The following is a 72,089-nucleotide window of genomic DNA, read 5'->3' as shown; positions in this document are numbered from 1 at the left end:
ATTTCCAAAATCTCTTTCTTTTCTCCCAACAAATCCTTCTGACTGGTTATTTCATTTACTTGATCTTCTTGAATGTTAGCTTTGTTAACCAGTTTGAATTTCAATCCATCATTTCCCTCAGGCCAATTATCTCCTTTCCGTGGTCTTTTGTTTTCAGGTTCGACAGTATCACGTTCCACTCTCCAAGCTCTCTTTCTTGAGCTTCTCCTTAATTGAGTTTCACCCTCACTGTCATCTGACTCAGTTTCAGATTTCTCATCAGTTTCTTTTATGGTGAACTTTATAATGTCTGTTTCACTCACTGAATTGTTTTTTTCTTTGGTCAGTTCTTTCACTCTGTTAGGAACTTCTCCATAGCTGGTACTTGGAAGCTCATCCTTATCGTGAGTTATTTCCTTTTCACCAGTTTCAAGATTTATGTTCCTGCTTCCAGAGCTTTCAGACTGTCCTTCAGTACTTGTCTGAAAACCAGTTTTGTCTTTACTTTGATCAGTGTTCACACTGGTATCAGGCCTTGCCATTGCCCGACTTTCAGGTGGATCTTCAGAATTTGGTACTTCAATGACTTCACTTTCTCCTTCAGTTGCAGAGCTTGTATCTGATATTTCCAGAAGTTGACAAAAAGGTCGAGCTTCAGTATCTGGATTTGTGTCTGGTTCACCTTCAGAATCTGAGTCAGTTGTGCTTTCTGCTTCGTCCTGTGGATTCTTAGGCTCAGGCACACAGATTGTGTGGCTGGAGTGTACTCATCTCTTTATGCCAGGACATTAACTACAGTGGTGCTAATCAGAATGACTTGTCTTGGTTTCTGCCAATGAGGAACTAGACAGTTTCTTCTCCTGTCTACTTTTATCTGAACCCAATCTCCAGGGACTAGATCATGAGCTGGATGTTTCTCTTTTCTCCCACCTGATGGAACACAGAAGTTACCACGTCAGACAGGTTCTTGCAGTAATCTAGTATGATATCATAATTAATAGTCAATAGTTTATCAACTGGCACAAATGCTTGTCTCATCAATCTTCCCATCAGAATCTCATGAGGACTCAATCCTGTCTTTCTATCAGGTATAGTCCTTAGGGTCATCAGAACAAGTGGCAAAGCATCAGGCCATTTGAGTCCAGTGGCCAAACACATTTTTGCAATTTTGTCCTTTATTGTTCCGTTTACCTGCTCAACCACCCCAGAAGCCTCTGGTCTGTAAGCACAATTTAATTCCTGACGAATGTCCAGTGCCTCACAAATCATCTGTATTAACCCATTCTAAAAATTAGTTCCTCTGTCACTCTCAATTGTTATTGGGAAACCAAAACGTGGAATGATCTCTCTTAACAATAGTTTTGCAACAGTCACCCCATCATTTCGTCTGGTAGGGAAGGCCTCCACCCACCGGGAAAACTGACAAATGATCACAAGCACATATCTAAGCCTATTATAGGGTGGCAAGTCAATGAAGTCCAACTGCATTCTTGTAAATGGACCTTCCTCCCATCCTATGGCTCCCAAACTCACAACTGTTTTTCTTTTTGGGTTTATCTGCTGACATTCAAGACATCGCTGACAAAGGCTCTCAGCCATCATCCTGAACTTGGGATTATACCAGGTTTGCCTACACATTCTTATCGCATCCCTCCCAACATGAGCTTCACCATGGTACATTCGGGCCATGTTAGAGATCATGCTATCAGGCATTACTGATCTTTCATCTTTGTAAACCCACATTTCATCATCTTCTCTTTGTCTACATCCTGCTTTTAACCAAATGTCCTTTTATTCCTCACTTGCTTCTTCCTGCATTTGTTTTACCTCCTGCCAAGTCTCAACCACTGTTGTTAGCATTAAAGGACTTGAAACATGTTCCTCTTTTCTGTCCCAATTTATAGATGCAAGATTCTTAGCACAGTACCTAGCAATATAGTCAACAAAGCGGTTGCCTCTGGTGACATATTCATCTCCTTTCTTGTGAGCTGCACATTTCACAACAACAATTTTCTCAGGTCACTGAATTGCATCAATCAACATTTTCACAAACTCAGCATTTCTGATGGGGGATCCTGCAGAAGTTAAATAACCTCTTTGGGACCACAGTTGACCATAGTCATGGACAACCCCAAAGCCATACTTACTGTCAGTCACTATGGTGACTCTGATTTATTTTCCTGGTTCACATGCTCGAATCAAAGCAATCAGCTCCGCTACTTGAGCAGAACAAATTCCTTTCAGATAAGATGCTTCCAGGACATCTGCCACTGTATATGCAGCACTCAGAGCACCCTCGTCTGTTCTCAAGCATGAACCATCTACAAACATTACATAATCAGATTCAGGCAATGGCTCATCCTTAATGTCAGGTCTTGGTTTGGTACAATACTCAAGAACATCCAAACACTTATGATCAACTTCATTTCTCACCTCCAGCTCCATGACATCAGGTAACAATGAAGAAAGATTCACATTTACACCTTGTGTTATTGTCACATTATCTGCACCCAGAATTACCTTTTCATACTTCGTCATCCTGTTATTTGTAAAGAACTGTGTTTTGGTCCTAGTAAGGATAATTTCCACTGCATTAGGTACATATACCTTCACCGGGTATCCCATCACTATGCCTTCACTCTGTTCCAAACTCACACTTGTAGCAGCTACTGCTTTCAGACATCCTGGCAATGCCTTAGCAACTAGATCCAATACAGCTGAGAAATATGCAATTGGCTTTCTCAATTTCCCATGTCTCTGATTTAGAACTGATAGTGAACATCCCTCTTGTTCACTGCAATATAGTTCAAATTCTTTCTCATGATCAGGCATACCCAATGCTGGTGCTTCACACAGACTGGTTTTCAGTCGTTCAAAGGCCTCCATTTCTGTCTTGTTTAGCACTATGGGGTCTCTTACATCTGCTCTTGTCAGTCTCTGCAATGGCTTTGCTATCAGGGAAAATCCACTGATCTATTGTCGACAGTAAACTACCATTCCTAGGAGCATTCTCACCTGTTTCTGAGTTTTAGGAGGTTTCATTCCCTGTATCTTTCGGATTCTTTCTATGCTGACTTGTCTGACTCCTCGGGCGATTTTGTGACCTAGATACTGTACTTCTTTCTGACAGAATTGTAATTTTGATGGTGACACCTTATGTCCTCCTTCTGCCAAATGATTCAGTAACGCAATGGTATCTGAAACACATGCATCTTTGGTTCTTGATGCTACCGATAGGTCATCAATATATTGAACCAATACTGAATTTCCAGGCATGCTCAAACTTTCCAATGACTTCTTTAACAGCTGATTAAACATGGAGGGACTCTCAGTATACCCCTGAGGAATTCGGCACGAAGCCAAAATACGGTCTCCAAACCTGAATGCAAATATTGGCTGGCTATCAGGGTGTAATGGAACTGTAAAAAACGCATTACATAGGTCAATGACTGTATACCATTCTGCATCATGTGGTATTTGGTACAGGATCACTGCTGGATTTGGCACAACAGGAAAGCATGGGACAACAATTTTATTAACTTTTCGTAAATCCTGTACTATCCTAAATGTTCCATTAGGCTTTTTCAATCCCATTATAGGTGAATTACATAGACTGCTTATTATTTCTCTCAAAATTCCCTGTTCAATCATTTTGTTTATCACCGGAGTAATTCCTTCAATTATTTCTGCTATCAATGTATACTGAGGAATATTTGGGTAGCTCACTCCTTTTACAGAAACTTTCACAGGATCCACACCTTGCATTAATCCAATATCCTCTCCTGTGAAATCCCACACCTCTTCCTTGATGGTCTCTTTTAATTCACTAGGTATCTTTTCTTTGTCAAATATAGGAAACATACTATTTTGTTCTGAATCTATCAGTGACATGGTCACTTGATACAATCTATCTTCATCTGGAGTTTGGAGTTCAATGCCATCCGGAGAACAATAAATGGCACAGTTCATTTTGCACAGTATATCCCTTCCAAGAAGGTTAACTTGACTACTGTCACACACTACAAATCGATGCATATCTTTGAAATTGCCAATTTCAACCTTAACTGGTTCCGTAAGGGATGTTTTAGTTTGCCTGTTCGCTAAACCTACTACTTGGATAAAGTCTCCTGAGGAGATTTTGAACTTCTACTGATCTAACAGTAGAACGGGTAGCACATGTGTCCACTAGGAAAGTCACATTTACACCATTCACCTTTCCATTCACAAAAGGACCAGATTGATCTACCTCTAGAGTTGCGCCAAGTATGCACTCTTCTCCCTCTCCTAGGCATCATCAGTAACTTTCATCTGACTCACTCCCATCTTCCTTCATCCAATACTGTAGACTCACATTCACTCTAGGTGATCTTGTTACCTGTTCTCCTCCAAAGAATTCTGTCTCTGTGCTGTATTTCTGTAGATTTACACTGTATGGAAGTGGTGGTTGTGGCACCTGACTCTGTTGGTTAACTACCTGTTGCTGTGGCGATGACTGCTGATTTACCTCATCCTGCACCTGTGGATTCAATGATGTATTTTCGGGATTATTCTTGGTGGCAACTTACACTCGTTCTTCCAATGCCCTAACCTGCCGCAGTTGTGACATGGACATTTTTTCTTTGCCTCTTCTAAATTACCCATTAATTTTTCTTTATTTAGGCTCCCTTTTATTTTCGCCTGACCTCCATCATGACTTTTGTTCTCTAATTGAGCTACTTGATGTTCAGCCATTTTCACTTGTGCCCACATAGCTTTCTCGTTAAGCTTTCTTTGCTTAACTTCAATCTCATCACTAAAATAGTTTGCATGCCTCAACACTCCATCAACAGGGCATGGCTACCAACCTATCAAATTATGCTTAATCAAATCCCCTAACTCTGGTCTTAATCCAAAGACAAATCGATACACAAAATGGCTCATGTCCTTTTCGCTCAACTCCTCCTATCCACTATACTGCTTAAACACTAGCAACAATCTTTCATAATATGTATGTACTGATTCTTTGGGTTCTTTCAATGTCCTGTCAATCTTTACCCAATCTGTTTCTTTTGGAGGGATTTTATTCTTCAAGAATATTATTACCTGTTCATATTTCCGCATTACCTCTGGTCCTGGAGCCCCTGTTTTAACATCTCTTGGATACTCAGCTTTTGGCCAATCCACAGTAATTTTTCATTCAGACCATAAATCTCCTGGTACTACTATGTCAAACAACCCATCTAAATCTTCCCATAACACTTTTGAAATCTTTACAAATCGATCCACTTGTCGGTACCATATCACTGGTTTCTCTCGTAAGCTAGGGAAATCATTTGTAAATGACAATATATCCTGTCTAGTCCCTGTCTAGACCCCTCCTGGTATTTCTCTCATAGGAAATTCATTTATTACAGGCTCTTTTTCTCTTACTGGAAACGCTAATGATGTTTTGTCATTGATTTCTTACCTTTTCTTTGTCCATTTACTCTTCCACTGTTTCACACATCTCCCCACTTCCTCAACAACACAATCAATTCTTTTATCTGAGTTAATCTTCTGGAAGTATTCAAATTGTCAATATCTTTTTCAGTAAAATCTACTCTGTAAGGCTTTTGTAATATTTTAATCTTTGAAAAGTCTACCTCAAGTGCATTTACCAGTCCCTCTAATCTGTCATGCAGATTTTTAGCTCTCCGTGTAATGCTTTTGCACATGAATATTAATTCATCATCTTGCTATGCTTTTAACTTGTCTGTTGCAATTGTTCCAGTTATTAATTCTTCCATGTCGATTTTTAATCTGACTAGGAGCCAATGTGTGGAGGGGGAAGAATTTCACACGAAGATGTGCGCACTGTTTCAACATCAAACATTAAAGTGTACTAGGAGCCAATGTGTGGAGGGGGAAGAACCTCTCACTAAGATGTGCGCACTGTTTCAACATCAAACAGTAAAGTTTACTTAAACATTGGCTCCTAGTTATTCTAAGGCACGAAAAGGCATCGTGTGACAGACGATAGCGCCACCCTACAACAAAAATAAATATTTTTTCAAGACATATATCTTATACGAGTGCAAAGGGACAAAAACTTTCTACATGATTTTTAATCTGACCGCATCTAACACTTTAGGTTCTTGATCCTTTAATTTCAACGTTTTAAGCCAATCACCTAATTCCTTTTCTGTCTGTCCTACAGGAGTTTGCGATAAATCAATTTTCTCTACACTTCTTTCGGGTGTTGCAGAATCTGACTCTGCACCCATCGGAAACTTTTATGGGAGACTTTGATTAAAGATGAAATCAGGCATTGTCATCTGACTAGTATGCCTAACTTCAGATAAATCTGTATAAACCTTTTCTCTTACTTTTTGTGAACTTTGGTTCAAAGGGATAGTTAATGATGGTTCTTTTAATTTCTGATTTTCGAACACTGGAATCACAGGACCTATTGTTACTGGAACAGTCACAGATTCTATATTTTTAGTGAGTTCCTGTATCTTTTCAATCAATTCATTAGTAGATTGCATATATTCGGACGTACTTGGGTTTCCTTCAAATTTACTTTCTGCTCTATCCATACTACCTCTAATTTCACAATTTTGTCTTGGAGTACCAGTAAGTCTGGTTTCCATTGATGGGGCATTAGAATCATATCTCAATTTCTCTCTCTCGGTACTGCCTTTACTTTCAGAAAATCGTTTTGGAGTGCCAGTAAATCTGGTCTCCATTGGTGGGGCATTTGGAGTCATTGCTACAGGACTCGGTTGATATGGAGGGGGTATTCTATTTAATATCTCCTTCAGCACTTCATCCTCTATCTCACAATCCCCATAACTCTCGCTCTCTGGTTCAACATTATTCCTCTTTTCCGTACACTTCAATCCTACCATTTCATCAACTGTTCTTACTGGATGCATTCCATCACACATATCAGCATTTCTCCATCTCCACATTCTACTCTCATGAGTTCCCCATAAACCTCTCAACCCACCTCTAGGTCCTCTGAACTCCTCAAATCTTTCTCTCTCTAATTCATGCATCTCATCTTCCCACTCGATCAATGCCTCAAATTGAGTTGGTCTAGGTCTCTGTTCAAGCATAGTCATTTTCTCTCTCAAATTTCATAATACAGCAGTACTAAAAGAACCTCCTTCTGGAAATGCTAACACTCCATCATTCTTAGTGTATCTAGCCCAATTCTCTAACCATATGCAGCTATGATAGCCATATTTTGTCATCATGTACGATGCATGCGTTTTAGGTGGAGGAAGCAATTTTCCCTCTCTGGTAACTATATCCTTGTCCTTCCTAAACCATCTTCTCCATAATAGAACTCCATTTTTTGATCATTTCCTAACTTTCAAACAATCGCACACTCTTCCACAAACTGCTTCGCTACACCAACCTATCACAGCGTGGTTCACACTAACGCACCAATCAGAACAGTATACGTTCCAATCGTTTTCATCCAATGCTTACACAGCTTTTGCTAACGCATCAATCAGTGCTCACTATGTTCTAGTCATGTGGACCAATCCCAGCATGACACCTCTAACGTCAACCCTGCTCCAGTTTCTGCAGCTCCGGCTGACCCCTCCTTTACAAAATGTTATCGGCACACTGTATTTACACCTTTATACATTTGAAATTGATTAGTAACCACATAAAACATTTCCATTCATCTGTTTCGCTAGAACCAAAGTGATTGTTTACTCAATTTTACAAGAATTCTGTATTTTCCAGTAGACAGCGCTTACCTCTTCTCTACCACAGAATTTTAGTTTCTCTGATAAAGTAGCACTTCTCTCTACCTTACCCTTCTCTCAAGCTCCGGTAACAACTCTGCTACTCTCTTAGGGCTAAGTTTTAATCAGAGTACATTTGAATCCTGTGCTTAGAGCCAAGATTTTACAGGTGTCCTTCGATATCCATTCTCCACTTACATACGGAAAGTCCCAAACTTGTAATACACGACGATATTACTATTTTGAAACAGACAATGTAATGTGCGACTTACTTGCCACACTTTCCTCTTCCTATGCAGAGTAACCAGCTTCCTACTTCCCAGAAGCCTCGCAATTCCGACTACACATAATGTAATACAGACTCAACATATAATGTTCGTCATAATTTCTGTACATCAAACTCTATATACATTACCCTGCTAAATCTATACATTAACTGTCCAGGTTAACATATAGCAACCAGACTCCTGCTACCAAGAAAAACTGATCCAGCGCTGCTCTAAAACAAACCTCCAAACCATCACTATATATCCTAGGAGCTATCTCACTTTATTCGTCGGTGGGGCACATAACACCGCGAGTCACTCATTCACACAAATCACCCTGCAGCCAAGATCAGTGAAAATCAGAGGATGAGCTGCTGGAATAGCCGAGTGTCCTACTTCATCTATTTAGTTTAAATTCCATACAATATATACATATGCATGTTATTACATCTTACCATGGTTTTAATTCTCGAGAAAACATTTAAGACCCACCACTGTTTGGTCAATGGATCAGCTAGGAAAAGTTAACTAATGGACAACAAGACCAGCTTAATTCTCTATTTATTCATTTTTATTTAACATTTTAAATCTCCTTGCATGACCTTTCATAATTAAACCTTTAGTTCAAATTCAATTAAACATTTTATTAATTCACCTAATGAAAGAGAAAATTAAATTCAAATAGTTTACATTTATTAGCAGAATAGTTCAGAAAAATAAGTCAAAGACATATTACCAATCTTCTCGGCAACAAAATCAGGATTAGAACAGCAGAGTTCCCAAAAACAGCCTCTTTATTCTTTCTCAATGTTCACCACCCAGCAGGACTCTGAGCCAGTCAAAAGTTAAAGTCAGGAAAAATGTCAAAGTCTTTGCACAAAGGAAAAATCGATCAGTAAAACATCATGTGGTGGTGCGAAAAGTAATTCAAAAGCAAGCTTTTTTCTCTCTTCCAAATTACCTCTTTTATACCCTTTTTCCCCAACTATCTAACCAAAATTTGACACTTTTAGGGTCCACATTCAATTCTCATTGGTCCATTCAAGGGGTGGATGAGGATAACCTCATCTCCTCATTGTCCATATTTCTGCCTAGTCATAGTTCTAAGCACAATATAGTTCCGATTATTCGTTATTGCATTCTTTCACCCATGTCCTTTAACTAGTCACTTTGCTGTACTTTCCCAGGCTCACAACACCATTCTGCTCTTCAGGCCATGCTGACCTTGACACCAGCCGCAAAGGCACACATCTCTCGAGCACAGTCGCGCATGCGTAGAAAGACATTCTCTTGGAGTTTTGCAAAACCTCCATGTTTTACTAGGCCGCATGGGCCATAACGGGAACTATCATAGAAACAAACACAATTAACCTTTAGATTTCGAAGTAAAACCCTTCTGTTTACCTCCCTCCATTCTATGTTCACCCTGTTAGTGATTTCCTAGCTCGAAAGCCACATATATGTGTTGTTTTCTTACCATTCTCCATCATTTCTGCCACAATTATACTTTTAAGAAGCATACATGCATAGCCTTTCATTAGATTATAGAATTTCCGCACTATATTAGTAAGACAGTTTCACATAATTAATGTATTAAGGTTTGCAACACGAGCAAATTATCCACATGTATTTGTGTGTGTGCTTTCTATTCTGCGTTGGTTAATTTAAAACCACATTATTAATACATATTACAGTTATGGAAAGGTGACTTCATGAGGGGTATACAAACATTTTCGTTTTCACCCTCGCTCCATCAGGTTAATGTCCCATTGGTTGTATGAGCCTGGGAAGATGGGGAAGTAAACTGTTTCAATTGAGTGAAGCTTTTGGTTGCGCCCTTTCCTTTTCTGTTGGTGGCGTTGCTTAGCATTAAGATTTGGTAATCCTCCGTTTTCGGACCCTCCCGTCTTCTCAGTGTCCCCATTGGCATTTCATATATGCATATTACTGATTGATTGATTGTTGATTGTTCCCTCCGTGGTGTTAAGATTGCCCTCGGATTTTGTTGTTTTTACTGATGTTAAGCTTTTAATGTCCTTTATCATGCTACTTAGCATTGAGGGCAGGGTGGATAATTTATCAACGGCCTGATTGCAGTTACAGCTGAAGTGGGAATTAGATTGTGTGTGCTCTTGTCATCAGTCCATTCAAATTACCCAATTTTTCATTGATGCCATCAGTGAAGACTGCCAGTGTATTCAGTAGTGTTAACTGAATCTCCATCTTGTCGGATGGAAATTGCAATGCATTGATGGCCAGTTGAATAATATTTAGTAGGGAATCCCAAGTGCCAGGTTTTGTTCCTTTGTTTGCGAACTCTTTTTTGAGCTGTTTTTAATCTGTTTTGTGGAAAGTGAATTCCCGGAAAGCTCTTGGGGGATGCCCACCCTTTGTTCCTGGTTCTGTTCCTGATCTGGTGAATAGGTTGCAAGCATGTCCTCCCATTCTTGTGTATTTAAGTAAGACATAAACGCCTCCCCTCTTCTTTCTGATTTATTCCCGGTATCCTTGCGCCCACTCCTGTTCCTCTTTGTTGTGTGAATGGGCTCCCTTGAGCAAGGAGTGATGCGGTTGTTGGTGATTTATTGCCTGCCGAAGCAGTTTTGTTGATGGGGGTACTATGGCAGCTGGTCATGATATTAATTGTGGGGCTGAAGGTAATTACACTGACTTGATCATCGTCTGCTCTCCTTGAATCTTCTTTAGTGTCACTCCCAGCCTTGATTTATTTGGGTGGCCCGAACCCTGTCCCTAGTGTCTAATTGTAGTAGTGGTACAGAGGTTTCTCGTAGTCTGCAGTAGGAGTCCCTTGAGTGCTGCATTGCTGGCTGATTTTTATTGGGGAGAATCCTAAAGTCCCAGACACACCCGCAGGAGATGGAATTTCTGCTGCACCCCTGGAGGTTGAAGCTTGATTTTCAGTTGCTGTCTTAGTTGCTGTGATGTCCTGCCTTCCTCTTTTGACACTGCGATTGGAATAGATGCTTGGGATTGCTGGGGTAACTGCGAGATTGCAAGCCTTTAAGGGTTGCGTTGCTTGAAAAAAGTGCAGACCCTGGATCTCTTAGAAAGTTAACTTCGTATAGATCTTAGGTTGGTTGGAGTATATAGCACTCATAGATCCCATCCGTGCTGTAGACTGACTTTGTCTCTGGTCTGTTGTAATAAGTTCTGATTCAGCACTGTGCTGAGCTTCGGGTTTAGTTTTTTGCCTTTTCTCCCCCTTGTCCTGGGCGGCATTGCCTCTCTCGTTCTACCATACCTCATTCATCCTGTATGATTTTGGACAACAGGCAGATAGATCAGCAGCAGCAGCAGCAGATCTCCAGGACATCCGCAGCTGTAACAAGCAAAACAGAGTGATCGAGGCAAATTATAGGGTCGCTTATCTAGCTATTCTACGTCATATGCTCTTCCACATGTTGTGATCGTTTTTCAGACTGTTATGTGCTCATCTGTCCTCTCCCAGCGTTATCCCAAGGAGGTTTCGGACTGTGATTCGTTATTAGCGTGTTTTGCCACAGTGGTTATCCCCTTCTCATCAGCACCGCGTCTGCTGCGTTGCTGTGGCGTTATTGTGACACTGTTACACAGCCTATGTTGCGCAACCTCAGTCGTCTGCCAATTTCTATTCCCCGCTGCCGCGGCTTACGTCACAGCTACAGTTTTGGTATGATAAGATATGCTGTGTGATAAACCAGTGTCCAATGCTCAATGTCCAATATCCACTGTACAGGGGTACACAGAGTGCATAACGGACTGAGGCCAAAAAAAGGGGGGTAGGTTAATTCACCAAGCAATGCTTGTGCAGGCAACTTGAGTAGTATAGAAATGTTTTATTCACCAAGTGTATGCATTAAAAACTCTATTTTATATCTTAGTAAGATTAATCAACTGATATACAAACAACAAAACAATGTGGCACAAAATATTAAAAATTACTTCATAAAGCACATCAAGAGGAAGACTGTTTCACAATTCAACATTATAATCAATAAACATTTATTACACAGTTAAAAACATATCATATATAAGTGAACATTTCATATAAGAGCATCATAAAAAATAACATGACAAATGAATACAAAATTACCAAAGGCAACGCGTTTTGGTGGTACATTGTTTTGTTATTTTTTATATCAGTTGATTATATCTTACTAAGATATAAAATAGAGTTTTTAATGCATTCACTTGGTGAATTAAACATTTATATACTTCTCTTTGGCATTTTTAACAGTTCAATATATGAGTGAACTGTGATTGAGGTTTGAGTACCATCGCATGCTATTGAGGAGTCCCAAAGGGAGTTTTCTTTGACTTGGTGTCAATATTGTGTCCTTTCCCTTTGGTGTGGAGGACTTCTCTCCTACTGTTTGGTGTATTCGGTCACAGACATGGCACACACTTTAGATGCCTTGTCACAGCGGCAGTAAACTGTGCACACAGGCCCTGCAATGGCAAAGGCCTGAGATAGTTTTGCAAGGCTACTTTGGTGGGTGGCGCAATCAGCTCTGCTAGCCCACCAGTAGCATTTAATTTACCAGCCGTGGGCATATGAGATACCACTTTACAAGGGACTGACAGGTAAATTAAATAGGACAAACAGGTGTAGACCAATCTTACCATATTTACCACAGAGAGCGCACACACTTTAAACTGGACAGCAGTGCTAAAGTACCCAGAGTCCTAAAACTACCAACACCATGTCAGAAAGAGGCTAGGAGAAAGGCAAAAAGTTTAGGGATGACCCTGCAAAAAGGGCCAAGTCCAACACTGACCCTGAGCAGTATTTGCACCAAAGGACTCTGGCCTCCTTACACCAAGTTCTCCATGGCTAGTACTTCGCAATCTTGCTTGAGGTCCCCTCGCGACTCCTGGTCATTCAGCCTGTGGGTCCTCTTGAGGGTCATCTTGATTTCTGTTGGGCTTTCCTGGTTGCTCCAGACGTGCCCTGACTCCCCATTGCTTGGTGAGTCCCCTGGATCTTGCTGGTTCTCAAGGCTCCAGACCAATTCCACAGGAGTCGAAGATAGTCCCAAAGCCCCTCCACCAGTACTCCCACTAAAAGGAATTCTCCCGGTGAGTGAAGAAGCGGGGAGAAAGGGGAAGTGGATAAAGAGAGACTGCCTCGCAAGAATTCTCCTGAAGACCTCTATTTGTCTCCGCTACTCTGCCTGGGACTGGATACTCTGCATCTGCATGAGGAGAGAAAATTGTAATGCATACAATCTATACACCTATTTATCTCTAATTACATGTACTCAACATTCTAATTACCCCAAGGCACAAGGCAATTGCTTCTCTCTTTTAACGTAGGAAGTTTTCTCTTTGTGAATGAAAGTCTTTGTAAGCAAATTTTCTTTTAAATTTCAAAAATGAATCTTGTATAATGGCTTAATAGAAGAATACAGTCTCTTCTAAAATAAGTTCCTTTTGTCAAATAATTGTTTTGCTGTACCTTCTGGCAAAACTCCAGACTAAGAATGTCTTCATATGTACGGAAGGATGTATGACAATACATTGCAAACCAAAACAACGCGTGCCTTCACAACACGGTTTTTAGTTTGCATGTACCGTCACAATGCATGTTTTTACAACGGATGGCATTAGTTCACATTTCCTTTGAAATACATACTAAATGCCTTTACAATGGACCCCATTTCCCCGCATGTATTTACAATGCAAAATAACCCCCAAACACTAACACATGCGCCGAGACACCCCAGGGTATTTGTTCGCGCAATAAAAATCTCAAAAATAAACACAGTATCCTAAATAACACACTCCACAGTACTACCCTACAGTACAAAACAGTAGACTATCCTATATTACAACCCCCCACCCTAACCCTAAAACATTACAATACACTACGACACCCTGACACTACCCTAAACCCTAAGCCCTAAGCCCTAAACCCTAAAACACTACCATACACTACAACCTCCTGACACTACCCTAAGCCCTAAAGCCTAAAACACTACCATACATTACGACCCCTGACACTACCCTAAACCCTAAACCACTACAATACACTACGACACTACAACACTACTCCCCTAAACCACTACCCACACTACTCCCACCCCAAGCACAAACACCCTTACCTCTCTTTCCTCGTGGTTCCTCTCCAGCGTCCCCATCTCTGCTACGGCGCCATTAGATCACATGCCTTTTAAAAGTGCATGGAATATGTTGTGTGTGTTTAAAGCCCTATATTCAAATTGGTGTATATGTAAAGATGTATGCTTGTATATGTTTAATATACTTCTGATAAATTACCAAATAACATTGTGGTAAATGGAAAAACACATCATATACTCTTTACACTTGGAAATATGTAGGTACTGGATCAAACAAAATGAAAATAAAGTTAGCTGTGTGTATAGGCCCACAAATCACTCAGCCTTGATCAGGGCTCCTCAAAATGTAGTTTTGACCGCTTCAGAGTAGCACACAGCCTTGAGGTCACTTATTGAGTGGACACAAGGTAACTTTTGTAATTTTTAAGTTAAGGAAAGGAAGTGTTCATATGACATCATGATCATCAGGCTGCAGATAGCAAGGCCTGTCATTGAGCAGTGCATATTAACCCCTTCCCTGCTGATGACGAGCTCAGCTCGTCATCAGCCACGGTGGTCGTGTGCGGATGATGAGCTGGGCTCGTCATCTAACACAGCTTTTCAAAAAAAGCAGCACCGCGGAAAAATTACCACCGCAGCGATGCGGTTAAGAATCATGGGCCAGGCTGGGGCTGAGTCACAGGGTCATACAACTGATGCACTGAGGTACAGCTGTAAAGAACATATATCCTTTGCAGATCAAAATTTGAGGGATGCTTAAAATATGCCCCCGAATGCTTTTAAATGGACAAGAGTTGAAAGGGAGAATTCCCTGACTAACACTTCTTTTCAATTGTCTCATAGAATGTTATGTCCAACCTTCAGGCTCGTTATTCACAGTGGCCACTATTTGCCACAATCATTATTCTTTAGCCTTCAGTAGTTCACCATTGTTAGCACTGATCAGAAACAGGTCACATCACAGATTATGTAAGGGCCACTGGTCTAGATGATGCCAGAGGTCTGGATGTGTGTGTTTAGACAATGACAAGGGATGAGGATGGGCAACAGGTCACTATTAAAGTGTATGCCGTATTGTAACTTCTGAGTTATGCTACTGATAGTTGTAGACATTTTTTGTTACAGCAATACAGACAAAAAAAAGTTGCAAAGTCATTGTTTGTGATTTATTTTCATGTATCCACACGGTTCAATGCCCACCAGAAACTCGACATATGGAAGGTCATTGTCAGAAAGGTGTCTACAAGCACACAGCTTCCATTGCCACAAGACGTGAGCAGACCTAAGATGATGGACGCATAAGATTGCAGAAGTCCAGCTCAGGACATCTTCCCAAAGTGTGAGAAGCTTGCAACACACCCTGACACCCTAATGGTCTGAATTCTTGCAGTGGCCTATCTGGCACTTGATGGGCAGTTGAGGGTCCAACAGCAGCACCAAGAGAGTAAGTTCTTATCAGAGTTACACATGTTTCATTACCCATTTTTGTTACAGCCAGGATTTCAAAAATCAACATTCTGGGTGACCCATGACCAACGCTCAAGAAGAGTTCTTGAAGGTGTATGTTTTGTACAAGGTGTATGATGATGTGCTTTGTATATTGCTTCTGGATAATGATTCCACCTGATTCCTGTCCACAGCCAAAGGCCTGTTCTCAGCTAACAATTGGCTGCCTCAACTCCACATACACATAATGTTGTTTGATGTAATGAGGGACATGCTGTAACAAACAAGCAACTGGTCTTTATTTTGTCAGGTGTGATGCTCCTTTACCGATGTAAATAATGTCATGTTAGCCCTAGTATACGTGACATAGCATAGTAGGCACTTATGACACAGTGGAAGTACCAACCGTCAGATTGGTGAGTTGGGATTCTACACAAACCAGAGTGAGCTTGTGATCTAACATGACTAGTGAATGCAGAATTGATGGCAACATATTGGTATCTAGACATATTAAAAATGTGTTCAGCATCAGAAATACTGTCTCAATCATGTTAAACAGTGACAGATGTGCATGATGTTTCACTGCTTCACAACTTTGTTTGTAAAGAAGTATGCTTTTGGCCAACTAATTGAGATAGGCTTACAACTTACCCCCAAACCATTCCTTAATGTCCTTTGTCTTGTCCAGGTGAACTATTAATCCTGGAATAAAATGGAAAACTTAAAGGTATTTCTGGAGATGTAATGTTCAATCACACACACCCACGCTCACACCCACACATAATATATTGTCAATTGTCAATGTGACCTTTTGATAAGCTTCGCTTTCGGTTAAAAGTGGGCTACAAAAGTGCTTTTCAATATTTCTTTGGAGTTTTGGATGTTATTTGGGAAGGAGGAAAACATTTGTGCTAAATCATCATGCGGAAATAGTTCAAACCTGAATAGACATCAAACAATTAGATCGCTTGCTCAGATTTAAAATTAATTACCATCGCTCCAGTCTAGATTTACATGCGTAGCAGCTAACGTGCGCAGTAACATTTGCAGAGTGTTACAACGTGAAGATAATTTCGGAAGGATTCATAATCTTTTATGTTTAAAGATGGTTTTCAGGATATGACATAAGATTTATACCTCATAGTTCCTTTGTCCTTATTCTGATCAACACTGAAACGCGGTTTCACTGTCTGTAAGTATATAGTGTAAGTCTAAATAGCGACATATTTGAAATGAAGCCACATTAATAGGTGCATTTCTAAGCCACTAGATGGCAGGCACACCATAAAAATGTTAACAGAAAAAAATGCCGAGCGGCTCTACCGAAAAAAGATTTAAAAAAAAGAACAAGAGCTCTTCTTTATCTACAAGTTAAATGAGTAACTGGCGAGTTTTTGGTTAGCTGATGGCATCCGATATTTCCCTGTGCCTATGAGAAATGTGTTATTAAATTTATGAATGACACTTTGGTAATTTAGGGCTCGCTGGTAGAGGATCTCCTTTTTATATAGCAGCGATAATTTTACAAATGATAACATTTGTGCGATGTGAGAGTTTGTAAAAGATCAAAAAAAAGTCACGGAACTTGAACAACGCTTTAACATGTTTCTAACCTACGTTCCTCATATTATTTATTCTCCAGAAACCTTGTATTTTAGGTCGAGCGTAACAGCGCTTGAGCTGTTGCTTAGCGACCTGTTGTCTTTGGTTTGTGGAGTTATACTCCGCCCACTGCTCACCGTTTTTTTATTTGTCTGTGGTACTGTCCTTTAGAAATCATTGCTTGTACTGTTTCCCCACTCTTTTAGGGTTTAGGTATTCCACAAAGGACTACTTAGTTTTTTCTTTGACCAAGTTCTATATTTAGACAACACGCAGTGCTTTTACTTTACATGTAGCTCCACGCTTTCACTTTAGTAGGGCTGCCTCCCTCTTTTGTTTGTTTAATATGCATATAGTGCAGCACAGCACGACACGCTTTGTCTTTACAAATGGCTTAAGCCTACTTTTTTTCCTTTTGCACAGTGTGGCTGGCTCGGCGCGCAAACTGGAGGATGGTCCGACTTGGTGTAATGCCCTTCACAGCCTCTGCTCCGCCGCTGATATAAAGGACTCACGCAGTTTCCTACTTGCGATATTAAACACAATGAGAGAACGTGTTTTAAGTTTCTCGCTGTTTCTGTCTCTAGCCTGTGAAGTGTAAGTGGCGCGACCCTGTGGCTACTGATCTGCCCAATCCCTGGTAAAACAATTTGTTATTCATGCTTACCCATCAGCCTCCTACTGGGTTCAGTAAAAATTTTGAATTCTCTTGGGATAACTAAAAGGTTCTCAACTAGCTAATACATTCATACACCTCCCGACATTCAATGGGCCTAGGGCACACACTCCTTACACACAAGGTTAGAAACGGACCCTAATTGGCAATCATAATACACACACTGATAACTACCAAAAGTTTATGACAAACATATATTTATTAAAAACAATTTACCTACTAATTTTACTATCCTAAAAAGATCACATATTGATCAGAGTTACAAACCAAAGTACCATACATGTGAAATTGACATATGAGAGACACAAAACAAGTGCAAATCTATTAATCACATCACATTTAGATTGTTCCACATGGCAATAATTTCATTTGTCTGTTCAAATGTCCATCAATAAAATCATCTATTGGGCATGAACATGTTCCTTGGATACAACCACATAAATCAAAAAAGCTTTGACACGTTTCGGTGGTACTCCCTTGATAACGACCACCTTCTTCAAGACACAAAGAATAATAGTCTCTCTTGTATTTAAGCACGATAAAAACACCTCGTCTGCTACAGAGGTAGGTTTTATAATGATGTCACTAATTCTCTATACGCGGGGCTCCTTAGGGCTCCAACGGGATGTAAAAATCTAATAAGTAGTCAGAAGCTGTGCCTCTACTATCTTAGCTAAAGTTGGCCGACCGTTCACCACACTCAGTGTTGTTCCCACAAGACAACATCTACAGGCGATACAAACTTCGGTATATGAGTTTCGTATATTGGAGTTATCGCAGAAGACACCCAGGACCGACACCGTATCCATAATGAATAAGGTTTTTTCACACATCAGCGAATTAGAGGTCCCCTACTCGTATGCCGGAGTAACCAGGACTAATAGGCGCGCTTCTTCCTGTTTTATTATAAACATAGAAGTTTGTTTTGCCTGTAGACCTTCAAGGGTTTACCTGCATATAAAGAAAAAACAGCATTTTCTAAGAGTTACTGTTCAACAGATACTTTTGAAGTATTTGTCAATCTCCACCCGCATGTTACTTTTGGAGATTTTACGGTAAGTTATTCACACTGCACTTGGATTGATGACCTTAATTTTAGTTGGGAGGGATGGGCTCAGATGCTGCTGAATGCCACCCTTGTTCTGTTTTCACTTTAGCGACAAAGAGCTCTTAATTTGGAAAGAGCTATGGTAGTAGTACTCCTCTTTCACTATGAAATATTTTGACAGGCTACTGGCAACGTCACATGGGGCGATGGACTATTTCAGTTTTTGAAGGAGAGGTGTTTATCGCCATAAAAAAATAACAGAAAACCAATGCTGTTTGAAGAATGGACCACCAAAAGTACCTCTGTGCTCGTAAATCCTGACCTGAAGGTAAATCAGAAGAGCACACCGTTGGCTGACGAAGCAATCGCTTTCTCTGCCAGCTCCCTTTGACCACTTTGTTGGGCTTTCCCCTCAAGAGCTCCACTCAAACAGACCCTATTATTAAGAAATGGGTAAAACTTCCCTTTTCTAATTAACTTGAGACTGTAATTCATTTATTTTTTATTATTAACCATGATTCTATATTGTTTGCGCAGCTGTAGTCCGGCCTGTCATTGGGATATGTAATCCCTGGGTCCTCCAACTGCTCCAATTATAGCTGGCTCTGGTCTGTAACCCGGGGCAGTCTGTATGAGATTGACTTCTTACTTCAGGTGACATCTGTGTCACCGAAGCTCATGCATGGAATCTCTAATGTGTTTGCAGCCACTACTGATGAAATATTACTGCTGCTACGTGATACTTAATATTCCTGCAGAGCTGTGAAGGTTATTGGGAGTTCCTTCTCCACATTTAGGGCCTCATTATGATGTCGGAAAGAAAGCCTTTGACCGACACCATCTGGGAAATAGGAATCAACGTATTATGGTGCGACCCAACACTGTTCAGTCGGAGTCCCATTGCTCCGTGTGGGAGCTCGTGTTCCGCCCGACAACCGTCAGTAACACAGGCTCCTATAGGGAAATGGAGTGTTTGCAGAAAACTCTGCACCCTGTTGCAAGCCCCCTTGGTGTCTGCCACACAATGCAGGATTTTATAGGGGGTCCCTTGGGTACTCCCTGGGCCATCAACCAAAAGCCGAGGGGCCTAGGGGACCCTGCCCGGGGCCCCCCAAAGTCACTTTCCAACAGCCTTTTCATGCCAGACAAGCAGAGTCGGAAAGGCTGTTGGAAATCAGCTTTGTAATCCCCGGTCAGAAATGCTGCCCATGGGGTGTACGATGCTGTTCCAACTGACAGGAATACTCCAAGAGCACAAATGTACCCCTTTACTTTTTTTCCTATAGACATGTTATCTATGGAGTGCAGGCCCGTTACCACACCAAGTACCGCCAAAAAGCAAAGTAACCCTTACATTAAGGACTGTCTTAGGCAGTGTCAAACTGTTGATTATATGTGTGTGGATTCTATTGTGATGTCCTAAATAGTCCACTTGTAAATGTTCTAGGTAGTTATTGACTGTTACTTATGTATGTGCTTGTGTATATATTTGTATATAATATATATATATTTGCAATCTCAAATGTCTATACATGCATAGGATGGTTTCTGGGAGTGTGTGATTGCATGTTTAATTGTGCAACCTCATGCACATATTGCTTGGAGATAACACATACAAATCTAATCGGGTATGAAAGCTATTTCAAAGCGTTGGTACTTTAAAGCTAGATTGATTGCCTTTAACAATGCACGTTATAAGTGCCACTTGGCCTTGTGAAATTATAAAGTTCATGAATGGCAGCAAACAGCTGTGTTAAGAGATTCAGCCAGATTCATCAATGTCATATTCTGCGATTCCTAAATTGCGAGATATCGCAGAATGGCATTCATGAAAATTTTTGCGAGAAAAAAAAGCGAATCACAATCGTCCGCAATTGCCGATTGCGAGTTTCCAAAAATCGGTAAAAATTCGCAGAATCGGCCGATACCCGTGTTGAAATTGCGATCTCGCAATTACCGAAATCGCAAATTGTGATCTCGCTAATTGCGAGATCGCAAAAACGGTAAGTCGCATTCTGAGCACAGTGATGACATCACAACCGGGAAGTAGGCAGGTTCCACCCTCATTCAGCAGTGAGAGCCTGAAGTGGTAGCAGCATTGCCAGAGCTCCCCTCCAGAGTGCACACAGGTGAAATCCAGGAGACACCCCAGGGCACAGCATGTCACAGGAAGCTGTAGGTGAAACTTCCACAGGAAGAAAGAAGAAAATTAAATTTTCCGAGCACGAGCTCGAATATTTGATAGAGGGAGTCTACAAGGACCACAATCGCCTCTTTGGAAAAGACTCCAGAAGGGTGCCTGAGGCCGATAAACGGAGGATTTGGGTCCGCATTAGATCAAAAGTGAACTCTGTGGGGGTGACCCAGTGCTCTGTGGACGAGTTGAAAAAACGATGGTACGACCTCAGAGGGCGGGCAAAGGAGAAGATCGCAGAGAGGCTGGGGGAGCGTGTGGCGACAGGTGGAGGGGAGCCCACTGTCCCACCAAACACACCACTCCAGGACCGAGTAGAGGACACCATTAATCCGCAGGCATGCGTGGGGGTGATCCAGATGGACTCGTCCCGACCCACCCAAGATACACAAGGTAAGTGCCATGCGACCCCCTGTCCCCTAACAATGTCCATGACTCCAGATCATCCCATTTCAAACCCCAGTCATGCAGCCAAGGCACACCACAAAAGCGCTATTGCATTGTGGGACATGTAGTCTGACCACAAATACCATCTAGCCCCATGAAGCCAGACCTGTTTAGTGAGAGTCAATCCTGATGAATGGCAGCCTGCATGCATGTAGGAAGCTTAAATGTGGAAGAAACATGTCACTAATCAACGTCCACTTTACAGCACAGGTGGCGCAGAAGTCCCTAGTACGGACAGCGATGCCGTGCAAATTGAGGATATCACAGAGGACACTGAGGGAGACTTACATCTATCCCCACAGCCAGGACCATCAGGGCAAGCTGCCGCACCAGCGGTCATACCACCACCTGCCCCTGTGGACAGTGCCACCTCTGCGCCAACAGGCACAGCAGTACCACAGCGCGGGACTCAACCACCAGTGGGGCTGAAAACACCAGCAGCATCACGCCGACAAACCCGCCGCCCTGCGGCTGTGAGGAGCCAGTCAAGTGGACTGGTGAGGGAGCAGCGCAATAACACTTCCCGCGGTGGCACGGGATTGAACGTGCGGCCAGGTGGGCTCTCTATTGAGCGCCGTGTGCTCCACGTCCATCAGACACAAGCCCGTCATCTCGCGGCTATACACCTCCAGCTAAACAAGACCGCCAGGAATGTTGGTCAGATGTCAACCCCGCATGGAGAGGATGACAGCTGCTATGGAGGCCAACACCCAGGCCATGTACAGCCAGCGGGACATCAACCGGCGCAGACACCGGCAGCTGCTGACCCGCCTGTCAGCACACACTCGGTCCAATTATATTATTGGCAACGCGACCTCCCAGCTCTCGTGACGCTCCTTAGCCATGCAGGTCCAAATGGTCCAGTGCTGTCAGGATGCCGCGAGAGCTCTGGAGCAAGTGACAACAGTAGTACAGGGCATGCAGGCAACTGGGGGGGGGGGGGGGGTGACGACACTAGTGAGGTGAATTCCAGCCATAGTAGCCAATCCGTGCCACTGGTGGTAGCACCCCACCACAGCAGCAGGCCCTCTGCTGCCTCACGGCCGAATCAGGAGAAGGATGTGGAAAGGAGGTTGGGAGCATCTGCCTGGAGGCGGCATTGAACATTTGAACATTACCATGAGGGGCCATGCTGCTGCTACAAGCATGCCCTCCTCAAGAACATGGGACATATGACGCAATATGTCAATCATGTAACAGTTTGGGGAATCCCCATTTTATTGTGCCATAACAATAACAAATATTCTGTTCAACTAAATCTGACTCATGCCATTATTTCTTTTGTCATGCATGTGTGAAGTAATGGGTGTGGGGAGTGGGTGCACTAGAAATAGTTCATGCTGATGTGGTTACGGCGCCTGTGTCCTTCTGCAGGATTCTCCCCGCGTGCGTGACGCACATGTGCAGGTGGTTGGTTACCCCCTTCCTACTCACTGCCAGAGATATCTACAGGTATCCTGCGCTTGGTAGCAATGTTGTGGAGGATTGCACACACAGCCACGATGCGGCAGCAGACCTCTGGCTCGTATTTGATGGCCCCACCAGTCTTGTGCAGTATGCGGAATCTGCTCTTCTAAAGGCCAAATGTCCTCTCAATGCAATTTCTTGTGCGTATGTGTGCAGCATTGTAACGCAGTTGCTGTGGTGTTGCAAGGTTGAGGTATGGGGTGAGGAGGTACTCACGGAGAGCATAGCCGCTGTCACCTAAATGATAGGAGCAGAGAGTGAGTGCCTGTTCAGTGCAGCTACATTATCACAGTGTACTATTGTGGGCATGTGTACTTACCTAGTAGGTGCTTTTGACTGGGGGAATGTGTGACATTGATCCACATTCGGTCCATCACTTGTTGTTTTTGCACTTACCTAGTAGGTGTCCTTCCCCAAAGTCTCCCCTGGCCATTCGTGTGTGAATGCCGCTGTGCCGGAATATGAAGGAGTCATGTGTGCTCCCCGGGTACTGTGCCACTATGTCCGTGATGATTGTCTTAGCATTGCACACCATCTGGATGTTGAGAGAGTGGTAGGACTTGCGGTTGCGATACATGTATTCCGTTTGTGCTGGTGGGCAGATGTGGATGTGGGTACAGTCAATGCATCCTATTACATGTGGAAATTGTGCTACGTTGTAAAATTGTAGCATGGTGTCATTCAAGTCCTGTTGGCTGGTCGGGAATGAGATGTAGTGGTGTAGCCGGGTCAGCATAGCCTCCAGGAAACTCCTTAGGCAGCGGGACATGGTGGGCTGGGATATCCCACCTGCAACAGCGACTATCCCCTGGAAGCTTCCGGAGGCCAGGAGGTGCAGGCTGCACAATACCTGGACATGGGTGGGCACGGCATTGGTCCTCCTTGTTGGGTGCTGCATCAGGAGGTCTAGGTCCCAGATCAGCTTGATGATCATTGCCCCATTCAGGCGGTACTTAGCGTAAATTTGCTTCCTGGTTTGGCCCAGAAGGGTGACCCGCTGGCGGAATATCTGCTCCTGGATCCTACGTCTGTTCCATGCTGCTCGCTGTAGCCTTCGCTGCCTGACCACCATGTAGAGTCCTGGCATTGTGAGAGTCCTCATGCTCCAGCTGCATGTCCTTAAGTGTGTTTGGTCAGGCCCCCATAGGCTGATGCATGTATTATGCCACCTAAGAGAGACCATTCAAACTGTTACAGAGACCTTGCAGGCTGTGCAAGCTGGCGCCAACACCACTTGCAAATGGGACCAGGATTAATGACTGCCTCTCTGAGTTTTGTTCTTGCTACAGCCGCAACCAATTGAAATGTAACTCTGATAAGTCAGAGATTATTTTCTTCAGCTCTCATCCATATGAAGCTTGGCAAACGTGGTGGCTGCAGGACTTGTCCCCCCCTCGTCTGATATCACTATTTTAAAAAACCTGAGGGTTAAATTGGATGCTGCCCTCTCTATGAAGGCGCAAGTCCAATCAGTGGCAGGCACCTGTCTTGGGATATTGAAAATGCTGAAGATTTTTCTCCCCCTACTTCTAGTCTCCCACAGGAAAACAGTTGTCCAGGCCCTCGTGATGTCGAGACTAGACTACGTTAATTCCTTGTACTTGGGACTTCCAGAGTATTTACTCGCTGACTACAAATTATTCAGAATATGGCAGCCAGGGCCATCTTTTTGACTAAACCTAGGACACATACGTCTCATCTTTTGTCCTCACTTCATTGGCTTCCGGTGCAGAAAAGAATCCATTTTAAAGCTCGAGTACGGGTTTTTAAAGCTTTTCATATGATCAGTGGCCCCTACCTAAGGGAAAGATTTCCGCCTTACATTCTGCAGCGCACCCTGAGGTCCTCTACCCAGTGCTTAATCTCGACCCCGAAGGTAACACTCTCCCGGGTTTGGGGTAGATTGTTTCAAGTAGTAGCATCCCAACTCTGTAATAGTCTCCCTCCCCCTCTGTGACAGATCCCGGACCTCCTAACTTTTAGGTGGAATCCGAAAACGTGGCTCTTCCAGCTCTATGCCTTTCCGACTCAGTGGCAAGGGCGGATCTGTCTGTTGTTATTGTGGTCTTTTTTATCTCAGCGCCGGGACACTCCTGGGAATGAGATGTAGTGGTGTAGCCGGGTCAGCATAGCCTCCAGGAAACTCCTTAGGCAGCGGGACATGGTGGGCTGGGATATCCTACCTGCAACAGCGACTATCCCCTGGAAGCTTCCAGAGGCCAGGAGGTGCAGGCTGCACAATACCTGGACATGGGTGGGCACGGCATTGGTCCTCCTTGTTGGGTGCTGCATCAGGGGGTCTAGGTCCCGGATCAGCTTGATGATCATTGCCCCATTCAGGCGGTACTTAGCGTAAATTTGCTCCCTGGTTTAGCCCAGAAGGGTGACCCACTGGCAGAATATCTGCTCCTGGATCCTATGTCTGTTCCATGCTGCTCGCTGTAGCCTTCGCTGCTTGACCACCATGTAGAGTCCTGGCATTGTGAGAGTCCTCATGCTCCAGCTGCATGTCCTTAAGTGTGTTTGGTCAGGCCTGCACCTGTTGGTAGTTTGTAAACGTTTTTTTGAAGAAAAAAAATTCCTTACTGGTTACCACCTGGTTTGGGTTCTCCTTAAATTGCGCGTCGCAAAAAGCGATTATCGGGATTTTCGCTTTCTGCAATTTTTCATGAATAGCGATTGCGATTGTTTTGCGATTTTGCAAATTAATTCACAGATTCCATGGTTTCTCGCATCTCAGAATCGCAAATGGGCTTCTTCCAGAATTCTGCGAATTTATTTGCGAAATCGCAATTTTTCTTTCGCGAATTTGCATTTTTATTGATTACACTGTCATGAATTCCTTTTATTCAAATTGCGATAGCAATTACTGATTCGCAGCTATTGCGATCGCAATTTGGCTTCATGAATCTAGCTGATATTGTTTGCCTTCAGAGATATACTATGTGCAACTGTTGAATACAAATTCTGTAGCAGGCCTAATGTGTGGTCTATGTGCTGGCACAAATTTTTAACATATCTAGTTTTAAGAGGCATCGTGTTTTTTGCATTTTACAGTGGCAGAGAGGCTTTTTAAGCAGGACTAATGATGTCAGAGACCTTCCAGTATATCCAACGCAGTATCCTGGAATTTTTTACTTTTAGTGAAAAGCACCATCTTTTTTCCCTTTTACACTGGCAGTGAGCTGCACATCAAGCAGGGCTAGACATTCCACTAGCACTGCCTCAGCCCTTTCTGTCTATCCAACACAGAATCCCACTCCACAAAAATTAGATACACCTAATTACTGTCCACATATTTCCGCTGCACATCATGCAACATAATGCCACTAGTGTCACAGCAAACAAATGATGGATGGAATGCTGACAATGAAAACATTCCCTAAACTGGGCTGGCATGGTGAGCAAAAGAATGATGGATTTAACCCAGATCTCTTGACTTGGTGAAAGTTTCGATTAGTTCTGCATTCCGTCCATTTTTTGTGTGTCTTTTACATAATGCCAGTACACACATCCACTCCATATATTTCCACATCACACAATTCCACAACTAACAATTCCAATCTAACCCACATAATTCCACTCCACTCCACACCACACCACATACATCCACTCCACGCTATAAAACATGTATAAATGGCATCATCTGTTGCAATGCCAATAGCTCTAAATCTTGCAAATGAAAAAAAAACTATTAGCATTGCACAAAATAAATTCAGCTTCTCAACATGCCACATACTTCCACACCATACAATACTTCTCCACACATACCACATAATACCACTCCAAATCATCCCACATCATTTCACACACCACACCATTCAATGCACACAATTCTACACCACACAACATATTTACACTCCATATTCCCACTTAGTACCACATAATTACACTCTACTCAATACAATCTAAATAAAACCCTCGTAAAACAACTCAGTGCCACATACCAGCAATCGAACATAAATGTCCTTCACACCTTAAAACATAATTCCAATAAGCAAAATTACACAACGCCACACAGGTCCAAAACCACAAAACTCAACTTCACACATTTCCAATCCACACCACATAATTTGACGCCAAACAGCATATTTCAACTTCACAACACAATTCCACAACTCACCACATACCTCCAATACACACCCCAGATTTCCACATCATGCCACCAAATTTAACCGCACACCACATAATTCAACTCCACAACATGCCACTACACGTAACCCCATAACACACAATCTCACTTGACATAATTCCAGTGCACTTAATACCATTTGATTACTGTAGGAAAGTAGGGTCTGCTTTTATGGTTACCCCCACTTTTTGCCTTGTGCTATGCAGTTTCTGACTAGTCTGACTGTAATCCTGCGAATTTGGACCCCAGCTCTCTGCTTTCTCCCCTAAATTGTTATGGTAAGCACTTAAGTACATCCGAGATTGGATACTGGGGTGCCTTCATAAGTCCCTTGTATATGGTACTAAGGTACCCAGGGCAGAGTTACCCCAGAGGTCCCCCATAGGCTGATGCATGTATTATGCCACCTATGAGAGACCATTCAAACTGTTACAGAGACCTTGCAGGCTGTGCAAGCTGGTGCCAACACCACTTGCAAATGGGACCAGGATTAATAACTGCCTCTCTGAGTTTTTTCCTTGCTACAGCCGCAACCAATTGAAATGTAACTCTGATAAGTCAGAGATTATTTTCTTCAGCTCTCATCCATATGAAGCTTGGCAAACGTGGTGGCTGCAGGACTTGTCCCCCCTCGTCTGATGTCACGATTTAAAAAAACCTGAGGGTTAAATTGGATGCTGCCCTCTCTATGAAGACGCAAGTCCAATCAGTGGAAGCGCTCCACAGCATTCTGTCACTCTGAGGTAGGGATGTATTTTATTGCAGACTGGATTAATATTGCCCCACTGATCCTCTGGGCTAAAGTCTGGCTGTTGGAAAACTTAAAGTTCATTAGGGTAATTATCAAGGATTGTATGACGCCGGATAATGCCGAGGCTATCCCATGGCTCCGCTACGTGAAAGGAAAATTTAATGAAATAGGCCTTGGGCATTATCATGATAATCATGCCAGCAGCGATACAAATATGAAACCGATCATAAAAGGTACATATTTTGTTGAGCTTGACAATCGTGCGGCAATCAGGGCTGCAACTTCATCTAGATAGTCCCCTTTTACATCAACAATTTATTTTATCCTTTACCACGAACATGCAGTTCAGATTTCTTTTGACTAGGTTTCGGCTTTGTACATTGCACTTTTTAGTGGCCTTTCCCAAACAGGTTGGATGATGCAATAACCTTACTCCATGCCCTTGCAATAATTTTGCACAACAAAGCACCTTGCACTTAACTTTATTCTGTACACTGTGCAAGGAGCCAAGGGCATGGTTCCAAATTCCACTTTTAAGAGAAACTCGCCCACGTAATTACCAGAAGGGTTTTAATATCCTATGCTGCTTGTCCACTGAAGTTATTTGAAATGTAGTACTACATTTCATTAGAATTGCACTTTTAATGAGGAAAGGGTATGAAATGTAAATGAAATTGGTGCTTTCCTGTTAGAAACTCGAATTTTAAATTTCTTTTTTAAACTGTGGAGTATTTGAGTCAAGTGACATACTATTGTATTAATTCGACATGTAAACTTTATTCATTTTGTATGTATGGTATACTTTTATGGTTCATTTAAACCTAATAAAGGTACTTTTGACTTGACTTGATTTAACAACTAAAATGTACCTTTTTAATAACAGCTTTTTATATGTTATTTGTACATATCACTTGCGACCACAATTTTGGCATTTTGTGGCACTCTAATTACCGGTGTTACCATTACCCAAATCAACGACACTATTTTATCGACCACGTAAGAAATGAAAGGCAGAGAAGTTCATGTGATGATTCTACCTTGGGACCTGCAAATGTTAGCAGCGAGCAGTTAAGTCTATGGGCCAACGTGGCTTTAAAGTAGAAACCCAGAAGAAATCACAGGCAGCATTGTTCTTGTGACGATGTGAAGATAGAACTTGGGACCTACAGGCGTTAGCAACAAGCGCCTAACTCAATTAGCCATCATGGTGGCAAAGTAGAGACCCAGAGGCACAGAAAAGTACTCCAAGATCCAGTATTTCATTTGGAGTGTATAATCTCAGAGTGCTGGATCAAAAACCTCTGTGGACTCATCTATGAAGAGACATGAAGGGTACTTCAGGCCTCCAAGCAGCAACCACCACTCTATTAGCTACTCCGAGAACCTAATGAGAAAGACTGTCAGCGCCAGGGACGGTCTAGGAAGAGGGAAGCTGCAGGAGGAACACAATCATAGAGATTATGTCATGTGGAGCTGAGGGCATCCACAGCACCAAAAAACATGACCAAAACAATGTTGTCTTGCCGTAGTTTGTAGTTTTCAATACTAAGTCTTGGGGTCCAATACGTTTTTAAATTCAATGTCTTGGCACCCCTGAACAGATAAACTATGTTCACTCTTCTAGCATGTGCACTGGCTTTCCTCCCCTGACAGTGCATCCATCAGTGTTGCACTATTCACGCGTAATTGCCTTTACTTATTCGGATTGGTGGAGCAGGAGGGAGAACAGAATTCTGCATCACTTGGACAGTTAGGGAGACACAGAGAAAAATACTGATCTACGCATCTAATGAGAGTCAACACCCGGTCATCGTCTCCACCACCTTCTGAATTGGCTACTAACGGAACTCTACAAAATAACACTTTGATACCAACAGACCTGTGCTTATGGGCACAAAACTTAATGATTTCAAGTAGGGTCAGAGGAGAAAATCAAACCAATGTGTGCACTCCGAGTGCCTATCCATCAAGCGGTGCTCTCCGATAAAGCAATAGAGAATTTTGTGTGCCCTGCCTAACCGAGAGCAACAACTGCACCCATCTGGCTGTTGATGTGCGTGTTTGTGAATAAAGCCACTGTGTCTGGGTTTTGTATTTTGAACCTTTTTTTCTCTTCACAAAGAGGCTGCACCAGGTATTGCAGTACCTCCAGGAATTGTGCACTTCCTCACCTGGGGAAAACAATGTTATTTAAAGAAATAGGAGAAGATAAAAGTAACGTTTCACTGGCAAACTCTGTAAAGTGGTGCTAATGTGTGTGGTTGGGAATAACAAAACTATGGGGCATATCAACAACGGCCAGCGATACTTATCCCTGTCCGTGCATAGCGATAATAATATTATCGCAGGCTATCTCAGGACGTGTTACTCCAGGGTGAAAAAATTCCAGAGATAGCGAGATTATCGCCCTTTTGCAGGGAACATCGATGGTTTTCCAGCGATGTTCCCTGCAAAACGGCGATAACCTTGCTGATACGATCCACAGGGTGGTATCAGCATAATCCACCCCCTATGTTACAGATGGCTAAATCAGGATTTTAGCAGACGTTAGATATTGGCGAAAACTGTAATTTTCACCAAAATCTAACATCTGCTAAAATCATGTGGGCTGCCTTGTAAATATTGCGATTTAAACATCAGCGATATTTGCAAGGTAATCCATCCGGGGTACGCCCACTTTGCATCTCATTGGAGATACAAAGGGAGGCGTTGGGAAAAAGGGTGCTAACATACGATTGTGCATGTTAGCACCCTCTTGGAAATAGGGCACTGGTTTTATCTCCGCTTTTTTGTCTTTGTAAGCCAAAAAAACGGAGATAAAGACCTTGTAAATATGCCCCTATCTTGCCACCTTTTGACCACTGAGGAGGCGCGAGACAAAGACAGAAGGGGAGGGAAAACGTTGAAGAAAGAGAGAGGGGTGCCTGCAGATGGCAGAGCAACAGAAGTGAACGCTTGTTTTGTTTAAAGAAACACGAGAAAATGAAAGTAACGCTTCACTGGAAAACTATGTCAAGTGGCGCTATGCATGTGGTCATGAATAAAATCAATCTGACAGCTTTTCGTATTTTGACCCTTTTTCTGTCTCTATCTGAGGCTGCACCACGTATTACAGTACCTCCACGAATGGTGCACTTTCTCACCTGATCTCAAACCAATGTGGGCGATTTGAGACCACTGAGAAGGAGCAAGACAGGAAAGGCATTAAGAGGAAGAAAGAGAATGGGGGAGGGAGGGATAGGTGATAATGACAGAGCAGGAGATGCCAAAGTTTTTCTTTTCAGTAAGTGAGGAGGACAAGACAGAAAGTGAGGGAATAAGAAGAAGAAAGAGACAGGGGGAGGGTTACCATATATAAAGGTAAAGATAAAGCACCGCGCGCTGCGCTGTAACCATTTAATAACAAGGGTAAGTAAAATAAATAACATAGAAATACTCATTGCATCCATGGCACAGAACCTGGATGACCTTCTTCAGATTGTGGCCACTTTCCAGTGGTGGGGAGGAGACCTGAAAAAGCCTTGGGAGTGCTGCAGTCTGATGACAGACCTAGCGGGGTACTTCCTGGCAGCAAGGGGATGCTTTTAACTATCAATAAATCAGGTTTCTCATAAAGTGCAACTACTCACTGTAAGGCTCTCAAGCCGCTGAGTGGGGGAGGTGGATCTATGGTTCAGTTGAAGAGTCAGGTCTTGAGGTGCTTCCTGAATTGTAGCAGCGCTGGTGATTGCCTGAGGTGCAGAGGCAAGCTGTTACAGGTTTCACAGCGAAGTAAGAGAAGGATCTTCAACAAGCCGTGGTCTTGTGGCTCCCTGGGGCGGTGGGCAGGGGCAGTTAGGCAGAGCGGAGATGTCTAGTGGGAGTGTAGAAGGAGAGGCAGTGGTTGAGGTATGCAGGTCCAGCATTGTGGAGAGCTTTGTAGGCACGCTTAAGGAGCCTGAAGGTAAATCTTTTGTTGATAGGTAGCCAGTGAAGAGCTTACAGGTGACCGGTGATGTGGCTGTGGTGTGGGATGTTCAGGATGAGTCTGGCGGAGGTGTTCTGGATGTTCAATGGGTGGTAGGTGGTGGGGGCAGGTAGGGCACCCCCCTCAGTGAGATGCAGTACCGAAGCTGCATACTTAATAAAAAAAAGGCGAGGTGTACCGCTCTGGAACAATTACACATTAAGATAAAGCGTGGCATGCCGCGCTGCAACAATTCTAACAGAAATGGTTGTATGCATGTAAAAAAAGCGTTCTCCTAACCAACACAAAAGTAATTCAAGAATAAGTATATAGTACAAGGCCGGTGCTCCTGGACAAAAAAAATAAGTGAGGTATTGGCTTAAGAACCAATTAGGAAGCAGAAAAGACTGACAATGGGCTCGGTCTATGGGAAGCAGCAGGCAGGATTAAACCCCCTATAGTTAATACAACAGTCTTGCAGACAGCGCAGGCGAGCTGTGAAGCTCGACCTAAAAAGCATTTTGCACGCACCCACGAGGCTGTGTGTGCCTGAACAGTTAAATAAAGAGGCAGTGTGCCACTTGAAGCCACTCCTGTGATGAGATAAATAGGAGTATAGTGTGGTTACTGCTTGGGGAATGCAAGGGCCTGGACTGTGGCGCTACACTGGTGACAAGAATGGTGATGAAAACTACTGCGGAGGCACCTCCTTGGCCAATTGACAACCTTAAAACACTGCATAAATATTTGAAGTGTCACTAATGTTGTGGAGCTGAATGAGAGTACACTTGCCAGTTACACAATACACTACTTGCCTTCCCCATCTCTTGGTACGTGCACACTAGTTGAGGCATCTGGAGGTGCGAGGCACTGTGGAAACCTGCCTATGGGGAGCGGTATGCGAGCCCAGGAAATACAGGAGCTGATAGAGAACTGCGGTGCACCCTCTAGCCACAGCCTGCCACCACCGCCCGCTCCTTTTGGACAAGACAGCACACAGAGAAGACACTCCATTAGATTTAAGGGTAAAATGCTGATTTCATTTAACAGGTCTGGAAACTGAGTCATTATACAAAAACCCTAGGTAAAGTGCTTCACAAGACTAAGAATAACCTCAGTAATACATTGTAAACTTCCTAAGCCAACCCACCGTCCTAAAATGTCATTGCCCTCCTCCCTATAAACTCCTCCCTTCACACCAACTACTCCCACTGACTTCAGCAAAAAATCCCCTGTTAGATTTAACAAGCAATGGGATGGATGGGGTGAAGCGATCGCCAACCTCCTTGAGCTGTGTTCACCCGCTTGTGAGCCTCCCATACAACAATTGTCCTGTTACCATGTCTACTCATAGGACCAGACCTGCCTACCAGCATCAAAGTAAAGAAATACAAAATAAAAGTACCGACCTGTCCTACGAAAACAAAGGACACAAAATTGTATTAAGCTCCCACAAAGCGTAAGCAACCCAAGCAAAAATAAGGAGAGGGGTTTGGGAAATTGCTAATCCAGCTGCCATGTTAGATATAATGATTGCCAAGAGGCTGTTCCCACAACCTATCCCACATAAATCACCTCCTTCTCCGTCAAAAAACTTCCTAATCAATAAGAGATCCTCTGAGCGTCTTCAGGAAGCACCACTCGCCTGACAAGCCATAGGGAGACCAGGCGAGCATAGCTCCCCCAAGCCCTATCGGGCAAGACAGCATGCAAAGAGTACACACCACTCCATTTTAAGGGTAAGTGGCTGCTTCAATAGAACAGTTCTGGATACTGAATCATTAAACAAAAACCCTAGGGCAAAGTTCCTTACAAGAATAATCAAGCATTGTAAACTTCCTTAACCAACCACCCTTCTAAAATGTCATTGTCTGTCTCCATCTAAACTCCTCCCTTCACACTTCAAACCTGTCATACAACTTCTTCACACACTGATGTCACCAAAGCACTCTCCTATTACCTTTGCCCAACCCACTCCTTTGCTATCATATCCTGTCCTCCCTGAGCTGTGTTCACCCCACTTTTGAGCCCACCAAAGCAACAATTGTCCTGTTTCCACACCAACCAGGCAAACCTGCAGGCACTTTCCTGCCTCACCCCACAAACCACTCCTAATAGCTTCTGGAACCATAGAACTTTACTTCATAATTTCTCACCCAATAGCTGCACAATTCTCAACTGAAGCTCCAGCAAGTAATACTCGTTATCAAATAATGGCAAATGTGCTCCAACCTGAAAATAAAGACCGATCTTCTTGAACAACTTAAGTTTCAATACTGTAAACCCCATTGTGCTGCATAAACCCTACATTTCTCTACTGATCTTCGGCCTCTGCTTCTCAATGGTAGTTGGCTTTCTGGCACCCTCCAAACTCTTCTCTTTATCAAATATGTCCATAGGATATATTTCCTGCATCAATATTCCTTTATCCTTACTAAGTCCATTGTTAAGAAGAAATCCAGCTGACACGCACTATCATTTTAATGTTTAATCTTCTGTCTCAAAACCTCTGTCATCAGTAGGCACACAGCTTACATCTCTCCAACAACTTTCTTCTCCTCCTCCTCCCACATTCTACTATGACCTAATGCATTCCATAGTACATTCCAAAAATAACCTCATAAGATTCTGCATATGTGAAAAAGATAACATAACATTTGTCTTCAGAGATTTCAACAAACCAATGTCTGACAAAGGAACTAAGTCATTTTCTCAAAGATGATTAACCCCTTCCATGCTCATGACGGAATGGTTCCGTCATGAGCGTAAGGTGGCCTGTGCTTATGACGGAACCGTTCCGTCATGGTTCCATAGGCCCAATGGAACGTTCAGCACCGCAGCAAAATTCGCTCAGCACAGAAGGGGTTAATTAACAAATCAGTTCACTCCCTACCCACAATACGTTTGGCTAACAGCCTAAGAATTCCTACCACCTCATCCCACTTCCCCGACCATAAAATCATCACCCTGGCTCCATCAAGTCGTAGTTGTCTGGTATCCACTTATAATACAATGTTACTGTGTAATCAACACATTATCATCTTTCCCACTTTTTTCATTATCTTGTTTACCAGTGCCCTATGCAGTGGCTCCTTTAATTAGCCTACTACCAACACCAACTTACACCATCCTCAAAAACTGCTATTCCACCCCTTGCACCTTGAAACCCACACCTTCTCTGTAGGCACTCTTACCTTGTCTCATTAGAGATGCCGGGAATCTAGTGTCTGGGATTTGACCTTATGCTTAACTTAAGAATCCTCAGAAATCCACTGTTTGGTATCTATGGTCTGTAAAACATCAATGCTCCTTGCTCCATAAGAACACGCGCCTGATGGAGCAGATTTCATCTGGAGTCAGGCATTGCTTTATTTTTGTGCTTCAGACGGACTGCATTTAAATTGAAACACCCATTTTGGTGCAAGTGAAAACACCGGAAACATAAGACATGAAATGAGTCCTAGTCAGTCTGAAATGCTTATGCTGAATTAACATGTGTTTGTTTTTGCAGTGTAGAGAAAACTTGTGATTTAAGTGGCCTTTTTAGTTGTGAAGAATAACCATAGAATGTGTTCTCTCCTCCTAGCTCTTTTCCTTGTAATCTACACCCCTGTCCCTGTCTTTAAAGACTTTGACTTTGTTGCATATTTGGATAAACATGTTCAGTTTATAACACTTCTTTTTATAATGTGTGTTAATTTACAAATGCACCAAACACTACACATGGGGCAAAACGCTTTTTGTATGAAAAGCTAGCTAAAACATTAAAGCATGTTGCTATGCATATGTATTAACTGTGTGCGCTTTGAAAAATTACACTGGTGCATGTTTATGCTATGTTGCACATTTTTATTTTTGCAAGTTGTGCATAAACAATAAGAAAAGCTGCATTAAATTAATAGCTTTGCTAGGTGATCTTTTATAATGGGGTTGGGAAAACATAATGGGTTTATTTACAGAAAGTTAATACTCGTTTGTGTTTGTTTTGTTTTTGGGCCTAAGATAAAATGGCTGCCTGTGAATCCAGCAAGGCTGTGACTTGCATTAAAAGAAGAGAGCATGCGCAGATTACACCAGCTTGCCTCAAGTACACAAAGGAGTCAAGGCCACTGTGAATTGTACATTCTTGTGATTATGCCAATGTACCAGTGTTAGTTAAAGTATCCTTCCTGCCTGTACTGTAAAATGTAAATGTAAATTGATACTTGTATAGCACACTACTCACCCGCAAGGGTCTCAAGGCGCTTGTACGAATACCGCTGTGGAACCCATCCTGGCTTTCCCTGTGAGGCGTCCACTCCTGGGCACCCCAAGGTGGAGGCCAGGCATCCTTACCATTTTGGTGGCCGTTGTGGAGATTAAGCAAGCTATTGCCCAGAGTTGCAGAATGGGACTCCATGATTGGAATAGGAATCGAGGCGAGAATTATCAGGTCCTTGGAATTCTGAGCCCAAGACCTGCCGAGGCAGGGAATTGAACTCTGGTCCCGGGCTAGATCTCTGCAACAGGGTCTGCCGCTCTTCTCAATGATTAGACACTGTGACAGGAAGGAAGGAAAATAGAATGAAACATTTTTCCTAGTAGATGTTGCTAAAGCATATAAATGTATTAATCATTAACGCTTCTTTTGTTAAAACTGGTATGATTAGAATTTGCAATGAGATCAGGACTTATTTTTCTTAGAAACTCTTTAAGAGTTTTGACTGACATTTTGCCCCACATTTTCTTTTTAAAGTGTGATGCTTATATGCAGACTGTAATATGTTCTGTACTAATGCTATTTTTCCTGTTTCCCAAATTCTGTAACCTGATTGATATTTTACTAATGAATAAAGGGTCAGAGAAAAATTAACTTTTGACTAGAAAATAAAACCCTTTTAAAATACTCAACAACTCTCTTCATTGGCTTAAATACTAATTGCATTTTTGACTGCTCATGTTTATGTAAAGTTTCCTGCAGGTAATACATGGTGTTAAGGGCACAACACCTTTACAGTGGTAAAATAGAGGTAGATGAGGTTTTGCATTGAGAAATTACCGTGAAATTACTGCTGTATCAGTTTCTGGTAAGCAGAGGATGGTCATTATTGATTAGTTTGGTGAATAAGGATTATTGATTTCACCATCAACTATTCAACTAATGGATCATTGACCTTAGGAGGGAAGTAAAATAATTGCCCAAGTTAGATAAATGTCCAAGTCCTGATCCCTGTTCCAATGCTCAGAACCTGAAGACTGGCAAAGCAGTACTGGAAGGTGATGCAAGGTTATTACTGGAGTGGTGTGAGTATCAAAAGGGTTGTGAAATGTTGTTAATGTGCTAGGATGTATTTTTGAAGTGTTGAAAATATTAAGGGTTTTTTGAATGTTGGTGAAATGTTGCTCATTTTGAATTGATGGTTTTATTGATTATATTGTTAATTTCATAGGACAGGAGTTATTGGTTATTGATTACATGTTTTAACTCTTCATGTTAAGTAAGTTAGTGTTTTGTTCTATGTTGTCTTGAAAATCAGGTAAGTACACCTGTGGAAATCCTAGGAAGGAATAGTGGTTGGTAAATGGAAGTCACACTGCTCTGAGGTTACTTGTCTGTTGGAATAGCACTGAGAAGCTAGTTAGGGCTGGCAGTGTTAAATTAGGGACTATTCTCTGTGTTAAAGTGAGAGTAATTGATAGCAAAGAGTTCACTGGTTAAACTTTGGTGTTATAGCACCTAGAAAGGGTAACACTGAAGGAGTAGCAGATTCTTCTGAGATTGAGTGAAGGGTAAGCGGAAGGGATTTACCGGCAGTGTTTGAAGAGTAAACAAAAGTTCTTACTTTGTGAAGAGTAAGTGGAATGTGTTACTTGCAGTGAAAATTAATCTATCCTTTATTTAGTGGAACAGACAGAGTAGCAAATATTTTTATGTTGTTACTAACAGAATTTTGATTAATAAAACTCAGAAAAATATTGCAGTAAGATTTTGTGTAGGGTCAGTAGTAGGAGTAAAACTGACTGACAGCATTGGAGAAAAGAAATTGCATTGATCTATTGCAAAAATATAATGTTTTGAAGTTTAAAGAAACTGTTGGGAGGTAAAGAGAAACATTTGTTTTTAATTGGTGATGCTTCTGAAGGAACACCTGTGCATTTTATGTCTACCAATTTGGGACACAATTCATGTATAAAGGTTCACCAATGGTGCAAGATTACTGAAAAAGAGGGTCCTTTAAGGTTTCCAAAAGATGGTACTTTTGAATTGCAAGTTATTGACAAACTAAGGGAAGTGTTTTGTGAAATAAAGACACCATCTACAGCTGCACAATTTGAGGCTTTAAGCATGTGGAAAAAGACAGCAAGAGACAAAGCAAGTGAGGATAAAAAGCAGATGAAGGAGAAGGGAATTAAGGATGATAAAAAGCTTCAAATAAATAATGATTCAGGGGATGAAATAGTGGATGCATTGTTAACTGAGTGGCCGCCAGTTTATGTGGTTCCCATTAAAAATACTGAAAATAGTGTACAACTAAGTACTACAGTGCCTACTGCTTCTGTTGAACAGAGAGAAAAACACAGATTGAGAGAACTGTGTAGACATTTCAGATTGACCCACTACCTGTTGATTCAGCACTGACAGTGATACCTGTAGGTGTTACTGCTTCAAATGTGACTGATTCAGTCCAATAATTGCAAACTGCAGATGCACAGATAATGCCTAGACAAATTATGACTGTCCCCATTAATATGATCCCTACTGAAAAGGTTCAAAGAGCTGCAGAAGGAGTGATTATGGCAGGGTTTATTTCAGAAACTCAGAATTCAGATTATTAAACAGAAATTACCCCAGACAGTACAAGCACTGAAAGGTGAGGGGAAAATGGTCTTTACAACATCTGCAGCCCAGGATAAAATGAATATATTTGAAAATTGGATTTTTCAAACCTGCTTTGAGGAAGAAGCAGTGATTATAAAGATAGAGAACATGGGGGAACAAATTAACCCAGACCCTGAAAAAGAAAAACTGTAGTGTAGTTCCTAGTTTCCCACTAGGCCCTGCACATTGGAATAACATAAACAGTAGTATCGACGTGGAACTGCTTATATTCCAGGTCTCCACTGACTATGCTAAACTTAATTAGGTTGTGTTACCAACTAGCTCAGAGGTCACTGGAAACTTTCTTCTCTGCATAGGAAGTGATCACTTTCCTTGGCACAGACAAGAAGGGATTCAGTTTTCCAACAACCGTGCAACATGACAACTTTGCTCCTCAGATCAAGAGTCGATCTCTAGGGTCGTGTGAAACAATAGACATAGATTTCACTCAGTCAGTCTAGTGCAGTTTACTTTCACAGTATGTAGAGAATAGAGAGACGGGCGTGTATCAATAAAGGGTTAACATTTATTGAACAGTCTTTCTTCTCGTACAAGAGAAATGTATAGCCACAATTGCAATAATTGTTATTATAAAAAGTACGTACAGTAAGATAAGTATTGCGAAATAGAACTGTAAAAGCATTGATATGGTTTCTTAGCCATACAATGGTTTAAAAGTAATAAAACATATATACAGTCATATATACATTAGGCTAACATACTCAACTGGTGCTTCTAACTAAGCCTACCCCAGTGTGCATGACCTAAGCCTAACACGTGAGAAGGGGAGCAAGTAAGTAGCTTTAAGTTAAGTTGATTTTGTCAAGGTTTGTTTCAAGAATTCTCGTCTAAGGGTTTAGTCAACACCATACCTCTGAATAGAATGATGGAGGATTGGTATCTCCTTCAGGGGTCTCTCTCGATATCCCAGTCACCCGCGAGGGTAAACCGGAAGCGCCGGGACTGGATTTCTCTGCACGAGAAAGGCAGCGGCTTCTCTCAGCGCGTCGAGGAAGGAGGGGTGACAGCGTCCGCGGGCAGCTGGGCTGGATGTTTTCGCAGAGGACGGCTGTTTCAGCTCCTTAAGCGTACTGCACCATAGTTCGCGCTGTAGCGGCGATAATGGTAATTAGCAGCTTCACCACCACAGGATAGCAGGCTGCAGCGACAGAGTGCTAGTTTTTACCAACACAGGGTCATGCAGGCAGCTGGCATCAGCAACATGTTCGCTCATTGCTTAAGGCAACGTTGGTAATATTTATACCTGACAGGTGCCGGGTTTGACGCAAGTTTGCTGGACATAAGACGTCAATTAAAGATGTCACTAGGAAGTGACAGTTATCAGTTGCTCATTAGAGTTCCATTACTAATCAAAACATAGCAAGCGGGGATTTCCAGGTTTGCTGAGTTTTTATCTTGTTGAAGAACTCGGAGTGTTATCTAGGAATATCAGATAGTGACTGCTGCTCTGTCATTGCACTAATTGGTCGCAAAGGAAGTAGCAGAGAGTCATGCTGGAATGTGGCTCTGTTCGTGTGAGGCCAGAGATGACTTTTCAGAAAATCGCACTTGAACGGTTATGCCAATATAGGGAATAAATGGATTTATAGCCGAATAGGGGCATAAGGTCACAGTATCGATCAGGAACCTAGATAAGCACGCAACACCCACTCCACGTTTTCATGTCCATCAAAATTACTAAAACTAAGCAATAAGATGCATGTGTAACATTGCCCACCCCAAAATACATAAATGCATTCGAAATAGGCGTACTTGTAATACATGGAATTTAGGTACTGTACGTTTTTTAAAGCATAGTAATCATTCAAAAGGTATTGCATATGAAATCAATGAACGATTATGCAAAAAGAATTACACATGAAATATCTCTGACAGAAGAAATGCGAGATAAATCATCACATAAAAATGCATTGTAATAACATGTGTGCTAGAGGCTGGTGTTATGTTGTTATGTCTCTAGATGTGTTTAGAAGTAGAAGTGTGAAGCTTCTGTTCTCTAAGAATAGTTTTTACGTTAAGCAAAGAATTGTTCGTGCCAAAAAAGGTCAATATTAGAAAAATAGTCCAATTCAAAGAAAATAGATTTCCAAAGCACTTGGCAGTTTTTGTTGATCAAAACTGAAGGCCGAATTCAGAGTTCATGGGAACGCTGTGTGTCGGAAAGCTTCTCAAAAGTTATTGTTTCTCTGTGGGTGAGAACATCGTATCAGACAGGCTCGCAAAGAATTGGTCTACAAAATCATGTGATAGTTCAACCAAATTAGATAGCGCTGTAACTTGGCAGGTGTGAGAATGATTGCTGTCATCGAAGGCAGGACCAGCAATGCTCACAGAACGTTGTACCTGGATGATGTTGCTTCTGTCACTCGCTCCACTGTTACCACTTGGCTGTAGTACAGGAGTCTCCACGAATGCCGTCATCAGGATTGGTAGCCGCTGGGGACAACACAATGCGTGAGCCGTTATTGGACTGAGCAAAGTATCGACGTCCATTGGTACTGCTGATGGAAGTGAAAGACAGATGTCCAACACGCATTCATCGCCGCAAAGCATACACCGTAGCACAGGTAAAATGCAATTTTTGCCATATCGGTCTGAATGAAAGGAACCAGGTCATGTTTAGATCTCTCAGCCTGGCCAATCCGAGGACGTTAGTTATCCTGTCCCTGTAGCGCATTGCTAGGATTGTCTCTTCCATTCCCATGGGAGCTATGTCTGAGCCGAGGCTTGCCATAACGTAGCAGGATGGTCAAAAATAGAATCCCTGCGATGAGTCCCAAAAATAGTGGTATGCCGCCAAAGATGGAGTGCACAAAATTAGGAAAGATTCCCAAAATTGCCTGGAAGGGTGTTAGCAGTCCCGTAAAGACTGTCTTAAATATGCCTGGGATGCTTGTTGCACTAGACATGTTAAGGAGTTGGCTGAACATTTCTACGAAATGCACGGGGCAATTTGTTGATAAAAGGTCATGGACTTCAGTAGCCGTCCTTGCGACTAGAAGATCATACGTCTCTTTAGATGACGTTATAGGCACTGTTGTCTTGTAAAAGCACAGATTTCATTTTGCTTAATGTATCAATTCGTATAGAATAGAGATTCAGACGAGGCCAGAGAGGAGTCACTATGTCTGGAGGCCCGCTCGGGAACAATGCTTGCATACAACATTTGACCATGGACGTTACTTGTACTAGATAACTTTTCCCTGGCGCGAGGCCACAGCACCTGTGATCCGTTCTAAGAATGTAACTCCCGTTTGCGAGTTGCATAAAGAAGGGCTCTATCTGAGTTGCAGGTGTGACTAGCTGGTGGCATGAAAGGTTGTTTGAATTTCCATCACATGCTCCGTGTAAATTAATACCCTGACACAAAAGTATACCGCTTAGTGAGCGTTTACAGTTGTCACCACTAAGAAATACATTTTTGTCGCTGTCACTATAGCAAGAATGAGTGTATGGTAATTTCCATTCGGATTTAACATATCCCTTACCCAATTGTTCATATTGGCCAGCAGGTTTGTACTCAAGGCATTTATGAAATCGGAAAGTTGTTATCGGAATTGTGATAATTCCGTGTATTATCCATTCAATGACAGGACTCTCTGACATTGTCAATGATAATCTCTCGAGTTTTTCGATGCTCAGGATTGTATAGTCTGCTCCTTTCTGTGCCAAACTGATCTGTTTATCAGTAAGGTTAAAACTGGAAAATAATGACGTTGTGTTGATTAAACGCCAAGGCACATAGCCTGAACGAAGATTTCGCAGCGTCCAGCCTAATTCTATAATAGAGCGTAATTGAGACTGGCCATGTTGTAACATTAGCAAATCTCTGTCTATCACATCAAAGGCAGAGGATACAATATTGTCCAAAGAATATATTCTGGAAGACAGAGTCGTTAACCCATTGTCTACCACAGAAAGTGATTTCTCCAAATTAATACGATCAATTTCTCGTATTTTTTCAGCAGTTTCAATTTGCTTTACTTTCCAAGCCTCGTTGTAAGCAGCATAGATACTGGTCGCTATGAAACGCTTTTGACGCTGTTTGCGTGGTCCAAGAATGAAATCGCGCAAATCAGCACCATCTTTTAGTAAAGACAAGTGTTGCTTAATTTCAGCCAGTGTGGATGTAGTTAGCCATTCTAGGCAGAGTTTCCCTACACTGTATGTTGTTATAATCCCTGGATGTTGTCTCTGGGAATATCTAGGGTCTAATCTGGTCATTTTTAAACCCTGTGTTTTATTCAGGAACCTGTCTTGACAGCTATTTGTGTCTGTAGGCCAGATTAACCACTTTTTCCAATCAGGATGTGTTCTGTTGAAATGTAAAATTTGTGACACGTCTAACTCAATATCTGCTGTTGCATTTTCAGGTATTGGCTTTGGTATAGACGGTGTTTTCATTTCTATGATCTTAGCTAGGCCAAGACAAGATGTTTGGTGTACAGTGTCATTTAAAAATAACATTTGTTCTTGTATCATGCTGGTTCTAAACAGTGCTTCTAAGCCTTGCACCTGCCAATCTTTTGTACCCCAAATTGTTTTCGTTTCAATATTATTTTTCCAATAATCAAAACCAAATGTCATCATTTTGTCATAAAATGCTTCTGAATATATCAATTTAGAATTTGTCAGCATTGTTTTCATTCCTGTTTTGTCTAACAGTTTATAATAAAACGTTTCTGCATCACTGGTGTTAAACCCTGAGAAGTATTTGAATTTCTCAAAAAATGCTTTAGAACTGCTTTTAGGTGGTGTAGCACAATGTTCCCATTGATTATACATAAAAACATTTCTAGGCTGTGCAGATTTATGCAAGTAATGATCCCCATAGTGGGTGTAACAGAATAACTGCTCATAACTAGATGAACCTTGTAAATAATCATGATCTGTGAATCTAGCTGACATTACTAAATCAGACATCATGTCATTAATACTGTTAAAGTCCCAATCATCAGAGTATGCACTTGGTGTCACAAAGTCACTTAAGGAAACCTTTAGTTGATGAGGATACTTCAGGATTTCGACTGGACCATAGATCTCATAGTCTGTTTTCTCCCATACTACCCCACCAGGTATTGGAATTGCTGTGACATTTACTGTTGACAGTTCTCTTTTCTCCACGTGGGATGATCTGTGTGGTTTCAGGACTAGGTTGATGTTCTGACTTGCTGTGTCCATTGTAATATATTTTCCTTCAATGAATTTTCCCAAACACAGTACCATGATGAGCCAAAGCAGGAGGAAAAATACACCTAGACCGAACCAGAACTCTAGCCAAGGGGAAATTCGGTAGATTTCCTTCAGTTGATGAAAGAGTTCCGTTGCTTTTTCTTTAAAAGACTTTTTTGTTTCTGGCATCACTTCGGGGTCGTTTAAATCTTCAGAGAAGTTGTCGAAGTTGAAGAAATAACCAGAGGCAGTTCTGTCAATTGATGGGATTGTTCTTTCAATCTGTCTCTCGGTAGCACTTTCTGATGCCACATCATTGTAGACTGGTGTTGTTTCTTGACGAACTGTTTCAATCTGTGTTTCAAGAGGCACGAGTTCCATGGCATTATTGCATAGTCCTTCACTGTGCACTGCAGGCTGATCGAATATGATTAGTCTTTCAGTTTGAACCTCTTGGATTGTTGCAAGTTTGGGTATTCTGTTGTTTCTTGGGAGTCCACTGGGCCTACTGTTGATTATAGGCCACATGCTTGTGGTTTTACCAGATCGATGGACACGATTCTGTTCTCCTTTTTACCAGCAAGGGGCGGTAGTACAACTGATCTTGTTCCGGTGACTGCCAAGACAGGTACTGCTTTTCTGTAAGAAGGCCCAAATTCCTTCTTAACCGCGATCTTTTCTCTGACTAGATCCCCAATCTTTGGAATCCAGACAGGCCTTGCTGGGGCTGTTGCGGGTGGTGCCTCGTCAGTGGTACTTGGCTGTTGCTTTAACTTTATGTTGCTTAATGATTTTCTTGTTTCATTCAGTTCCTGTAAAACAGCCAAACGGTCTTTTACATCAAACTGCGTTTTTTCTTCTTGTACCACTGACATCTGACTATCGAGGTCCTGAACGTTCATTCTAATTCCGAACAATAGTTCGTATGGGCTGAAACCTTTTAGAGAATTTCTTGGCATGTTGTTAAGACTAGTCTGGACACTTATTAAATGTTTGACCCACCCAGCGCCTGAACCTAATACCTTCGCTGTTATAGATTGCTTTATGTCCCGGTTTTTTCTTTCTACCACACTTATGCGACGGACAAGAATACCGCAACCCAATTCCCATGCTAGCCATGGCCTCCTTATAAGCTTGAGAGCTGAAAGCAGGACCCTGGTCAGAATGGAACGTGGTAATTGCGTATTTGCCGATATGGACTCGCAAATCTTTTATAACCGTTCTAGCGTCAGCCGAGCGCTGGGGGCCTCATTTTTTAAGTGCTTTTCGTCTTAACTATTAATAGGACGCAGGATGGGGTGTAGGCAGCGTTACGCTCTTTCTGACTGGTAGCCGGTAGCAAGGTTCGCTACTGCGATCCCTATTACAGTTTTCACAGTTGTTTGCATATATTTGGTGTTCTACACTCATTCCCGGCCACCAGAATACTGATTGTAATTCAGTCAGTGATTCCTTGATCTCTCTGTGCCGTAGACCCAAACCCATGTGTGCGTCTGCTATTAAAAATATTCTCCTGTTCATGTTTGGAATTACTCTATCCCCCACTCCAGGGATTCGAGCAAAAGGAACGGAGTTTGCATCGATTATGTATGCATATTTGAGTGGATAGTTTACGGGTAGTGCTGCACAGTCGCCTTTTACGGTCGTTCTTACTGCCAGCATGGTTTCCCCGTCTATGTACTTATCTGTACGCTTTTTTGTGGCTACGGAAGCCGGGTTAGTTGCTTCCGCGGTGGCTGTATTAGCCAATGAATTCCCTGCAACGTGAACGCCATCACGCTGAAGACTCTGTGCGTGAATCACGTGAGTCTTTTGTAGTTCTTTGTGTAAAAGAGCTACCTCGTTCCAGAGCTTTTTATGCTTTATTGTGGCACCTGTGTCATCTTTGTAGTCGTTTTCGATCCAACTCTGCAGTTTGTTATTGTAAGAATTGACGCAAAAATGAGAATCGCACACTATAAGTGTGGGGAATTCGCGTTCTGCATTTTCGAGCGCCATCTTTAAAGATCTGATTTCAGTTCTTTGAGCCGAACAGTACTTTACTGATTCGGTTTTTGTTATTTTCGGTTTGATTTTACCGCACAGCCAACGACATTTAATGATCGCACATGCTGCATTGTAGGATTTGCTCTCTACATTAAAATGCTGTACAAAGCTATCTGTATAGATTATACAGGCGTATTGTGGGAGAGGCAGGATTTCGATTGGCAGAGGATATTCTTCTTCATATTCTAAATCATTCAGTTCTTCAAATTGCGGAGCGAAATAGTATTTCACATCTTCCGCTCCTAGAGAATCTATGCACTGTATCCATTTCGGATCCAGTGACACTGTAGGCAGGTTTACCGGGCTGAATAGCGCCTCGAAGGCGGATTCCGCTGTAAGGATATTAATCCGTTTGCCGTGTGCTAGTTCTCGTTCATTTGCTAATGCGATTTGCACTGCGTTCACAGTTCTTTCTGTGTGACTGAATGTTTTTTCTGCTTGTGTGTACAAGTGAGATTTAATTGAAATTGGTACCTTTTCTCCCTCATTAGAGGTTAGGTACGTGAATCCGCATCTTCCTGGGATGACTCGGATTACAAGATCGATCGTGTTGTCACGTGTATCTAATTTTGTTTTTGCTAACATGTCTGTTTGCAGTGATCTCAAAATTTCTGTGTGTTTTTGAGTCCAATTGATTTGTTTTAAATCAGGTTTTATTAGTTCATAGAGAGGTTTAACCCTCTCTGCGTAATTTAGAATGTAGGTTCTTCCGAAATTCAGAAAACCTAGAATGGATTGTAAATTCTTCCGCGTTTTTGGAGCTTGGAGTACAGCGCACTTCTCTAAGAAGTTGTCAGCTAGGCTTTTCCCTTCACTTGATAATTCGTACCCTAAGAACAGTACTGTCAGATGGGCAAATCGGGACTTTTTAAAGTTGAATTTGTAACCCTCTGCCGCGAACCCAAGTATAATGGTGTTCACTCTTTTCAAGTGAGTATCCAAGTCGTCGTCTGTGAGATAAATATCATCTACGTAAGATAATGCTTCATCATCATAGATTTGTAGTAACTCTGTTACCCTAGCTGAGAATAGTCCTGGGCTGTTCTTGAACCCCTGTGGGAGTCGACAGAATTTTTTCTGCGACCCAAATGCAGAGAAAGCGGTCAAGTATCTGCTTTCTGGTGCAATGTTTTGACAAAAGAAACCATTAGAAATGTCTAATGTCGTTTTATATTTTTTCCTAACTATGTTATTCATTAGGGCTGCACTATGCGAGTTTTGTACTGCAAAAGTTTTGCAACATGTATTAAGGTGTCTGTAGTCCAAAACTAGACGATATGAATTGTCTGGCTTGGAGACAGGAAACAAAGGATTGTTCATTTGAGAGGTGCATGTTTCAATCACCCCCTGGTACTCAAGTTGATCTAAGATCTCCCTGACCTGTTTTTTAGCTTCTTGCTTTATGGGATACTGCCGTTGGGCCGTTGGTTCACTTTTTAATTGGATTTTGTGAGGCGGTGAATCCTCATCCCATCCTACATGATTTTTATATAATGCAGGTGCCTGGGCCACTGCCCATTTCCTTGCATAAGTGTATTTTTTGTGAATCGGAATGTGATTCGAGAAGGCAGGCATAATCACTTCTTCGCCACGAGGGCACTCCCTGACAAACTCTGGGGGCCAATCTTTTTCAGCTAACAGAATATCATAGCCTTTTGAGAGCTTATCCCAAAATAGACCCTTAATTTTCCTAGTCTTATCACCCTCCATACGCAATGTTATTTCGTATATTTTATGGGGCTCGCTAAGTCTGGCGTCGGCAGTTTCAACCTGAATGTATTCATTCGTGTCCACTGTCTCCAGATGACTCATCAAGATCTTGCGCGCTATACTGATTTCTGCTGCACTGTCCAACATTGTCAATGCCCACTCCCCGTTTTTCAACTGTGTCCTCAGTATTCTCGGCATGGTTGATTACTCTAATACTGGCTACCTTCTTTTTCTGAAATTGAGATTTTTTACTCTGAGCAGGTTCCTTGTCTTTGGACTTGGTGTGCTCTCCTGGGTCTGACCGTCCTCTTCTTTCCGAATTCTGTGGAAAAGATCGAGAGGGACGTGTATCAATACTTTGATATCTATCAGGTTTTTTCAGATTATCCCTATTTCTAAGGTTATATCTTTTCTCAGAGGTCTCCCGATGGGGAGACTGGCGTTCTCGAGTCGGAGTTCTTTCCCTCCGTCGAGGAGACCTTCCTCTGGACTGGAAAACTTTTTCCTTGGGAGTGGATTGTTTATTTCCATCCCAGCTCTTTTTAGGAGTGTTTGAATTATTTTTAATAAATAATTTTTCAGGATTTTCGAGCAGTTGGGGCTTAACTGGTTTCCCACCCAAGCTGTCTCTACCTAATTCTTCATAGCATTTTTCTATGATTTTTGCAAGCTCAACAGGATCTTTTATATCTGTTTCCCTCAACTTCTGGCGAATCGCCACAGATGCTGCTTCTCCCTTTATGTTGGCTAATAATATAGCCGTGACCTGCTTGAAATCTTTCAGTAATTTCATACCTAGATTTAAAGCGGGCTCTGGACCGAATTCATTTTGAATCTGTTTTAGCACTTCTGGTATTACCGCCATAGACGGAACACCGTGTGTTTTTGTGTAAATGGAAGCAAAGACTGTACCCCAAGTGTCACAGTCCTCCACGTGTGGTGCGATTCCCATAGGAAGGCAGATGGTCAAGATTCTGTGTTTCTCAATAGGGGTAGTATCAGGAAATACTGCCTCTATTTGAGTGATTTTCTGGGCTAACCAGAAAGGAATTTGTTCCCGTTTTACGGGTGTTTTACCAAGACATGACTGTATGTTCTGTGGTGTAATTTTATTTGTGTTCCCCTGATGAGGGGTCAGCTGTGGTGTATTAACTGCTGGCTGGACTGTTGCAGTCCGTATTACATATTGGACTAATTGCCTATGTATTTTTATTAATGTGTTTAGCTGTACTAACAGCTCTTCTCTAGACATTTTTGCAATGTCAGGATGTGGTGTGTAGCTGGCTAGAACCGGCCACGTGGCTCCTGGTCTACCTAGTGGACCGAGCCTAGTTATGTGATCATTGTGTTTTAGGGCGCCATTAAACCAGAGCAGGTGCTCTTGAAATTTAAGTGGGATTTCAACCTCCTCGAAAGGAGCGTACTCTCCCGGAGGTTCCTCTATTTTGTAATAGTGAAACTCTTGTGTTATAGCGTTTACCGCTGGAAAGTTTATCCATGAATAGAATACCTCTGTCTGCCGATACTCGTGAGCCTCTATCACGAAAATTACTGTACCAACTTGAGGTGGCAGTCCGTTTTCTATAAGTTTTAAAGTTATAGATCTTCTTAACTGGACCGGGATGATAATAGCACCCGGGTCTGTGTATTCGGGACCTTGCTGAGTCGCATCTGCTGCGGCCCCAGTGGTGCCGTTGTTTTCTACTGACATTGTATAAATGCAGTTTTTGCAGAGTAGGTCTCCAAGGAGACAAAGATTAGATGCACAATATTTTGGAACACTGTATCCTTCAACCTTGAATAAACCAGAGCTTTACATAGGAATCTCTTCCTACTAAGGTCGGGCGGATTTTAACCTTTCACCCACTCCAGACGTCTATTGGAGTATTTACGGGAGAAAGGGGTGTGAAATATGCACGACTGAGTTACTCTACAAGTCTTGCGTTAGTTTATCGCCTTACCAAACGTTAGGGCGCCATGTAGTGTAGTTCCTAGTTTCCCACTAGGCCCTGCGCATTGGAATAACATAAACAGTAGTATCGACGTGGAACTGCTTATATTCCAGGTCTCCACTGACTATGCTAAACTTAATTAGGTTGTGTTACCAACTAGCTCAGAGGTCACTGGAAACTTTCTTCTCTGCATAGGAAGTGATCACTTTCCTTGGCACAGACAAGAAGGGATTCAGTTTTCCAACAACCGTGCAACATGACAACTTTGCTCCTCAGATCAAGAGTCGATCTCTAGGGTCGTGTGAAACAATAGACATAGATTTCACTCAGTCAGTCTAGTGCAGTTCACTTTCACAGTATGTAGAGAATAGAGAGACGGGCGTGTATCAATAAAGGGTTAACATTTATTGAACAGTCTTTCTTCTCGTACAAGAGAAATGTATAGCCACAATTGCAATAATTGTTATTATAAAAAGTACGTACAGTAAGATAAGTATTGCGAAATAGAACTGTAAAAGCATTGATATGGTTTCTTAGCCATACAATGGTTTAAAAGTAATAAAACATATATACAGTCATATATACATTAGGCTAACATACTCAACTGGTGCTTCTAACTAAGCCTACCCCAGTGTGCATGACCTAAGCCTAACACGTGAGAAGGGGAGCAAGTAAGTAGCTTTAAGTTAAGTTGGTTTTGCCAAGGTTTGTTTCAAGAATTCTCGTCTAAGGGTTTAGTCAACACCATACCTCTGAATAGAATGATGGAGGATTGGTATCTCCTTCAGGGGTCTCTCTCGATATCCCAGTCACCCGCGAGGGTAAACCGGAAGCGCCGGGACTGGATTTCTCTGCACGAGAAAGGCAGCGGCTTCTCTCAGCGCGTCGAGGAAGGAGGGGTGACAGCGTCCGCGGGCAGCTGGGCTGGATGTTTTCGCAGAGGACGGCTGTTTCAGCTCCTTAAGCGTACTGCACCATAGTTCGCGCTGTAGCGGCGATAATGGTAATCAGCAGCTTCACCACCACAGGATAGCAGGCTGCAGCGACAGAGTGCTAGTTTTTACCAACACAGGGTCATGCAGGCAGCTGGCATCAGCAACATGTTCGCTCATTGCTTAAGGCAACGTTGGTAATATTTATACCTGACAGGTGCCGGGTTTGACGCAAGTTTGCTGGACATAAGACGTCAATTAAAGATGTCACTAGGAAGTGACAGTTATCAGTTGCTCATTAGAGTTCCATTACTAATCAAAACATAGCAAGCGGGGATTTCCAGGTTTGCTGAGTTTTTATCTTGTTGAAGAACTCGGAGTGTTATCTAGGAATATCAGATAGTGACTGCTGCTCTGTCATTGCACTAATTGGTCGCAAAGGAAGTAGCAGAGAGTCATGCTGGAATGTGGCTCTGTTCGTGTGAGGCCAGAGATGACTTTTCAGAAAATCGCACTTGAACGGTTATGCCAATATAGGGAATAAATGGATTTATAGCCGAATAGGGGCATAAGGTCACAGTATCGATCAGGAACCTAGATAAGCACGCAACAAAACAGCTTAGTGTTTTAAATTCAACATTTGAACATGAAGAAACAGTCCCTGCTGTTTAAATAATGAAAATGTGAACCAGTGTCAGGAAAAATAATTAATTGCCCTGAATTAAGGAAACAGCTACATGTGCAGTAACTACACACGATGGACTTACAGAATTGGCTCAAAATTATGAAATTGATGTTTCAGGAAGTTTTCCATTTCAGAAAGGTTTCAGGGTACATATGGATGATGAAGCAAATGAGAAAATGTGTTCTTCAGGAATGCATTTAGACATTGCATAAATAATAACATATCTTTTCAAATGCAATGGGTTTGAGAAATTAGGAGACACATGGGCAAGAAAACATGAGAATAAAAAGAAACCACCAGACCTTATTATGGAAAATAATAAACAGGATGAGGGAGAAGCTTTTACTTACTAATTGAAAGAAAAGGTGGGAGAAGTGTACGTGCATGGGCAACAGAATAAAGGTGAACTTGCAGCAATTCTGAATACATTTCCACAATTGAGTAACAGATATATGCTGTGATACCCACAAGTTGATGGATTTGTTGAAATTTTAAAAGAGTTGTGCATTAATTTGGAAATGTTCATTTACATTGCCATGCAGACTAAATTGTGGTGAATCTAAAGTTGTTGTGCAAAGGCCAGGTGAGGAGACAATAAAAAGGATTTGCATGAATGCACTATCATTTTCTGTTGTTGTGGAGAACAACATAGCAGTGATTACTTTCCTGAATGGCAGAGTGCGAGCAACAGATGTTAATTGGGTACAGATTAAAAGAACACAACAGGAGCTAAAAGGATTGAATCATATGTTTTGTGAAAGTGTGTGTTTAATGTTTCAGCAACACAGTGGTAGAGAATGTCCTGGTGCCAATAGCATAAGATTCTTTGTGACTCAGTTGCTTATTGGTTTAATATTCTCTTATCCGATTAGTGTGCACAAAAAGCAAAAATGGATTTGTTTGCAAAGAAAGCTGCTAGATAGGCATTTGAAAGATGAAGGGTACTATTGTGCCGGACAGGGAATGAATCCAAAAGAGTTTGAAGAAAAACATATGATGGTACAGAGAAGGTTTGCACAGAAACGTTTTTAGAATTAGTTGTTTGCAGAGAATAAAAGTGTGGTACAGGGTGATGTTTCACAAGCAGAGGTAAAAAGTGTTCAAGGAAGATTTGATGTTGCACAGGATGGAAATAAAGTTGTTTTGGTTTGTGAAAATACAGGTATGGATGTTGTACTTCTGGAAAAAGTGTCCTTTTGCCATCTATATAACAGATTTGAGCATTGAAAGAAGAAATATAAATTTAAACAAGATGCACAAAAACATAGAGAAATGCAGATGCAAAATATGCCAGCTAAGTAAATGCAAATGTCAGTTCAGAAACAGGTACCAATGCCAGGAGTTTTTCAAGCACAGATGGTCCCACAAAATATGGAAAATGCTCAAATTAATTTAAATATGTTGTCCAGAGCAAATGTGAATTATTTCCAGAGACAAAAACAGAACCCAGTCCAACAGGTTGCTGTGTTTGAAAATGAGAGTTTTAACCCTCACAATTCTGAATTTACCAAGTCCATTGTGAAAGCAGTAGACTTAGTTGCAGGAGTTTTAAACAAAGAAATTACAAACCCAGTTTTAGAAAAATTTGCACCAAAAATAGACCCATTTGAGGAAAATTACCAATTTGTTATTTGTGACTCAGGCCTAGCAGGAAAATAATTGTTTTGCAAATTAAACGGCACAAATTACTGTACACCAGATAATATTTATTTTCAGATTCCTGATGAGGATGTACATTTTAAAATGGCCCAACAAGAGACAGCTGTAGCATTGTTTTCTGAAAAGACTGTTGAAAAATTACCTTCTGATTTGAAATAAATAATAAACACAGAAATAAGAGAGTTCACATAAAAGGATGCCAGATTAATAAAATGTGCAGAACATTTCTTATTAAAATTAGAAACAAATGATGTATTCAGGGAAAACATCATTTGCAGATATTTTACCAAAAAAAGGATTTTTTATGGAATTGATTGAAAGTTTCTTTAACTTTCTGATCACAGGTTCACAGTGTTGGCAGACCAGTTCAAAAGGAACAACAAAAAGAGCAAATCAATTTTAAGCAGGTACAAATTGGGATACTATGGTTGTAGGTTCAGTACCCACTTGGCATTTAACAAAGGATGTCCTGCTTTAAGCAAAATCTGCCAAAGGTGCGGAAAGACAGGACATTTCCTTAAGGTTTGCAAAACCTCTCACACCAAGGTCTTCAGAGTGGAAGTTTTAAGTCAGAAGTAGACTCAGATGACAGTGAAATGATAGAAAATGTAGTCTTACTTAAGGCCATTGTTAGAACCGGGACCCTGGCCGGCCAAGACTCGCGTCGAGGTCAGTCAGGGATCGCCACTTCTAAGTGTCAGGGCAAGGGAGTCACACACCAAGGCAACCCCTACTCGCCCTCTAGGTAACGTGGCACGAGCAGTCAAGGCTAAACTTGGAGGCGATGTAAGTTAAGTATTTGCGCATGCACCCCAGCAACAACACCCAAGGCCCACCACAAAGAAAACACTCCACACAAGGTTATGTAAAAATAGCCTTTGTATTATAAAAATATACATCAGATAAAACACACATCTTATTACACGGTGCCAACAGGCACGGGTGGAATTTACAAGGGATATTTGTACAGGACAGGGCCACCTGGACCACTGTCAAGGGTATCAGCACCTTTAGAAATAATTACTGTAGCACAAAAATATAACAGTAGAGCATACAACCAGTAATCACTGGTAACAGGACCTCTCTAGCACCACCTGTACTAGGGAGAAAACAACCACCTACACGTCACACTACCTGTAGGGGTGCAAAAGCAACACACATGATGTCGTAACATTCAGAGGTATAAAAGGACAAAGAGAACACATGATGAATAATCTACCCATTCAGAGGTGTAAGCAAAACACATGATGCCGTAACATTCAGAGGTGCAGAATCAATAACAATTTCCCCAAACTCACCAGTCACCACCTGTGACTGTCCCGGTGTCCCAATGTCAGGGCCTAAACGTGGCAGTTGCCCACAAAGTGCTGGGCAACTGGAGCAGGGAAAGTTAGCACAAAGTTGGAGCCTCTCTGGGCTCAAAGAACCACCACTGTGGCACTGCGGAGCCTCTCTCAGGCTCTCAGACAAGGGGGGCACTCGAGCCTCTCAGGGCTCGCAAAGCAAAAGGCAGGCTGGAGCCTCACTGGACTCCAAGCCAATGGTGCAGCCTCGCTGGGCTGTGGGGTCCCTCTCTCTGGGGACCCGGGGTCAGGACAAATGCTCCTCAAGAGCCTCGCAGGCTCACGGACGAAATGCCCCTCAGAGCCTCTCTGGGCTCTTAGTAGATGCGCCCACGAGCCTCTCTGGCTCGCCAAACAAGGAGTGTGCTGGACGTTGGAGCCTCTCTGGGCTCTTCAATACACAATGCCCCCGAGCCCTCAGGCTCAAAACACACAGGCGCGAGGTCGCGCTACAGAGAGGGGGCGGGGCGGACACCGGCAATGTGTCCCGACGCTCCCCCCCCTCCTCTGCAGGCACCTACCGGGTTCGCGCTGGTCTCTCCAGCGGAGGCGGGTCTCTCCCGCTGGTCCCGGGGCTTTCCTGGGCGGCGGAGCCTTGCCGGCACCGTACCTCCGTTCTCCTCGCTGCTAGGCTCTTCTTTCTCCCGGCGGCGAGGCGGGACTTCCGGTTGCTTCTCCCGGGGCCGCGCTCTGATTGGCCGGCCGGCCGGAACACTTCCGGGTCGTCGCGGGCAGCGCGGCGGCCCGTTTTAGGCAGGCAGGCGGGCTCCCAGATGATCCGAGGAGTGGGCTCCCTCGTAGATCAATAAATCGGGCAAAGTAAAGCGGCAATGAGCGGGGTGGCACCCGCGCCGCCAAACCACCACACGGGGCGATCGGAGGCCGGGTGGGCACCGGCCTTTGCAGACCACAGCGCTCCTAAGCGCTGCAGGCACCAATAAGCGCTCGTAAGCGCAAAACAGCAACAAAAGCGCTCCCAGGCGCTAGGGGTAAAATCCAGCGCTCTCCAAGCGCTAGGCAGGCGATCTCCACGCTCCCAGCGCCGAAGGGCAGAGAGCAGCGCTCTCAGGCTGCAGGAAAGAAGTCCTCAGTGCTCCCCAGCACTGGAGGACAGGACAGGGCTCCAGCAGGGCTGGAGGCAGGCAGGGGGGCAAGGCTGGGCCAGAGCCAGCACACTGGGTCTCCAGGCAGGGAGACTCCCCAAGTGGCGGTCCTTCTGGCCCCAGCAGCGGCAAAAGCCCCCTCTGGCAGGATTCCAAAGTAGAACAATTTCAGTGGGGACACAGCCCCTTCTTATACTGTAAATTCCTTTGTTACAATGTGCAGGGTGGGGGAAAAACCAGTCGCAGCTGGTTCTGGAGCACTCTTGATGGCCCAACCACCCATTCCTTTCACTGGGGAGGCTAGGGTCATTAGACACACCACAGGGGGGCGGAGCCAGCATTGTGTGGGGAAAACCCAGCCCATCCAGGACCCAGGTACACTCCTCCCACACATCACTCATGCTAATCTCCCACTCACCACCGGGAAGACCCATCCAGACTTCCTGGAGCCTGGCATGCCAGCCAGCTCCAGCCAATCACGCTCCAGCACCCTCACTGTACACATATCTCAATGTCCAGAAGTAGCACTTCCCAACTAGACACATACATGCCGCAGACACCATCTTGCAGCATTCACTCTCACGAGTTCAGGCATACCAAACTCGAGCCTGCACTCCCCACGCATCAGGAACTACCAGGGATACACACATTCCCCATGCATTCCTATGGGAGGGCAGGCCAGCCATACTACACGCACGCACTTTCACTCTGGGACTCAGGGGAAAGTGCGCAGAGACCCAAAAATCACTAACACAGGGTCACAAATAAGGCAAAAAGTCTAGGGGTGAACCTGCCCTGCGGGCCAAGTCCAACAGCCATCATCAACAAAGAGGATATACAGAATCAACCAAAATGCAATGTTCACATGAATGGAGAAAGTGTGGAGATGCTAGTGGACACTGAGTCCAGAATCACCATTCTGTCAAAAGACACATACATTAACCTAGGATGCAAAACTCCACTACAAGGCAGCACCAACATCCCAGGAGCCTATGGGGGCCTCAAAATACAGCTGGAAGGAGTAGTTAATACAGAATCGATGTTCAAGGGGAAAAATACTTCAGCAAATATTTACATAGTAGACTACAATGCCAATATCCTCAGCTGGTTGGAACAACAGAAGCTATGAACAATAAAAAATGCATGCCAACCTCCTTATATGTTCAGTATCCAAGAAGACAATTCAGAAACAATTCTTGAAGTGCACAAAGGGGTATTCAGACATAAACTTGGCTGCTTAAAGACTTTCAAACATAAGATAATCTTAAAGGAAAGACAATGCTGTCAAGCAATGTGTAAGGAATGTACCCTTGTCAGCCCGCACTGAGGTCAAAGCCATTCTAAAGGTTAGCACCTTTGGTTGTACAAATTACAAACACATAAACAGGGCCTAAATGATGAAATTCCCTGGAACCAATTTAGTACAGGCTAGGTTTCCCTAAGTATGACAGCAGTAGTTACTTCATGGAATCAAAATTGTGAATATACACCTGGCAAAACACACTGTGGTGTGTTAGTTTTACCATCTACCATCCACCACCTTTGACTCAGATTTAGATATCTATAGATATAGACAAATATATCACCAATTAAACATTGCTTCTATGTTGAGTCATACCTAATCTTAAAACGTTTTTTTCATTAATTGCTGCTTAGACTACAACTGATTACAGTTCCAGTCACATCCTTACCATCTAGGAACCCCTCTTTGATAAGGGAAGAAACATATACACCATCACTTGATAAATAGATATTATTTTAAGTTGGCACTACAGACTTAATTGATACGTTTCAAGAATTATTTTTTTTGTTTGCCTACGCTTAAGTATACATCGTTTCTTAAAGATGAAAGACACAATTATAACATCTTATTTTATGTTTGTTCAAAAACGGCGCGCAAAAAACTACACCCCCCCACCAGGGAGACTACATATCCCAAGATCCCATCTCTGTCATGTGCTGCTCTGAGCTGGAGAGACGTGCAGACTGAGTAATGCTATACTCTGTAAACATAGCCAAGCCCCTGGCCTCCACATATCCACATTTTCCATGATCTAAAGCAGAATACCGATACATTTTTCTCAATCAAAGCACTATGATTACGAGCAAACCAGGCCATACTGGCCAGGCACCGGGGAAACATAAAAATCAGTTGTCTACAACCCTTCTCTATTGCAAGCAGGGGAGCTGAGCCAAATATGTATTGGAATGGGATGGGGCCCTTCAGAGGCGTAGCTAGAGCTTCTGGCACCCGGGGCTATCCCTCAGATTGCCGCCCATGGCAGGTAGCAGGGTGGGGGTGCTGGGGAAAAAGGACGGCAAGCACTTGAGAGTTCTGAAAGGTGCATCATGAAGTCCCACTGCCCTGGCTGTTGTCCAATACAGTACAGGCTGTGCTGCGTGCGTGCTGCACACTAACTGCCAGATTCATCAAAGACCTGTTTTGCGAGTCTGTAACAGCGATTCATAAGGAATCGCTATTACAGACTCGCAAAACGGGATTCATGTAGGAATCGCTAAATAAATTGAGATTCCTACACATTCCTTATTTGCGATTAGCAAATTGCTAATCGCAAATAAGGAATAACTCCCCATTCAATCCTATGGGCCTAAAGGCTTATAGGAATGAATGGGGAGTTATTCCTTATTTGCGATTAGCAATTTGCTAATCGCAAATAAGGATGCGATTTCAAGGGTGCTAGGGGTGTCCAAAGGACACCCTGTAGCACCCCTGAAAGGTAATCTACATTGGTGTTGCGCACACACATGTCCAAAGGACATGTGTGTGTGCAACATGCAACTTAGGAAAATGCTTTTAAAAGCATTTTTCTAAGTTTTCGCTATTTACCACGAGGTTTGACCTCGCGGTAAATAGCGGCCCGAAATTGCAAATTCGCAATTTGAAAATGGACGATGAATTGCATTTAAGGAATCTAAAATAGAGACTCCTTAAATGTAATTCCTCGCAAATTTGCGAATTCGCTATTACCGATTTTTGCATTTGGTATGATGAATCCCAAATGCAAAATTTGCGCTCGCAAAGGGCCAGATTCTGAGAATCTGGCCCTTTGCGAGCGCTATTCACCTTCATGAATCTGGCTGTTAGTACATTCTTCAATTTCTACCGAGTTTTGGCTTAAAAAAGATGAAACCATAAACCAAATGATAAGAAAGCAAAATGTACTCCTTGAGAATTACTTTATCGTTGTTTGTTTTAGGACATTGACCGGGCTGTTTCTCAGCCTTCACTTTTGTCAGAGTGGCAAATGAACCTCCCATGGCCTCATATATTATCTCTGGAGCCCAATAGAGTCAACTGTGTAGCTTGGCTCTATCGCGCCAAAAACCTCCAGCTGATTATTGATATACATGTTCTGTCTGGTGCGATGCTTGTAAGGGACTCTCATAACTGCCGCAGAGCATTGCCTGGCTGTGAACAAGGAGGACCTCGATCCCTCTCGCTGCCATAATACAAGGGTCAGTGGCTGAACCATCTCGAAATTGATTTGTTATAAGAGGTGTGTAAAGGATCGTCCTACAGTGTAGAGTTTCACCTAACCTGTTAATCCAAAAATACACAACACATTTCATACGGAGGGCATGGGGATTAATGGGCAACCATTTGTCATCAACCATTCAGCTGTTGCGTTATATTTTCTATACACTTTTGTTTAGTATTTTAGAAACCGAGATGGTGCAGATAAGCCAGGGTTCTGACAACAAAGAGCAGGTGAAGATTCTTTTTTATGGGTCAATAAACAGCTTTAAAATTGAAACATTTTTTATTCTGTTCTAGGACGTAGCTGGTTTATCCTGTATATTCAAATATATCAGTTAAATGATTTATGGATGTTTTAGCCGAAATAAATAAATGAATGAATGAATAATATGTATGTCGTCGACTTGACCATGATGTGAAGTGGCGACCTGCAGACCACACACAGAAACAAGGAATACTCTGCTCCCTGAGCTATGTTATGTGTTAGAAACATCTCTGAACTCTGTATCCATGTACCTGCTTAATTTCAGGGCCTGGCCCACTCCACCACCCCTTCCATAACCTCTGTTACACCAATATAAACACCATGGACTGTTGTATACATGTCCTCGAGGGTGGTCTGGTGGGTTTGAAGTGGAATAGCACAGAGTAACAACTACCGAGTATTTAATTATGCATAGGAAGACCTCCAGATCTTTTTTTACTGTGACCCACCGATTTCCTTTACATTTTACTGCTTTGAATAGGGTTGTTGCTGAAAACCACGTTATTCCCCATTCTTACTCAAAAACTCGCAATAGGCCACTAAATGGAGATGGTGATAAGGCCTGGAATTGGCAACACTGGACCCCCACATTACCGGCCACTTTGGAATGAGCGCGTTAATGTATCAGTGTGCCTCAAATGTGCACTTGGTGGTGCCATTTCATGTTGAAATATGTGCCGGAACACATCTTACCCAGTTGCTTACAGCCCAGGTCTGTTGAGATGCAGTGATACACAGTCAACATCAAGTCCGAGGGAAACAGGCAGAACTGGTCGCTCAGGAACCCAACAGACAGTGGCTCCACATACAGTGGGCCTTTCGTATGCGTCTAAGCTCCCCAGTAGCAGGTCCTTAATTGAGCAAAACCAGGCGCTAGACTGTTCCTCCAACTGCGGGGAGAGAACCCCCGTGAAAGGTGTGCCGAAGCACCCTCTCAAGAGTGGGGCCATAATGAGGAGTGAGGAAGCGGCCCTGTGGAGGACGTGATGCGTCACTGCTGCGTTTTCAGCACGGGGCTGGCCAAAAATTATGCCCAGGCCGTCATTGGTAGCGCTTTCGCGCTACAAGATTGACGGCCCTGGGAAACACAAACTCAGTACATTGCACACTTCACACATAACTGCACGTCACGTGTACATTTGCTCCGTGCTCGTGTGGGTGTGGGGGTGGTGGATGTACTGTGTACATAATTCACCTTCGGGCGGCGGCCTTTCGACACTGGTGGCCCGTGGTGGCGACCGACTTTATAATATATTTGGGGACACTGACACTACTACCAGTGATTGACAGTAGTGTCAGTGAATGTCCCCAAATATATTATAAAGGCAGCCACCGCCACGGATCACCAGTGTCGCAAGACCCCCACCCCAAACTAGTGCTGCCTGGGGCAGACCGCCCCCCCCCCCAGCTACACCACTGGGGCCGGTGATGAAGTAAGTGTTTTGCAAGAGGCAATGCCACGCTGTTTGTTTTCTCAACATGCATTTTTGGCTAATACCTTACAATGGGGACTTAAAAACACCCATATTATACTTAAGTTCTAGTATTACTTTTAATTATTTCTGTTGTTATCACCAGATTTCTCAAACGTCCGGGTGAGTGGGTTTTAGCAGTACAGAGCCTAAAAACGCCTTTAGGTGAAAGCCTGGCCCTTTATTTCATCTCAGTTCAGAAATATCCCATAATAATATGCCCAGTAGTCTATTTGTCATTGTAAAGAATGATGGGAGGATTTTGCTTACACAAGGCAGAGAGATAGAACAGTGTCCCGTTGCCTCATACCACATTTGTGTGAGTGGCATTAAATGTCTTCTTCTAAAAGTGTGTGTATGTGATCACAATAAAAAACACAATGTTTGGGAAAACTACCCATACACTTATCTCAACATGCTGGTGTGCATGCAGAGGAGAGAGCTATTAATTATGCATATGTTCATGCAGAGGAGAGATCACTTAATTGGTGCATCATGAAGGATGTCCTTATCTTTTGTATTTTTTTTCCCTATTTAAATTTCAGGTAATATCCCAATAGTGGCAAGTATTACGTGCAACGAGCATGCCTTGATTATTTCCATGCCACATAAAAAGAACCACATGTTAGACGCGTCATTGGGTAGTAACCTACTTATGAACTTACCCTGACAAAAGCCCAGCTTTAGGTAGGTCGATACAACAGAACTGAAAATGTTGGAGCTTTAGGGTCATAGGACCATCACATACTTACGCCCTTATAGTGTTCATTTTTAACCTTCCCACCCACTCAACTAATAAAGGGATACCTTGGGAGTGGGTGAGGAAATGTATCTTTAATGTTACGCCCCCGTATATATACCTTTCTTTTTAAGAGCCCCTGAAATATGGTCGAGCCCATCCTGACCTTAAGGAATCAGGGTGAACCCAATGATGAAGCACACAACTACTAGAGTGGATGAGGGTTGCATAAAGAAAAGGGTATTTTTCCTTTTCCACTCTAATAAGAGTGGTGTATAGGTGTGGCGCATCACAGATCCCACGCAGTCCTTTATGGAGTCTTTGTAGCTCCTAAAGGGGTTGTTTTAGGTTAGCAGTATTTGATAGGGAGGGTGTATCACTTTATCCTCACTTCAGAGGACCTCTCTACCCTCTAAGGGCCAATAGGTTTTTAGGACCTTAAAACCCCTTTCTTTTTGCAGAAGTGTTTGTTAGCCATTGCTCTGTCTGTGCCAAGACGGATAAAACCATGATCACACACAGGTGCTCATGTCCTCTGTAGAGTTGCCTGAAAGTCCCTGGATAAAGACCAGCATAAACTTTATTGGACTGCTGTATACTGTGCCCCTAGAAATGTGTTATGCCATGGTTAAAGTAGATTACTTCCGAAAGTGGTTTGAGGTTAATTTTGTGTATCAACCCACCACCTCCGAGGTGGTGAAATTCCTGAAGGAATTGTTCTGTAGGGATGGTTTCCATCATCAGTTAGTTTTTGATAATGGAGTTCAATTCGTGTCCCAGGAACTAGTTACGTTCTTGAAAATAAATGGCATGGAACATGTAAAGCCATCTTTGCACCACCCCCAAAGTAATGGCCAAGTTGAATGGCCAATAGCCTAATCAAGGAAAACATTCAGATGACAGTAATGTCTTACATTCCCATAGAGGCAGCCCTTAGGACCAGACTATGGTCATATCCACACAATACCACGGGTAGAAGAACTCCCTTCAAGTTGCTCAGGGGTGAAGTAGCCATCACCCACTTACAACCATACTGGTCTTTAGCATGGAGGATGTGGGAAAGGAAGAACATAAAGGAAAAGGAGACCAAAATAAGAAGTTTGGTAGACAACCGCCAAAAATGAATGTGCAGCAACTGCGATGCTAGCAATGTAGTCAAAGAGATGTTTTTGAGGGATGGGGATGTGGTGAGAGTAAAATATCCTAGAAAAGGAGCTAACATGAGCAAGTACAGTGAACCTAGACATGGGGCTAAGACCAGAGGCACTGCTGTTTTATTACACAATGGCCAGTGGTGGAATGGATCACATTTTGTTAGCATCAGACCTCAAGTACCAGTGGGCAGCCAGGAGGCTGTTCAAGGTAGCGTACCTGAATCAATCAAAGATGCCAGCAATAGTGAGCAATGCCAGTCAAGCAATGCTATTGCTACTGATGGAGCAGGGTTTGAGAAAATAAAACCTGCTTCAATTGAACACTCAGTGTGCTGTGAAAAATATTATTACACAACTTTAAAATAAGGGGAAATGCTTTTGCACATGCTTGAACTAATGTGTATACTAATGCATGAAAACTAGGCCAAGAAGTGACTTATTTAAAAGACTAATGCTTCTAATGTGCACGATAATAATAATTCCTAGGAATAATACAGGTTGTGCGTGGGATAGTGCAATGCTGCAATGGTGCACATTGAACATTACATTTCATATAAAATAATAAATGTTTGTGTTTTGGTCTCTGTAGAAAAGCAAGCATGGGCCTACACTTCTGCATGCCAGTTTGGGGTTAATATTGGCTAAAGAAAATAAATGAATTAAAATGGGCTTTGAATAAGAAGAGAGAATGCAAAGGCATGACAAAATGACCTTCATGGTGTGCTGACTGACTGCCAAACTTCGGATATCAGTAGACCCGAACATCTTCCTTCACGAGATGGCAGAAGCAGCACTGTTTATTTACATGAGTTTGATTTAATTCATTGCTAATTATTTTCTCTCCCTGATAATCTATGTTTTTGCATTTGTGTGACTGTACTTAATGAGTATTCATTTCACATTATTTGCGATAAACATAAATTATACATACTGAGTCTGTTATTATTTAGTAGGATAGAATGAGTACATAAATATTATTATCAACCTTTCAACTTTATATCTATCACCACTATTAATGAAGAGAAATGCAGGTTCTGGTGCTTGTGGTAAGTTAGGTATCAACTTACTTCACACAAAACCCCAGCGTGAAGGGATTAGTTGTGTAGTGTAAATGGGACTATGTTTATGAAAATCTTATCGATCCCTGATCCCTGGGGGCCAGATGTATCAAAGGGTTTTGCCCATTCTGTGTCTAGGGTAAAATGTGTTGATACATATGGCCCGTAATCACTACATGTGGAAATTCTTCGAATGTTTCTTTTTCTACAATTGCAATTCACCCTAATGGTAGGGTCCTGACTAGAAGAACAATTGTCCTGCCTGTCAGATTCAACGATTATATATTGAACTAATTGTTGATACAAGGGACAAGATGTAATGTCCTGTAAACTTAAATTGCTGTGTAATGCACTTGATAGTGTTATGTAACCCTTGCATCGCTACTTCCCTCTTTCCCCTCCCACCCAGTGTTTGTCCGTGTGGCAAACGCAGCACGTGGCTTTGGAATTTTCTGGGGAGCGGGAAAAACGTAAGGCCATTAAATGGCATTCTGTTGAGAGCATTACAGTAATAAGGGAGTGTTTCGCCTGACTCTCGTTGCAGCGATACTACTTCACTCAGCAGGAATAAGGCCCAGTTTGCCCCTCATCAGCAGGCCGCCAGCAGGATTCCTTCAAGTGTTGGCATGAGGCGGCTCAGCAAAAGCACATTCTGACACTCATGCATGGGTGGGAAGAACACCTTCTAGGCCTATTCCTCTGCCTCGCACCAGCAGAGTGCTGAAAAGAAAAAAAGAGAACAACAGTGGGAAACTGTCAATATTCAGAAATGGATAATCAAGGAAATTAGCCACTCGGTCAGATAGAAGGCTGGTGCCCAAGGCACACCAAGCAGTAGGTGGGGTTTTCATATGCTCATTAAGGGACACTATCTGAAAGGTGGAAAGTCGTATCATGATGGTGTCATTAAGTCTCTGCCATTGAGTCACACTAGGTGTGGCAAACATGGCTGTGGACCCACCACCACCGCCACAAGCACATGCACAAGTGCCACAGCAAGGGAGCTCACCATAATTTCCTCCATGGCAGCATTACCCCTTTCAGCAAGCTAATTGATCCCTCCTCTAAATCCCCAGGTGGAAGACCTGGGTTGGACGGCTGATGGAACAGTAAAATGGTCCCTACTGCTATATTTCATAGAGGAAGAAGCGCATAAACTTTTTGAAAACCTCCCCCACAACAATTATGATGCAGCAGTGGCAGCACTATACTCACACTATTCCCAAGTGTGAGAAGCTCATTACAAAGCTACATTTGACTAGTGAATTTACCCAACAAAACGCCACTGTTTTTACCTGAAAACGAGTTCATTATGTTTAAGATGATGTATTATTCTGGGTGACTTATGCCACATGAATTGGAGAGTCCACAGGGCATGTCCTATTGGGTGGAGGTGTTAGCACCAGTGAGGGAAGTCCTGGGACCAATAGGATGCCCTGTGACAAATGACATGGGTTTGCCAATATTAGGTCCATGCTCCCCACTTCTAAAGCATCACTGACAGCCAAATAAATCTTTGGTGTGAAATTGCTTGCGGGTTGTGAAATTAGCAGTGGATTCCTACTTAAAACTAAAAGATGCTCCTTCCATAGCTCAGTGCGATGCTCACCTATCGAATAATATGGCAATGGAATGGTCACCCAAAGCCCTTTTTTAATCATAATCATGAACTGAAGAACAATGGCACCCTCTGTTGGGATGTTCTCTTTTGGTCTACTTAAGCTGTCCTGCCCTCCCGGATAAAGGGGCACTAAACCTACCTTCTTACTCAGGGGATGTTGTTGCAATTTATCAAAAGGGAAGTACTCAAGGAGGGTTTTCATTCTCTGTATGCCACCATCTCTTGAATTGTCTCATCAATTTAGTAATATGGAAAAGCTGGAAGGGTTTTATTTGATCCGTTCCCCCAATCAGGATACAATTTCTGGTCAGGGAGGAGGGGTGGCTCTCTTTCCTCTGTTTCGTAAAATTCTAGAAACAGTGAGCTTGTGAATAAACTTCTATTTACTTTTCTTTCTCTTGAATGTCATCCATTGCCATATATGTAAAAACCTATTACAAATTACATGTTTAAAAATAACCACATATGTTCAGAATCTGTGAAGACACTGGAAAATGCCCACTGTAATGAACAAAAAAATTAAACACGGAAAACAGGAAACTCGACTTATGAAGCGCGATTTATTAATGTTGGCCATTTGATCCGTTTTAACAGGCATGCTTTTTGTCTTAGTCAATGGTGCTCAAAATGCATAGAGACAAGGAATGTTGGGTAATGAATTACGACCTTAGAATAGCTACATGGGTATTCCCTTCACTGCCCCTATCATTGCACAAGTGCTTAATGCAAAAATAGGAACCATAGAGTAGCATTTACTAGTTGGGAATGTGTGAAAGGACAGTAGATGAAGGTTGCTTTCCATGACAGTTGGGTACATTTTTTTGTTGTAAACTAGCATTTCCATTTCTAAACATGGTGACCCTTGAAAGGACATTCGTTGTCCTCTTTCCTATTAAGCACATATTTACATACTCAGAAAACTAAAAATAACGAAACTATTGATTCTGTAGCCCGTGTAAATAAAGAAAAAGGCCTAAACAAATTGAGTGCCGAGTAACAGCAATTAATCTCTGGTTTCATTGCAGTATCACGTGGTGAAATCGACGCATGTAGTCAAGCTCCCAGATAATTCCAGCCTGGAGGTCATCAAGGCAAATCACGCATGGTTGTCTTCATCCTCTGAAGGGAACAGAAATCATTATCACTAATAATAACCGTGACATGAAAACATGGCCGACCTACATCTATTTAACAAGGTCACAGGCGCCCATAACAGAACACATACAGTGACTACACCTCCTGCGGGCCCAGCAGAATTGATCCTGGATTGACTCCAAATTGAATGTAACTTTTGTTATGTTGCTAGTATAAGAGTACATTTTCTTGGGAGATCAGCTACTATTCTGGTTACAAGTAACCTGATGATAGTTTTATAAATAGGGAACCTCAAATAGAGTTTTGAAGGGAATTGAAAATCCTCTTATTTCTTGAGGAAACTCAAAACGTGGAGTAGAATCCACTGGCTACATTTCCTCAAACAATATATTATCCCTGTAATGGAGGTAATTCTACTGTCTCCGTAATTAGAGATTTCTCAAGAAATTGAAAGATTTCCATTTCACTCTAAACGAGTTTGCGAGTCCCTAACAAAGGTGCAAGAAATAAGATTAACCAGTAAATAAACCAGAGATTGGTCTTCTAAAATAAAAATTAAATAGGCATTAGCAAACCCATTAGCTCTGCCATTAGTAGACTGTCTTTTGCTTTGTCACGATTTTTGTAAAACATTTACATTGAGTGAGCTATGGTTCTCAACAGTATAAAAAATATATATATATATTTTAGGATCAAAAACACATTTGGCTATTGTAGTCCTTGAAAATGAAGGGAACTACTTTGTGTGCGGATGTATTTCTTCGGAAACAGCAAAATGCAAACACTCACAGTGAGGTTAACCAATGGCTGAAGTGGGCTTATACTCTACCGCATGCTGTATGAGTGGAAGAAAAATGGGAATGACAATGCAGCAGACCAATGAATGAAGAGGACAGACTGAAAGCTCCAATAGGTAAGTTAAAGTTAACTCAGAATTTCTGTGGAAAGCATCTATTGTTTCTTTAATAACTTTGATGTTGTTTGTAAAATCTGCATGAAACTTTCCAAAGAAAACAGTTATTCACTTTGACTCCTCCTTGGAAAGTTCCATCCTGATCGGTCAAGTGTGGGCCAAGAAAAAAGAGGGGTTCGAAGAGCACAATTTTCCATGTGAACGAAAGTTGAGCTCCTATACAGAAAAACGGCTAAATTAGGCAAAAAGTTAGAACTTCACTCAGAAAGTGAGTATTCTGTTATTTGGTGTCAACCCATTCGGCTATTTTTGACAAATTAGCATTTAAAATAGTGATCGTGGTAATGAAGTTAACATTGGTAAAACGTTACAATGGCATAAGCCACCTACCTGGATCCCAGAGGATTCCAATAAGGTGGTGACACTAGTTCCCTAATCCTCCTGAGACTTGCCCTCAGTTTACAGTAGGAGAAACTGCTCTGGTGGCAAATCCCAGGGGGAAGGGTGTTGGGATGGAGAGAGCCTGTAGAATCAAAGATGCAGTGGCAAATCTACTCAACAGCAACAGTGCAGCAAGCATTCACACCAGTCTGATGAATGGTACCCACAGATTTTGTCACACGAAGGGAATATTGAACTGAGACTACTGGTACCACAATGCACTACGCAGACACGCCTATCAGGCACAATGTGAACACCTTTATTAGACTCACCTGTGATGCTGTACCTTCATAGAAGCCATTTCCTGTGAAAAAGGGCGAGAGAATGTCTGAAACCGGTGGGAAAACTTTGACGGAATCAGCCTGTGTCTTTTGAAATGGATGCAACGCTGCATCATAACAAGATGTTAAATGAAATGATCGCAACATGCCTACATAATAACATCTTCACATTTGATAAAAAGATCTACAAACAACTGAAAGGCTGTGCCATGGGCTTCTCCTTTTCCCAAAATTATGCTAATTTGACAATGGGATGGTATGAGCAGAATTGTGCATGGAATACAGAAAATTATGAATTCCGGGAAAAAATCATAATATGGCTTTGATTCATTGATGATTTGCTGCTCATTTGGGATGGTAGTGACATGGATTTCGAAAGGTATTTCGAAAAACTTAATAACAGTCAAACTAATCTGAAATTCACCTATCAAATAAGCTCTGAACGTGTGATATGCTTGGATACAGAAATATATGTGGAGAATAATTCCCTACAAACGACACTACATAGGAAAGCCACCGCCACTAATGCAACACTACACGGCGAGAGCTTTCATAATGAGTCTTTAAAGTGGAGTATTCCATAAGGAGACATTTTAAGAGCAAGAAGGAATTGTTCAGCTGACAATGAATTTGAGAAACACAGTCAATCAATGAGTGATCGTTTTCTAAAAAGAAAATATCCAAAAAAAGGAATCAAAAAAAGTTTGGACAAAGAAACATCATTGCAACGTGAAGAGATCCTCACTAAAGGTAAAAATGTGAAATTGGAAGAAAACACAATAAGAATGATAACAACATATAGTGCTGAAAACAACAGGCTGACCCGAATCATTAAAAAACATTGGCCCATCCTGAAGCTCGACCCAACCCTAGCAAAAATAATTGGGGATCACCCGAATATCACATACCGAAGAGCTAAAAATATAGGTGATAAAATAGTTCACAGCCATTTCCAAGGTACTCCAAAGTCAATCTGGTTACAAAGGGAAGGCTTCTGGCCTTGCAGACATTGCAAAGTCTGCAAAATTGCTTCACCCACAAAAGAAATTCAAATCAACAAGGGAACAAAGTGGAAAATAAAACAGCATTTAACCTGTAAAAGCTCATTTGTTGTCTATATGGTTGAATGTCCCTGCCAAAAACGATACATTGGTAGTACCATTTTTTTTTCAAAGACCTTTATTGTACCTTTAACCTTGTACATATCGTCTGGCTTTTTAGCAATGCAGGTACACGTTTCATAATAGGATTAGAACTTTGCATGGGTCTTTTTTTTTAATGAACTTATTAACATGCATCAGACACAGAAGACGACCAAAACCACAATATATGTAGGATTCAGAATAGTAGTAGTGCAAGTACAGAGAAGTCCCCATCGGTATATCATTTATATAGTAGTGGCTAAGTTTCGGGATGGATAAATAACCCACCATGTAGTACACGATCATGGGACTGAGACTCTTAGTCTGAGAGGTCCTCGTCCGAGTCAATCTGAGGCGGCTCACAAATATCTCCTCTGAACCTATTCCACGCTCCCCATATCTGCCCCATTTCTTGGGGCACCCCCTATGAACAAACACCGCCTTCTCGGCAACCATTGTTACATCCATGTCTTTACACCACTCCCTCAGCGTAGGCGATGCCTCAGCGCCCCATAGTCTAGCAATGTTTCGCTTTGCAACCATCATCCCCAGCATGGCCCAATCCTGCTGTCGAAGTGTCAAGTCCTTTGCGTCCCACACATTTAACAGGCATCGCCGGGGATCAGGCAGCAGGGAAACATTCATTGTTTGGGAAATGGTACGCATCACCGCAGCCCAGAACATAGCCACCGACCACAATCCCAAATGGTATAATAGAATGTTCGTCTCTCTCCGCACCCACGAAGACAATACTCATGTGAGGCCCTTCCTATCGTATGCAGGACTGTTCAGGTGTAGTACGTGCGGTGCAATATTTTCAACTGTACCAGTTTAAGCCTGGAGGGGATCGCTGTCTCCGGAGGCGAGGAGATTGCCTCCTGCCATTCCGAGTCATCAAAGTCGCCCACGTCCCCTGACCAGTTCAACCGCAACTGAACGAACCTGTCCGGGAGTTTGTTGACCAGTTTTCGATACGTGAAAGATGTTGCTCTACGGGGCATGTGTTCTGTCAGTAAACTGTCTTCAAGAGGAGTGGATTCTGGCAAGACTGACCCTCCAGGGATGGCTGTCTGCAGTGCATAACGGTTTTGTATGTACCTGTGGTGTTCGGACTTTGCCATCTCACATTTGGTTTGTAGAAGTGCAAAGTCCACTACCTTGCGCTTTTTCCAAAGGTCTCCCACAACCGATATTTCTATGTTGTCCCAAGCATGGAACCCCTTGGGGTTGCGAAGGAAACCTAGTCTGTATGAATCCCATAATGGCGTCATTTGCGTGATTGTGTTAGCGCATTGAAGGTGTCTGCGTGCCTTGTACCATAGTTGGATCGTGTGTGTCGCGTTGGTCCCACAAGTTCAGTTGGGACACCTCGGCTATATAAGTTTCTCAACAAACCTCCGGGCTACAAGCATTGCCTATCTGCGAATTTGCAGGTTCAGTCTGTGGGGCATGCAACCAATAGTTGATTTGTTTGAGGTGGGCCGCCCAGTAGTACAGTTCAATATTAGGAAGCGCTATGCCTCCATCATACCAATCTTTCACCAGTTTGCATTGTGCGATCCGTGCCGGTTTACCGTCCCACAGCAAGGCCGAGACCGCAGATGAGATCACTGTGAAGTAGGAGGGCAGGACCGGGAACGGCGTGTTTTCAAGAATGTAGAGGCTGTAGATATCAGCTGTGATTTTCTAAACTAAAGTTTAGGTGCTGATTTTATGGAAGCATTAGATGACATCGACTATGATCATATGAATTTGTGTAATCAAGAAATTGAAGAAAATCATCCCAAGCATAGTCAGCAGAGCTTAGATCAAGGAACTATGTAGGAGTTTCTAAGTTCCTTAGCATACATTTTAGTTCTCCATGACGACGGTACCAGTACTCATTACTACAACGCTAACATGCCATGAGATTAATGAGGTGAGATTCGAAAATATTATCTTTCTGGTGTACTTTTTGCATAAATTTGTTTGCTGAAACATTTTGCAGATATACACCTGTTTTCAATATATGGTTTTCTGCATAAGAAGTCCAGACAAACAACTCTCAAACAAAAGATGGAACAAATATGGAATACATCGTTGAAATCTTGGATTTTCTGCATATAATATTGATGTCCGGTATTCAGATGCAGGAATTTGCACAGGTCAGTCATCATATCGTCCTCTTTTTCGTGTGGGAAGGAACTGAGGGAAACAACGAACTTCCAAGCTTTTTTCCCATAGAGTAATGGGACTTCTATTTGCTTATTTCTTTTGGAATAACTCTATAGTATTCCCCATCACTTCTTTAGAATGAAGTGTATGAATACAGTAATGTTCGTAGATTTCTTCATCCAGTTTTTCAATTTGTCCAGATGGGAAGTCAGTATCTTCTACAGTTATTTATTCTTTTCCCACATACACATTTTTGTAATTTTAATTTTTTTATAGCAGATAGAACGTTGCCTTTTTCACTTTCCTAATATCCACTAATTCTTGCCAGATTTTCTTACTCTTAGTAGAAACGCCATTGACAAGAATAACTAAATGTTTATTCTGTACATTTTCTACACCAACTGTCTGTGTTTTAAGTAACGATTCAGAAAAGGGGGGTGGTGATGAACAGAGTGTCTGAATTAAGCAGACCACTCTTACCCAGTCCAAAGATCAGGGCTTGATCCATCACCGTTATTTATCTCACTGCACCATCCCAGCTCAGAACCTGGCTATATGCAAATCAGTCTGTCCCTGGCCCAGTGCATCATGGGAACAGGGCAGACTAAACTACCAAGCCAATTCTTCACCAGAAAGGAGACAAGCTACCGGGGACCGGTTTCTGGCATTTCAGCCGTCGTCTGCCCGGCTTGCTTGAATCCTGATGGTGCAGTGAGAAAGGGACTCATGTCTGAGTATACCCTGCCACACCTATAGTGGCCAAAAACGATTCAGAAAAGGGGGTGGTGATGAACAGAGTGTCTGAATTAAGCAGACCACTCTTACCCAGTCCAAAGAACAGGGCTTGATCCATCACCGTTATTTATCTCACTGCACCATCCCAGCTCAGAACCTGGCTATATGCAAATCAGTCTGTCCCTGGCCCAGTGCATCATGGGAACAGGGCAGACTAAAGTACCAAGCCAATTCTTCACCAGAAAGGAGACAAGCTACCGGGGACCGGTTTCTGGCATTT

At 42.5% G+C, this 72,089-nt stretch overlaps 1 protein-coding gene across 1 annotated transcript; it reads left to right on the top strand.

Moving 5' to 3' along the window:
- Positions 1 to 20,981: 20,981 nt before the first annotated feature.
- On the top strand, positions 20,982 to 67,297 carry LOC147697869 (uncharacterized). Its single transcript, XM_086936151.1, has 4 exons — positions 20,982 to 21,408; positions 21,673 to 21,854; positions 53,139 to 53,201; positions 67,154 to 67,297. Exons 1-4 carry the CDS (start codon positions 20,982 to 20,984, stop codon positions 67,295 to 67,297), a joined length of 816 nt encoding a protein of 271 aa, XP_086792277.1.
- Positions 67,298 to 72,089: the final 4,792 nt, after the last annotated feature.

This window comes from Lissotriton vulgaris, chromosome 8 (genome assembly GCF_964263255.1).
Source record: "Lissotriton vulgaris chromosome 8, aLisVul1.2, whole genome shotgun sequence".
NCBI classification, from domain to species: domain Eukaryota; kingdom Metazoa; phylum Chordata; class Amphibia; order Caudata; family Salamandridae; genus Lissotriton; species Lissotriton vulgaris.
Note: the sequence above shows the minus strand (reverse complement) of the source record. Positions and strands in the feature narration are given on the sequence as shown.

Coding starts and splice junctions, on each gene's coding strand:
- LOC147697869 (XM_086936151.1), top strand. CDS start 20,982: ATGTCACAGGAAGCTGTAGGTGAAACTTCCACAGGAAGAAAGAAGAAA. Junction 21,409..21,672: donor ACCCACCCAAGATACACAAG/GTAAGTGCCATG, acceptor TTTACAGCACAG/GTGGCGCAGAAGTCCCTAGT. Junction 53,202..67,153: donor AGCAAATCAATTTTAAGCAG/GTACAAATTGGG, acceptor AACTTTCCAAAG/AAAACAGTTATTCACTTTGA.